This window comes from Rhagoletis zephyria, unplaced genomic scaffold (assembly GCF_001687245.7).
Source record: "Rhagoletis zephyria isolate East Lansing unplaced genomic scaffold, Rhagoletis_zephyria_1.1 Rzeph_scaffold_01476, whole genome shotgun sequence".
NCBI classification, from domain to species: domain Eukaryota; kingdom Metazoa; phylum Arthropoda; class Insecta; order Diptera; family Tephritidae; genus Rhagoletis; species Rhagoletis zephyria.
This window is the reverse complement of record NW_016158560.1, coordinates 13,600-85,688: the sequence shown is the minus strand read 5'-3', so window position 1 is coordinate 85,688 and position 72,089 is coordinate 13,600. Positions and strand designations below refer to the sequence as shown.

Sequence of the window (72,089 nt, the reverse complement as noted above, 5' to 3'; positions counted from 1 at the left end):
CGATACATATTATAAAATTGTAAAAGACCGATGTCTGAACATTATAGATATTAAAGAAATATTAAAATGCGAAGTCTTTGCTAGAGCAACAGAAGCCAAATCAACAGTTTTTAGAAATTTTGTGTGTCTGTCTGTTGGTATGTTTGCACGCGCATCAGTCAAAACCTAATGCGAGAAATTGAATGCACAGAACTATTCGGAAATGCAGCAAAACAAATCATCAGTCTCTTTTATTTCTAAACTATAATTGATGGAAATGTGCAATATGCGCAAACGCGGGTAGATGTCGAATTGGAACTTAGTTGCGCAAATTGGGCTTTTCCAGCAGTTATAATTTGGAAGTAAAAGACACTGATGCTTTGGTTTACTGCATTTTCGAATAGGGGACACTTCTCACCGCTGCATTGCTATAGGTCCAATTTATAATATTGAAAACAATATTAGAGAGGCAATTTTTGTAAATTTCAGTTAAAGCAAATTGATTAGATGAAGTAAATGTTGAAGTATGACTGTCAAAAGTAAAAGGTTAAAGAAAGCCATACTTACACAAAAGCGTTGGGCTGAGCGTTTTCTGACGCCTAGCGTTAACGCCGAACTGCAATACCTAACCAAAAGCGGCAACGCTACGTCAAATGAAGAAATAACACCAACAATAAACATACATATGTTTGTTTGTGTGAACTACGAAAATGATAGTTTCGCCGTTTTCTACTACCTACTTCACTTCCTAACGCCCTGTCAAAATCGGATTTTCTAACCACTAAGCGTTGACGCCGCGTTATTTCGGTATGCTTCATACAAAATGTTAGGGCATGAGAATTTTTTGACAGCCAGATAACGTTGATGCTTTTGTTTAGGGATGGCTGTTACAGCCGAAAATATTTTTTGGAAGGTTGCCACCTGTTTGAAAATTTTAATTTAATTTAATTATTAAATTCTAGCAAATACCCGGCGTGTTTCGCTGCGCCTTAAAAGTATTTTTGGTTTGTTACTTCCTCTTACAACATTTGAAAATATTGGTTAATACTGCAGTACATATTTGTATAGAGGAAGATTTTTTTTCAAATTAGATAAATATACGGTATTTGAATATTGAATTAATACACGTTTGAGGAAAGGGTGCGATAGTATACTCCAGTTATAAGATTATAAATTAAATTTCCGAGAGAAAGTCGGTACTTTACATATTTTCTGACTGCCTTCCACCTCCCCGGGACTGCTTTCGCATTTCATCAGAGAGGGGCCATAGCATACAGATTGGCTCACTCCATAACGCCATTTCCGTATTCTCCCATCCACATTTGCGATAAGGGGTTCAGGAGAAACACAATTAATGTCAATTACTTCATTTATTTCACTGATTAAAGCCTCTCTCTGTCCGGCGGCGTTGTTCCCTTGCTCTAAGATCAATCATTATTTCTTTACTGGCAGATTTCACTCCATCCCAGACCTTAATGTCATTTATCATGTATGATAGCAAGTTTTCAGGACTCAAACTAGTCAGAACCAAATCTTTTAATTTGTTTCTTTTAGCGGAAAAAGAACGGCATGCAAAGAATACATGCTCTGCAGTTTCCGGTACATTTCCACATGAACCACACGCCTTTGTGTCATCATGACCAAACTTGCACAGTTGGGTCATATAAAAATTTACTTCGCCATGTGATCTGCTCAGCCAAGCTTCGATGCTCGGGATGAGTCTGAAGGTCCAGCGACCCGACGAAGACGCTTCCCACCGTTGTTGCCATTGGGCGAGGCTTTTTTGGCGGTCGGCCGCGATCTCGTGCTTAGAGAGGGCTCTGCCTTTGGATCGGAAGGTCAAGTAGGTGCGCTGGATCTCGCTAGCCATTAGATCAACAGGCATTATACCAGCAATCACAATGGCCGCATCATGCGAAACTGTCCGGAAAGCACTACATATACGTAGGGCACTAAGCCGGAAAACCGAGTTTAACTTATTAGCGTACGATTTATGTTTGAGTGCATGCCCCCAAACAGGGGCCGCATACATAACAACCGATTGTGTTACTTTACTCAAGAGTTTCCTTCGATTCTGACTAGGATCTCCTACATTTGCCTTTAACCTAGCTAAGTAACTATGGACTGTAGCCGCTTTCTTACTAACCATTTCAGTATGTATTTTGTATGATAACCTAGCGTCTATCATCACACCTAAGTATCTTACNAATGTTAGGGCATGAGAATTTTTTGACAGCCAGATAACGTTGATGCTTTTGTTTAGGGATGGCTGTTACAGCCGAAAATATTTTTTGGAAGGTTGCCACCTGTTTGAAAATTTTAATTTAATTTAATTATTAAATTCTAGCAAATACCCGGCGTGTTTCGCTGCGCCTTAAAAGTATTTTTGGTTTGTTACTTCCTCTTACAACATTTGAAAATATTGGTTAATACTGCAGTACATATTTGTATAGAGGAAGATTTTTTTTCAAATTAGATAAATATACGGTATTTGAATATTGAATTAATACACGTTTGAGGAAAGGGTGCGATAGTATACTCCAGTTATAAGATTATAAATTAAATTTCCGAGAGAAAGTCGGTACTTTACATATTTTCTGACTGCCTTCCACCTCCCCGGGACTGCTTTCGCATTTCATCAGAGAGGGGCCATAGCATACAGATTGGCTCACTCCATAACGCCATTTCCGTATTCTCCCATCCACATTTGCGATAAGGGGTTCAGGAGAAACACAATTAATGTCAATTACTTCATTTATTTCACTGATTAAAGCCTCTCTCTGTCCGGCGGCGTTGTTCCCTTGCTCTAAGATCAATCATTATTTCTTTACTGGCAGATTTCACTCCATCCCAGACCTTAATGTCATTTATCATGTATGATAGCAAGTTTTCAGGACTCAAACTAGTCAGAACCAAATCTTTTAATTTGTTTCTTTTAGCGGAAAAAGAACGGCATGCAAAGAATACATGCTCTGCAGTTTCCGGTACATTTCCACATGAACCACACGCCTTTGTGTCATCATGACCAAACTTGCACAGTTGGGTCATATAAAAATTTACTTCGCCATGTGATCTGCTCAGCCAAGCTTCGATGCTCGGGATGAGTCTGAAGGTCCAGCGACCCGACGAAGACGCTTCCCACCGTTGTTGCCATTGGGCGAGGCTTTTTTGGCGGTCGGCCGCGATCTCGTGCTTAGAGAGGGCTCTGCCTTTGGATCGGAAGGTCAAGTAGGTGCGCTGGATCTCGCTAGCCATTAGATCAACAGGCATTATACCAGCAATCACAATGGCCGCATCATGCGAAACTGTCCGGAAAGCACTACATATACGTAGGGCACTAAGCCGGAAAACCGAGTTTAACTTATTAGCGTACGATTTATGTTTGAGTGCATGCCCCCAAACAGGGGCCGCATACATAACAACCGATTGTGTTACTTTACTCAAGAGTTTCCTTCGATTCTGACTAGGATCTCCTACATTTGCCTTTAACCTAGCTAAGTAACTATGGACTGTAGCCGCTTTCTTACTAACCATTTCAGTATGTATTTTGTATGATAACCTAGCGTCTATCATCACACCTAAGTATCTTACTGCTGGGATCGTCTCAAATACATACCCATTTACATTCAAAGTCGTACTTTCTTTCTTCTTCCTGCTTGTTATAAGTGCACCTCCAGTTTTCTGGATAGCTAGCTGCAAGCCATTATCCTTAAGCCATTCGTCGACCATGTTAGCAGTACTTGAGGTGGCCGTCTGTACGCCCTTAATATCTTTCGCTACGACAACTAGCGCAATATCAGCAGCATAGCCAATTATTTTAACACCCTTTGGAACAGGGAGGCGTAAGACTCCATCGTAAGCAATGATCCATAGCAACGGACCGAGGACGGAACCTAGAGGAACACCTCTGGTAACGACATAATCCTTCGTACCTGCATCAGTAGTATAATAAAGAACTCTATTGCATTACGTTAATCAAATATCCCGGGGTGCTGATCGATTTCAGCGCACTAAGGATATGCGGCCAGCCTAGTGAGTTGAACGCATTCTTAACATCTAGGGTTACTACCGCGCAGTATTCTTTTGCGCCGTTTTTCCAGCGTTTACCTTTTATTGCTTCTTCGGCTATGTCAGCGACTCTACGTATTGCGTCGACTGTTGACCTACCTTTTCGAAAACGATACTGTGCATCTGACAAACAATGCGTAGAATCAGTATGCTCCCATACGCGGTTACAGATGATACGCTCCAACAACTTACCTAAAGCATCAATCATGCACAGGGGTCTATAAGAGCTTGGTTCCTCAAGAGGTTTGCCAATCTTTGGGAGTAGGGCCAGCCTCTGCCTTTTCCATCTATTCGGAAATATGCCGTCTTGAAGGCATCTATTAAAAACTTCTGAAAATGCTGATGGGAGCCTTGTTGTTTTTTAAACGTTTGGCCGCACTTTAAATTTGCTCCTTCTTTACAGGAGGAACACAGGCATTTGCCATAGCATCTATTGACGCTGGGAATAGTTGGGGATCCGCCCGCGGATCTTTAAGCAACGTCGGGCATGTTGGCATCTGCATTTGGCTAGCTTTGAACTTTTTCATTACCACTTTATAGGCGCCACACCAAGGATACTCATCAATTTCATTACCAAGTTCCTTGAAACAATCTCTTTTGCTAGTTTTTATAGCATCTTTTAATTTCTTTCGCAATGATTTAAAACTATGCCTTAGTTCATCCGACCTTATTCTTTGGAATTTTCTTATACCTTTATTGCATTGTGACCGTAACGACGCTATTTCAACCGTCCACCAGTATACGGGTCCCCGGTCGTTTCTGCGAACCTTTCTACTCATAGAAGAATCGCATGCCTTGATAAGACCTTGAGTGAGGGCTTCGGAGAGGATTTCTGCATTACCCTGCATATTCATAACGCTGCTTATTTCGCTAATTACTAATTTAAACATATTTATATCAAATGATTTTGTGCACCAACTACTTACATCACTTTGGACGTTTTGACGAGACACTGTAATTGTACTTTTTATTTCAGTTATTATAGATAAGTGGTCGCTGTGCGTATACCTTTCGTTTATCTTCCACGTGGTTTTTGTTGCCAGTGATTGACTACAGGAAACTAAGTCAATAATGGAGCCTCTGCCGGTTTTCTCAAACGTGTTTCTGTTGCCTGTATTCAACAGAAGCAGGTCCAGCGAAGCAAATGCTCTTAGCAAGGCATGCCCTTGATTGTTTGTTCTACTGCTGCCCCATTCTAAAGCCCAAGCGTTGAAATCTCCAGCTATTACTTTTGGCGAATACATCGTGGCATCTTGCACAAGTCTGTCTAGTAACAATTCAAATTCCTGCTGACTGAGGCTCGGTGGTGCATAGCAGCTGTAAATATAGATCCCTTCGATCTTTGTTTTAACAAAAAACTCATGACTGCTAGGTTTGCCACTAATGCCTTTTTTCCCACAAACCCGTATCGCGGCCTTCTTTTTATGATCAGAGATCCAAGTACATTGGTTAGGTTTCTTGTACTGTTCACTTAGAATTGCTACATAAATGCTTTACTCAATAATTGTCTGACAGAGCAGCTGCTGGGCAGCTTCGCAGTGGCTTAAGTTTAGCTGCAGCAACTTCATATCTTTGCTCTTTTTTTAACGCACGCTGAAAGAATGGACACTGCTTGCTACCAGCAATATGGCTTTTATTTATCTGCCCACTTTATTTACACAGCACGCATAAGGGTACACTGTTGCATTGCTTGGCATTATGGACTTTCTCGCCGCACTTAAAACAGCAGCCACTGGGGTTTTCATTTGTGCAGTCTCTCGCTTGATGACCAAAATCCAGGCATCTACAACACCTGGTCAGAGTAGTCTTTTCATGAATGCGACATACTGACCACCCAATCTAAATTTTCTGAGCTACTATAATCTTTTTCGCAACGAGCTGTGGTAGCGAAAGCGAAGCTATTTGAGTACCTGAGTATCCGTTACGGAGAGATTCGATCCAGGTTAAGTCGAAGGTTTGAATCGACGTTATGGTGTCAGAGATAGCCTTAGCTATATCTTCTTTTGTGGTGATCTCATCTAGATCATGTATCTCTATCGAGGTTTCCTTAGATAGAGCTTTTATTTCCGCTTCATTTTCCAGCAGATTTTGCACGCCCTTCTTAAAAAGTTCTGTATTTTCCTCGTGTACATGATTGAGTTCGAGCAGCATTTCTCCTTTGGCAGTTTTGCGTACTCTTTTGACTTGCTCGCCAAGCTTATTTAAGTCAGCACTGCTTTTGACTGTTTTCAGCATATCGCTGTAAGACATGTCGCCTACGTTCTTGATAACGATGGCATTCGGTTTAATTGGTTTAGGGTATGGCTTAGCCTTATTCGGCTTTTTGTCTTTTTTTCACGATCCGTTCACCGGGGGCTGTTTGGTTAGTGTTAGCCAAAGCATCTCCATAGGACACCATTGTTTTCTCTTCGCCATATTTTGGCTTGTAGCCACTTCGATAACTCCGGGCCGCTTAGCCGGGTTAACCTCACTGGTCGGGGGGTCTTCGAGGCCTCTTTTAGGACCATTTTTTTTACCATTTTAAAGGGTGGAGAAGTTTGAGTGGCTTTACATCTGTGGGGCTCCTTTGCCACTCCTTCATTGCCTTTTAACGACTTCACTCCCTCGTATATTATCACGATTTCATTCACCAAGTCTCTCATCGGTTGATGTATGGAGCGTCTGGGAAGTGCCTTCATCTCAACGAGGCTACTCAGCGGCTGAGATCTAGCGGAGAGGATCGTGCTACTTCCGGTGCTGGAAAGTCAGGCGACGATCTCATTCGCACATACCTATCTGCATCCGCGACTGGTGACCTCAAGATCTTGCTACCCCTTTTAAAAGGATCTGGAAAATTTTCTCCCTTTTCCATATTTTATTTGGGGCCCTTTTGGTGAGTTGGCATCACCTTATAAAGGGTAGCTTTAGACTCAGAGCTTTAAGCTTAGCGCTGGAAGCTCAAGCCTAGAGTTTTGTACTGAAGCTTTCAGTCGCTTTAAGATATAGCTTTTTTAAAGCTTTTAATCTTAGGTTAAAGCTTTAAGTTCTGCACACAGCAAACAGTTCACTGCTGTCAAAATCAGCTGTTTGGCCGGCGCCAAAAGGGATCCCCTTTGCTTATTTTGTATTTATATACTTATAAGCAAAGATATACAATAAAATGCAAATTACATACCTTGATAGTGATTCACACCATTAAAAACATAGGCACTATATAAAATAAGTTAACACCAAACTTTTTAGCAAATTTTTTGCTTTATAAGCACTTTACACACTACAAAACTCGAAATTTAAATCAGCGAGAAAAAATTCGCGTTCGCACTGTCGTAAAGCTACGCTATATGCACCACTGATGTAGGTACATGCATATGTATCCCTATGCAAAGGCAAATGAAAACGTAAGAGAAAACTTAGGTAATTCAGTTAAACTGGCTACACACGACTAACATATGCGCGCACATGTGCGCCAACATGCTCGCTGTCGTTTGCCACAGACAGAGTTGCCAGACGTGAGGATTTCGCCGCATTTTTGGGACTTCTGAAACCATTTGGGGATAAACTTATTCGGTTGGGGATGTGGGGATTTGATGGGGATTTTTGTGTGGTTTAAAATATTCATATTGGAATTAAAATACATATATTTTACTGCCTGCCCTTAAAAATTTCTCAAACAAAGATTTTCTTTGTCAAAGCATTATTCGTGGAAAATGCCTGTTTTAATGGCTTTCGCTGAACACACAATTTGCTCTCACTTCATTACACCAAATTTTAAAAGGATCGTTGTGATTGGCATTTACCGAATGAACTGCATATATTTCTGATTTCCTTAGTGTAAAAAGAATTTTACAAAGTGGCAAGCGCACAAAAAAAAATTTACGAACTTACAGACAGCAATGGGAATAGGAACCTTGGGCCGAAGGTATGTCGTTAAATAGTCTCCAAAAACCATACAAAATAAGAAACCGCTATACGTAAATAAGCAAATGATCTCATATATATGTACACATATACAACTGTGAAAATTTGTTATATAAAAGTATTCAAAACTGTAATAAAACGAAGTAACAGAAATGAGAATACATGTTTTTTTCTTACTTAAGAGGATTTAAATGGGGATTTAGAAGAAAAATGGGGATTTTTGGGGCAAACTGCGGCACGATATGGGGATGCGCTATACAAAAATTCTGGCAACACTGGCCACAGACGGCGAGCGGCTCATATGTGATTTTGTCGTGGTAGCGTAAAGATGATTAGCAAAGACGCGGATGATACAATTGCAATGCCTTTAAGTTAGCTTTTTTATGTATTTGTTACTTAAATTTATTTATATTTTACTTGTATGTATGTACATACATATACTTATAGTAATTTAGCCTCATTTATCAAAAATTCAATTAACGCACATGGCTTGCATGCATTTATCCGCCGATGTGCACACTTCAAGCATCAACACAAAATGAGGTTGTTGTTTTTGTTTCCAAACCACGCTACAAACGACGAGCATGCTCGCTGAAAATCAGATTTTTTTGATTTTTTGCGAGCATGCTCGTGAACTGCCCTACACAGGACAAACATGCACCGCAAGCCGAGCATGTGCACGCATATGTTCGTCGTGTGTAGCTACTGTAACACTATTATATGTTCATATGTAATTAAGTAAAGTAATGAGCAAAGCGGTCGCAGTTTGGTTTGCTTATGAACTTGTATATATTGACACGTTGGGGCAAAGTGACCAAACGGTATTGTTACAAAATTATGTATTTTAATAATTTATTTTGTAGTTCAATCGCTGAATTGCGTCTTTCCAAACGAAAATTTAATACAGCTCTATTTTTTTCCTGCTTATAATTTCAAAGCTATTGAGACTCAAACAATGGGCCGTGTGCATAAAAACTAAGCAAATGCTTTTTCTTAAAATTTCAGACATTTCGATTTGTTCAAATAAAGTTAAGTGAAAGGTAGGAAATTTTAAGAAAAAGTAAATTCTTATTTTTATGCACACAGCCCAATGTTTTTTGTAAATTAATTTCCAGTAGTACATATAATTTCACAAGCACTTGTTATAGCTACAGTGTGATATTGTAACGTTTAAGGATCTTCTTTGGTAATTTCGTAACACTGTCCACCGCTTAAACTTGTTCGTCCCGAACAAATACTGATACCATCTTTGCGTTCCTTCCACAAAGTCGTTGAATACAGTAGACCACATCATTTAGTCTGGTAATAACCTTATATAGACCTTCCCATGCTGTTTGTAACTTTGGTGACAAACTCTTTCTCCTTTTCGGATTGTAAGGCATTACTAAATCTCCCTCCGCAAATCTAGTTGAGTTTGCCCTTACGTCATATCTGGTTTTTATTTTATCGCTGGCCACTTGTTTATCGGCAACGTAATCGGTATCAGCTGGCCATGAATGTGCTACTCCAAATATTAGATCGGCAGGAAATCTTAAATCTGTGCCAAACACCACTCTCGTAGTACATGCTGTAGTATCATGAGAAGCGGATCGATATCCCATAAGGAAGAGCAGAATTCGGGAGTCTCAGTCCCGTTGATTTCTTCCAAAAACTTTTCCCAAATACTCATCCAACGTTGGATTGAATGTTGTTCTTGTCTTTTTGATATCCAGTAACTCATATACCTACTGAAGTAGTCAATTACCACTAGAACATATTTGTTTCCATGGCTGCTAATGGGAAACGGACCGGCTACGTCCATGGCCATCTGTTCAAATGGGATCCCTACATCGTAATGCTGCATACGTTCACGACCCCATCTGGCTGGCTCCTTTGCTACTGCACATTGTTCACATTTCTTTATCCAATCCGCCACGTATTCTTGACAGTCTACCCAATAGAAGCGCCGCTTGATCTTCTCTACAGTTTTGGTGATTCCAAAATGTCCGCCACTGGAACGATTGTGGAATTCTCTAATAACCTCACCTATTCGAGCTTTTGGCACCACAAGCAGATCATGTTTAGTTTTGCCATCTTCACTCTCCCACGTGCGATACAGACATGCTCCATCCTTTGAGCACAGACTCTGTCACTGTGCCCAATACGTCTTGGCCAAAGTACTCTCACCAGCCATATTCTGCCAGCCCGGATACACTCAAACCCCTTTGCCTTCTACGACCTTCGCAAGCTCCGCGTCATTGCGCTGGTCCTCGTATTCGCTCCGTGTTCCAGTTCTCCTCTGGTAGCACATCTAACAATCGCACATCCACTACATACTCCCTACTTTCCACCCGAGAGCAGTGCTCGCATTCCGCTCTGCATGGACGTCGTGACAACGCATCGGCGTTTCCGTGGCTGCTTCCTTTACGATGTTCGATTTCGAAATCTTAACTTTGCAGTCGCTCTATCCATCGCAATATTCGTCCCTCTGGGTCTACAGCAACCATCTTAGGGCCGCGTGATCTGCCCTCAACAAAAATTGTTACCCATACAAATATTTATAGAAGCGCTTCACGCTTTCCAAGACTGCCAGTAACTCTCTTCGAGTTACACAATAGTTTTGTTCTTGCTTTGAGAAGATTTTTCTGTAATAAGCGATCCTTTCCGTCAACTATTTGCGATAGCACCCCGCCAATGCCATATCCACTAGCATCCATATCTAGCACAAACTTATTTCCAGAACGGATTCTTTAGCTGCATGAAGGCCTCTTCATGCTCGAAACCTCATCGAAATACTAGGCTTTTCTCCGTTAGTTTGTGCAAACTACTCGCGATGTCAGCAAATGCATGTACGAAGCGTCTTCAATAAGTGTATAAACCCCAAAAACTGCGTAGTTCATTAAAATTTTTCGGTTGCGGCCACGCCTTCACTGCTACAATCTTGTCTTCATCAGTGTGCACTCCTTCCGTTGTCACTTTATGGCCCAAGTATTTAACCTCCTTCCAGAAATACGAGCATTTCTCAGAATTTAGCCTTTCACTTTGATCACTTTGGTGTCGTCAAGATCGACCATACAAGTCTTCCAATGCAGCCCTTTCAGCACACGTTCCATAAGCCGCTCAAAAGTTACAGAGACCAATCGGCATTACTGTAAACTGTCATAAACCATCGCCAACGCTAAACGCAGTCTTCTCTTTATCTTCGCTCTTCTAGCCAATGGAACTCTCCGCGGTGGTTGGCGGATAGGTTTCGCATTGCCAGTGTCAATGTGATGCTTGACAAGAGTAGTTCTTCCATAGGTGTTTCTCTCAAAAATCAACCAAAATTTCTGTAGGTGTGTTCGAACTTCAGCCCTCTGCCCTTCAGTCAAACCTGTCGTCCGCTTTTCCAGTTGTGTATTTCGCACTGCTTCACCGGTCTCACTACTACGCACCTATGCATCACTCTCGAAATTTACTACTGCTTCACTGGTCTCATTTTTATGCACCTCTGCATCACTCTCTCAATTTACTACTGCCTCGACTTCTTGGCCAACCGAAACGATGGCTCCCTTCTTTATCTGGGATTACATATTGAGGCTCGACCAAAGAATGCCCGATTAAAAATGTCGTATTTTATTTTCGCTGATCTGCTTCTACAATCCAAAGCCGGTTTATGCCATCGTCGCCATCTATCTTCGCCCATATTTTCGCTTCAGAATTAGCAGGAATCGTCTGGCGACGACACGCAGTCAATCTTCTGGTACAAGTACTTTTGTTGTAACCAGTATTAACTGGAAACTCTCCATTTGTATAAATCAGCAGATGTTGTTGTAATTGGTATTGATGTTGTTGTCGTTTGGCTCAGTAACTTAAATTTGTTGAGTACCTTTGATCTAAAGGGTATCTAAATATATAAAGACTTATTAATTAAAAGATCTGCGGAAATAAATGGGACACCTAATAATTCTTGCTGCAATTATATTGGTAATAATTTTCTTTACTAAAAATCTTGTTTACGTAGATCAAGGTACTAGGGTGGCCAACCGTACTATAATATATAGTATTGTACAATTTTTTGGGTCTGCGTACTATATACTGTTGGAAAAAAATATAGTATGCAAAATTACTATATTTCTTCAGTTATAAATATAAATATATTTCAGAAATTTTCAAGAAATAAATGCTTTAAAATGGATGATATTTATACTGAGTCAACAATATTAAAAGAAATATACCTTAAAACAAAGGGTCCACAGATCAAAAATGGAAAATTTTTTAAAAATACTTAGGGCCAAATTCATAGTGCGTAGTTAAATCAGAATCGGCAGCTTTCAGTACAAAAATCTGAAGTAAACTGTCGATTCTGAGTTAACTACGCACTGCGAATTTGGCCCTTAGGAAGATTTACCAAATTTACTTAAGATTATTTCGCTTATGCCTCTATTCCTGCAACTTCGGCATTCACAGGAAGAGATTTTTCTATGAATTTGGCCCTAAGTATTTTTAAAAAATTTTCCAGTTTTGATCTGTGGACCCTTTGTTTTAAGGTATATTTCTTTTAATATTGTTGACTCAGTATAAATATCATCCATTTTAAAGCATTTATTTCTTGAAAATTTCTGAAATATATTTATATTTATAACTGAAGAAATATAGTAATTTTGCATACTATATTTTTTTCCAACAGTATATAGTACGCAGACCCAAAAAATTGTACAATACTATATATTATAGTACGGTTGGCCACCCTAGTACCTTGATCTACGTAAACAAGATTTTTAGTAAAGAAAATTATTACCAATATAATTGCAGCAAGAATTATTAGGTGTCCCATTTATTTCCGCAGATCTTTTAATTAATAAGTCTTTATATATTTAGATACCCTTTAGATCAAAGGTACTCAACAAATTTAAGTTACTGAGCCAAACGACAACAACATCAATACCAATTACAACAACATCTGCTGATTTATACAAATGGAGAGTTTCCAGTTAATACTGGTTACAACAAAAGTACTTGTACCAGAAGATTGACTGCGTGTCGTCGCCAGACGATTCCTGCTAATTCTGAAGCGAAAATATGGGCGAAGATAGATGGCGACGATGGCATAAACCGGCTTTGGATTGTAGAAGCAGATCAGCGAAAATAAAATACGACATTTTTAATCGGGCATTCTTTGGTCGAGCCTCAATATGTAATCCCAGATAAAGAAGGGAGCCATCGTTTCGGTTGGCCAAGAAGTCGAGGCAGTAGTAAATTGAGAGGGTGATGCAGAGGTGCATAAAAATGAGACCAGTGAAGCAGTAGTAAATTTCGAGAGTGATGCATAGGTGCGTAGTAGTGAGACCGGTGAAGCAGTGCGAAATACACAACTGGAAAAGCGGACGACAGGTTTGACTGAAGGGCAGAGGGCTGAAGCTCGAACACACCTACAGAAATTTTGGTTGATTTTTGAGAGAAACACCTATGGAAGAACTACTCTTGTCAAGCATCACATTGACACTGGCAATGCGAAACCTATCCGCCAACCACCGCGGAGAGTTCCATTGGCTAGAAGAGCGAAGATAAAGAGAAGACTGCGTTTAGCGTTGGCGATGGTTTATGACAGTTTACAGTAATGCCGATTGGTCTCTGTAACTTTTGAGCGGCTTATGGAACGTGTGCTGAAAGGGCTGCATTGGAAGACTTGTATGGTCGATCTTGACGACACCAAAGTGATCAAAGTGAAAGGCTAAATTCTGAGAAATGCTCGTATTTCTGGAAGGAGGTTAAATACTTGGGCCATAAAGTGACAACGGAAGGAGTGCACACTGATGAAGACAAGATTGTAGCAGTGAAGGCGTGGCCGCAACCGAAAAATTTTAATGAACTACGCAGTTTTTGGGGTTTATACACTTATTGAAGACGCTTCGTACATGCATTTGCTGACATCGCGAGTAGTTTGCACAAACTAACGGAGAAAAGCCTAGTATTTCGATGAGGTTTCGAGCATGAAGAGGCCTTCATGCAGCTAAAGAATCCGTTCTGGAAATAAGTTTGTGCTAGATATGGATGCTAGTGGATATGGCATTGGCGGGGTGCTATCGCAAATAGTTGACGGAAAGGATCGCTTATTACAGAAAAATCTTCTCAAAGCAAGAACAAAACTATTGTGTAACTCGAAGAGAGTTACTGGCAGTCTTGGAAAGCGTGAAGCGCTTCTATAAATATTTGTATGGGTAACAATTTTTGTTGAGGGCAGATCACGCGGCCCTAAGATGGTTGCTGTAGACCCAGAGGGACGAATATTGCGATGGATAGAGCGACTGCAAAGTTAAGATTTCGAAATCGAACATCGTAAAGGAAGCAGCCACGGAAACGCCGATGCGTTGTCACGACGTCCATGCAGAACGGAATGCGAGCACTGCTCTCGGGTGGAAAGTAGGGAGTATGTAGTGGATGTGCGATTGTTAGATGTGCTACCAGAGGAGAACTGGAACACGGAGCGAATACGAGGACCAGCGCAATGACGCGGAGCTTGCGAAGGTCGTAGAAGGCAAAGGGGTTTGAGTGTATCCGGGCTGGCAGAATATGGCTGGTGAGAGTACTTTGGCCAAGACGTATTGGGCACAGTGACAGAGTCTGTGCTCAAAGGATGGAGCATGTCTGTATCGCACGTGGGAGAGTGAAGATGGCAAAACTAAACATGATCTGCTTGTGGTGCCAAAAGCTCGAATAGGTGAGGTTATTAGAGAATTCCACAATCGTTCCAGTGGCGGACATTTTGGAATCACCAAAACTGTAGAGAAGATCAAGCGGCGCTTCTATTGGGTAGACTGTCAAGAATACGTGGCGGATTGGATAAAGAAATGTGAACAATGTGCAGTAGCAAAGGAGCCAGCCAGATGGGGTCGTGAACGTATGCAGCATTACGATGTAGGGATCCCATTTGAACAGATGGCCATGGACGTAGCCGGTCCGTTTCCCATTAGCAGCCATGGAAACAAATATGTTCTAGTGGTAATTGACTACTTCAGTAGGTATATGAGTTACTGGATATCAAAAAGACGAGAACAACATTCAATCGAACGTTGGATGAGTATTTGGGAAAAGTTTTTGGAAGAAATCAACGGGACTGAGACTCCCGTATTCTGCTCTTCCTTATGGGATATCGATCCGCTTCTCATGATACTACAGCATGTACTACGAGAGTGGTGTTTGACACAGATTTAAGATTTCCTGCCGATCTAATATTTGGAGTAGCACATTCATGGCCAGCTGATACCGAGTACGTTGCCGATAAACAAGTGGCCAGCGATAAAATGAAAACCAGATATGACGTAAGGGCAAACTCAACTAGATTTGCGGAGGGAGATTTAGTAATGCTTTACAATCCGAAAAGGAGAAAGGGTTTGTCACCAAAGTTACAAACAGCATGGGAACCACTCGTACCATGAGAAGTGTCAGGAAGATGCAGAGAAAAAAAATGCCACCCACAGGGAACGCTGCGATCGGGCGCAACACGCGCTATGTGGGACCGCTATAGGGATCTGAAGATGGAAGCGAGACGTATTTGCCGCAACAAGAAGAGGGACGCCGAAATACGTGAGTGCAAAGAGCTTGAAATGCTGGCCGACAGAGAATTAGGCGACTTATGGAAGGTTTCAAGACCAGGGCGTTCTCTTGTAAGAACAACAAGGCACAGTGGTTCGGATAGCAGATCTAGCTGGACGAAAGTCAAAATTTTTTTGTTTTTAAAATACTTAATGGTACTTGGAATACATTGCTGACAATACATTCAAATAGAAATTGCATTTATTAAAGCATTAACATATGAAATCAAACAAAAAAAGGTGAGTAAACGCCGCCTATTTGAGAACTATATTTTAAAAGCTGAAATTTAACTTAAAAGATTGCTAATTGCACTGACTTTATAAACAAAAAATTACACTTATTCCGCTATAGATTCAGAGGCATAACGCAATTTATGTCCACATTGGTATAAGCAAATTTATTCTGAAAAATCGTCGTTTTGATTAATTAAATAAATAAATTAAAGAGTACGAAAAGTAAAGGCCGCCGAAGGGCGTTATAAAACCACTTGCATATTATTCTTTACACCTTCGCAAATGCAGAGGGTAAGTCCGATAACCAAGTCTAACCAATTGGCTTAGATATTTACATTTTAGCGACGTTATATCAAATCTCAAAATTCAAAAGTAATTATTAACAGGAATGTATCTGAATATAAATAGAAGATCAGTGGCTGATCCACGGTGGAGAGGGGGGAGGGGGGGGTTGTGTGTTAAAAGAGAAAAATACTTGGAGTTATAAAAACTTTGGTTATGTAAGAGTTAAAAAAAATAGTTCCTCGCGAGTTTTCTGCTTTCTGAAATTAAAAAATTATACAACAGGCATGCAAATCTCGAAGCGCTGTTATAAAATTTTTTCTGAAATTTATTTGTGATCTTAAATTTTGGTCATGGTAAATAAAATCTTAAGAAGTGAGTTGCATGACATTTGGTGTTGCAGAAACTTCTAAAAGACAACAAGGTGTCCGTGATTATGTGATTAGTAAATTGAAAGAAATATCTGATGAAAATGCTCGTTCCGAAGTTCTGCCTTTTCCAAGTTGGAAAAGGAAGAAAAGCGAATTGGTCTGGTGGAAAACGGGGACAAGACGAAGTACCTCCTGTCATAAAACAAACAGTCAGCACATTCGCGCCGTGGCACCCACGTCACTGTTGACAGTTATAATTTCGAGTAAGTAGAGAATTTCGTTTACTTGGGGACCAGCATTAAAACCGATAATAATGTCAGCATGGAAATCCAACGCAGTATCGCTCTTGCTGACAAGTACTACTTTGAACTAAGTAGGCAATTCAGGAGTAAACTCCTCTCTCGACGTACGAAAACCACATTCCATAAGTCACTCAACATGCACGTGCTGGTATATGGCGCAGAGCATGGATAATGAACAAATCCGGTGAAGGGGCTCTTGGAGTATTCGAGAGAAAGACTTTTCGGAATATTTACGGGCCTTTACGCGTTGGCAACGGCGAGTACCGCAGACGATGGTACGATGAGCTGTATGAGCTTTACGACGACATAGACATAGTGCAGCGAATTAAGATACAGCGGTTCCGCTATCTTGGCTATGTCGTTCGAATGGACACCGATGCTCCAGCTCTTAAAGTATTCAACTCGGAACCCTCTGGTGGTAGCAGAGGAAGAGGGAAGCCCCACTGAGATAGAAAGACCAGGTGAAGAAGGACTTGGCTTCTCTTGGCATTTCCAATTGGCGTCAGTTGGCACAGAAAAGAGACGACTGGCGTGCTTTGTTGAACTCGGCTAAAATCGCTTAGGCGGTTACAACGCCAAATAAGAAGAGGAAGAAGAGATTTGATGGCTATGGAATGTGCTGCGGCCCCTTATGAAAACTCACGTTTACCTCCACACGAAATTTCGAAATCATGTGACTTATCGTTCCCAAGTTTTAGCTGATAAAGTTCGACGCCTGTAAGATGTTCGACGCCCCCTTTTACAAACTTATTTATTTATATGGATATGGATATTTTACACCAAGTTTCAAAGTCATGTGACTTAGGGTTCCGAAGTTATTGCTGATTTCAAATTTCACGCCTATAGGACGCGACACGCCTTACCTCACTATAAGCGCCTACCATGGGTATCTCTTCATACCAAATTTCAAATTCACGTAAGGTATGATTTCGAAGTTATGAAGTTTAAAAATTTCACAACTATAGGATGTGCCACGCCCCTTGTACAAAAGTATATCTTCTTTAGAATATGCATCTACGATAGATATGTATGTCAACACACCTAACTTCAAAGTCATGTGACTTACGGTTTCGAAGTTACAGCTGATTAAAAATGTCACGCCTATGGGGGGTGCCACGCCCCCTTGTCAATCTAATTTTTTTATACCCTAGGTTACGTCCGATGTCACTCTCTATATACCACTTAATGCCCCATGAAAATGCATTCTGTAGTTCCGAAGATTAGTGAGTTTAAATAGACAAACAATTTTGCAGTCGACGCTCTAGGTTGACTCATCACGCTCTGCATAGTCGACAATAACTGGCTCATGTCCGCGCCTATTGCTGTTGGAGCGATTGGCATGATCGCTTCCGCCAGATGTCTCAAATGCCTGCTGTACAAACTCGTGGGCGCAAACGCTGTTGTAGCTCCGCCTTTGAGCCCGTAGTAGAAAGTTCCAACAAGCTCCTTCAACTGATTTACCTTCTATTGCTCCAATTTAACCATTCTGATTTCTTTTCAACTAAATCTCCTTGGAAGTGACGCAATCCCACCACTGCCACCAATTGTTAAAAAAATATGTATTTTAATAATTTATTATGTTATTCGATCGCTGAATTGCGTCTTTCCAAACCAAAATCCAATACAGCTCTATCTTTTTCCTTCTTACAATTTCAAAGCTATTGAGACTCAAACAATGTTTCTTTATAAATTCATTTCTAGTAGTACACATAATTTCACAAGCACTTGTTATAGCTACAGTGTGATATTGTAGCGTTTAAGAATCTTCTTTAGTAATTTCGTAACAGTATTTTCATGAGTGTGCACCCCTTATATATATTTTTGTTAGTATTAAACCCAGCTCTGTTAAGCTGTTTTTTTTTAATTCATGTTTGCTTTTGATTTTTGAATTTTCCGCAATGTAACAAATCAAAGGTATAAAATCTAAAATACATCCACTAGCAGCGTTAGTAGGTTTACAATTTTTCTCATAGAATTCTGTGTAGCATAGAGGGCCAACTTTTTTTGTACGAACACTTTTTCTGATTTTAAGGCGGTCGAATCTGAAACTTTATAAAAAATTATGATTTTTTTTTTTTTTAATTTTCTGCATGATTTTTTCTATAGTGACCAAACCATTTGTATGATTTATGAGTATGAAGGCAAACAACTTTTTTTGGAGTGTCCTTTACAAGTCTCTCCCAGATGTAAAACCGATAGTATGACAAATAGGAATTTTCGATATGTTTTTTATTTTTTTTATTTTTAGTGATAACTCAAAAACTAGGCCTGACCCGGAGAATCATTATAACATTCGAATTCAGGATAAAGTTCTTCGATGGAAAAGTTTTATTTCATTCTTGGTGATTTTTTTTGTCGAGTAGAGTAATTAAAGGTTTTCTCAATAGTGACTAATGACTACCCAGTAAGAACGCTATCTTTTAACTAGTGCGTTATATACGCCTAGTATTTCAAACAGTTTGTATGAGAAATTCAAAAATTTTCCATCTTTTACATAGGACTTCGGGACAAAATCTAACGCATACTCGATGCAGGTGTGAGCAGTTTTCTCTTTCTTTTGCATGGAATTCGCTATTATGTTATCATATATGACGTTGTCTCTTTTCAATTAAATATTACTATGCGATAAATAACGTGTTAAATAATGCAAAGAATGCCATATGAATATGCAAATGTGATGGTTTTTATTTACAATTTTGTAAGTGTATTTGAGAATACGTTGGGGAAGTTCTGGTGCGTAGGTTTTGACACTCCCTTACAAAAGGTTGCTTACGCACACCCACACACAGTGCCTTCCCTGCAGAAAAAAATTATCAATTGATAAAAAATAACCCACTTGTAGTTAGCTTTTTTGCGGGATTTCTATAAAATATATAACTTGTGGTTAGCTACAAAAAGCTAACTTGAAACTAGTTGACAAGTAATGCCGGAGTAATGAAGGAGATTGTTTTCTTTAAACGCGTTTCTATTTTAATATCCTGCACTTCGCAAATACTTTTTCGAATTGAGGACAAATAAAAGGAAGATCGAAATTTCATATTATCATTTTGAAGTTATGTCTGACGGAGTTCGATTATGAGTCCACCTACAGCAGAATATGTAAACAAATATGAAATGTAATAAAATAAATAAAGTAAATAAAAATAAAAAAATAAAAATAAAATTAAATTATATTTTGTTTTTCCTATCGATATTTTATGTCCAAAAGTAGTTAGTTACAAGTTAGTTACATCAACTGCAGAGGTAACAACCCTTGACTACTTCTAATGCAGAGCTAAACCACCCTTGATTATTTCGCGGCCATCGCCATAGAAAGCTAGCTTTCGTCAAAGAAAATATACAGATAATAAGTGACTTTTAGCTCCTTCCTAATCAACTTAAAGTTAGATTATAGTTAGACACATTTCCTGCAGGGTTGCTAAGGTAGCAGATTTTGTCAAGAGGGAGCGAGAAAACTGTTTTCTGAGCAAACCTATTATTATTCAATTATGGGATTATACCAGAAAGTAAAGGGAAGAGGCTGTTTCATTACGCCATCATAATTGTAGAATGAAAAATATCAGCCCAACCACGAATAAAAAAAATTTAATGAAACTTTACTGATAAAAATTTAATCAATTAAAAAAACAAGTGATTTCACAATTTTACAGCTCTCCTGACAACGCAAAGCAGGTCTTAATTGTTTGAGTTATAATTAGGGACTAACATATAGTATATGTGCGTGTCACAAATTACTTTACACTTTGTTTTGCGAATTTATTTTTAGGACCTTACATATGTATATCAAACAAAATACACTACGTTAAACCGATAGTACGGTTAAAAAAAAATGTACTTACAAATGTATATCCACCCTGCTTTACTTGAATAGGCATCAGAGAAGCTCATTTCGATGAATGATCAATTCCAAAGGGAAGTGGTGAAAATATAAGGTCGCTTGCACAGTTTTTTGCGGGTTTGTTTTAAAATCTGCAAATATTTTTTGATTAAATTGAATTGGCACAGTGGCTTTAACATAAGGAGAGTATTAGATAGAACCAACAAGAGCGTACCATTTATTTTAATTTCGCTATTTGACACTTCCCCTTATTCTAGAACCCGAATTTTCGTAATTCGTAAATGGTAGCTCCGTTAAGAAAACTGAAACATCGACATGCTACAACCGTTGCGGAAACATGTTCAACATTGCCAGCTATCAGTTGTTTTTCGAAGTCAGCTGTATGCAGGAATACAAAGTGGAATGAATTAGAAAATACTCATAAAGTGCACGATTGAGAGAATACAAAGGTTGCGCCGATCTCGGACCGCTATTCCTCTCTTAACGAATTTCACAGAATCATTGTTTGCATGACGTCACACTGGTGCAACTTGTTTACGTTTTCCTTGCAACATTTTTTCTTCTTCTTCCATTCTTGCTCACGTTTTGGCATTTCTCTCTCGCAATTGCACCAGTGTGACGTCACACAAAAGTTATTCTCAAAAATCCTCTCTGATCGGCGCAATCTTGTATTCTATCATTCTTGCATAAAGTGCTTATTTATAGTACAATTTTTTTATTTAACTTTTTTTTCAGAAAATGATGGATTGCATTTGCAACTATAGCAGCGGAATATGAGCGCATTTTGAAATTAATTCACAAAGCTATGCGGAGCTGTCGGGCAGTTGCCATGGGCGCATCTATGTATGTATGGCAGCTTCTGGTTGAATTGTTGAACCACAAGCCATAACTCCTGTTATACCTAAAGAACTGGTTCTCAATCCAGATAATGCAAAAACAGCTCCTTCCAAGCCATTGAAAATATGCATTTTGTTAGGTTCACCACCCGTTGCGCTTGCTTCCGCCTTCGGCCACGCTAAGGGTTTATAACGCTTACTAAGTAGAATTCACCTTTCTGTGTGTGCGGAGAAGAGGGCCGGAAGGTATACAATGTTTCTTGTGCGTATCCGTAACTCCAGCTACGCCATCCAAAGTATTTTTGCGCAGAACCCACATCGAAATTTACAAAAAAAGTGTATAGCTCAAACCGAATTAATAATAAACTAGTGCTCGGAAATTTAAAACCGTTATTTTAAATTAAAGTTCATTCCTTTGAAAACACGTGTATGTATATTAAAGTTTTTAGACTCGGGTCATGCACAACAACCCAAAATCATAGTACAAATAACTAAACCGTACCCAAGTTTCTCGCTATGGGGCAACAAACATCGTTTTTGTTCGTTCATATGTATAAAGCAGTGGATAAAAATATACGTATATGGGCAAATCTAATAAACAGGTACACTTTCAAAATAAAAAGTTAAATTTGTTTACTTGTGTCACATCTATGTTTTATATATGATTATATTCGTAATCTCTTAATAAATCGACAAATATAAGTGTAATTTATTTTCATCAAGTGCTTCAAAAGTTAGACGAGGAACAACATTTGGCAGCCTCTGGTTGAATTGTTGAACCAGAAGCCATAACTCCTCTTATGCCTAAAGAACTGGTTCTCAATGCAGTTAATGCAAAATCGTTATCGGACAGACAGACACACAGACAGACATGGCTTAATCGACTTCTCTATTCATTCTGAGCATTTATGTATACATTTGTCTATATCTATCTCGATTCGTTTTGGCTGTTAGAAACAACCGTTATGTGAACAAAGTTAAAATACCCTTGTGCACAGGTGCGCTCGGGTATAAAAATATACGTATATCGGCAAATCTAAAAAACAGGTACACTTTCAATATAAAAAGTAAAATTTTTTTACTTGTGTTACACCTACATTTTATATATGATTATATTCGTAATCTCTTAATAAATCGACAAATATAAGTGTAATTCATTTTCATCAAGTGCATCATTTTGCAAAATTCGTAGTTTTACAAAAGTTATTGTTATTAACTTTTTTTTTGATGAATTCAGTAATTATTTATTATCCACTGATTTATGGCATGTATCTTGCTGTTTTTGTTTCCTGATAACTTTTGTAAAAGTGCGAATTTACCAAATTGCTCAAATTATATTTTTTTATGGTCGTAAACCGAATAAAGTGATTTGTGCGAAAAAATCTTGATCGTCCAATTTTGGATGGCCCACTTGAGATATTTTCACTCAGTAGTAAATCAGGGTTTTTACACACTTCTAGAGAAAAATTTTTGAAGAATTTTACAGGTATATGTAACGTTATCAGGAATATTCAATTCAATGAAGATGTTTTTGGATCGTTTGTTTTGGATCGCTCAAGATCGCATAATTTTTTATCTTTAAAAGTTGGTTTATTCTGAAAGCACACCTCTTGCTAAGGTATGATATTATTAGTTATTGTTTGTAGAATACAATACATACTTAACAACTTTTTAAAATGGAATGCTACGCGATAAACCCATTTAGTTAGATTTTAAAGCACACTTTAGTTACCAACAACATATGAAGTGTACACAGAAGTACTAATTGCACATAAAATTTCAAACCAGTATATGGTGCGTTTCAAAAGTTTTGACATAATTAATTGTGCCCCTCTTAAAAATTACAAAAAAAATCACTTGTTTTCCTTATTTTTTTTAATTTAAGCACCCATAATTCAAAAGTTATGCAGCAAATTCATCCAAATTTTTTTGAGGCTTCAAGTATACGCCTATGAATTGTGTCCAAGAGCAACCATCTTGATATAGTTTACAACAATAAAAAAAATGCTAAATAACACAAAGTTTACCTGTTTTTTAGATTTGCCCATATGCGAAAAGCAAATTTATCTGTTTAAAAGAGCTCCACTAATATTTCCTCCAAACACACAACGACTAACATCTTTTTGCTTTATTTTTATCTCGCTTCCGGCACAGAAATGTTTTCGTACAAAATACGCAAAAAAGTTGCCAATATCTTACTCGCTCGTTTCTAGGCATGCCATTCTTACGAATTTCGAAAATACGATTCGGATTGCTACATACCATTTCTACGATTCGCAGCAAAATCCGAATATGAAAGTATTGCAGAATAGGGGACTATTAGTCCAATACTATCTCCTTAATTCAAATATCTATGGAAAAAGGGTGAGGTACAACAACACCATACGCTTTAGCTTTTGAAATAAAAGCATACGACGTTATTTCCAATGCAGAAGTGAAATAAAATCACACTCAAAGTTCTACAAATGCGTAATTAATCATAATTTAAAGGGTGGCGGGTCCGGGTTTGATCGCCGGGCATTGCAAAAAGTAATTTTATTTTTCCTAAACAAAAGTTTTCAAAGCGCAATAAAAACAATAACTTCGTTTTTTCCATTGCCAGTTGGAAACTATAGTTTTATTTGTAACTTCAAAAGGGAAATAAAGCCATTATTACCTCATTGCGACCTTACTGCAACGCCATAGAGGACTATTAAATAATTCAAGCTTGCAGAAATAAAAAAAATAGGAAAGTGGATATAAAAAGTGCGCGCAATTAATAGCATTTTTTTTTGTTGATTCAGTTGGTCAATCCCAAATTTCATTTTACACACGTGAAGCTCATTGATTTTAATATCATCTATGTATGTAGGCGGCCGCTGTGGCTGATTGGTTAGGGGCACGCACTACCACTCCATAGGACGTGGGTTCGATCCCTGGTCCCAGCAACATCTAAATTAGAACAACTTTTTTCGAACAGCGGTCGCCCATAGGAAAGCTATGGCAAACATAGCATATTTCTTCGAGCATATTTCTGCCTCGAAAAAGCTCCTCATAAAATCAATTTGTCCTTCGGAGGCGAAATAAAATTGTAGGTCCTCCATTGCATAAATAAAATAAGACCTATGTTATCTAAATTGAGTAATAAATTTTAAAATTATGAACGCTAAAGTTGTTCTTACACGATATGTATTTGCATGTGTACATGCCACTTTTTACATATGGAAATGCCAACATATCGTGTAAAGGCAAATTAGATTTGTTTCTGTACAAAGCAGATGCACGTACATACGAAATAGAAATTTTTCTATTTTCATCTGACACACAGATAGAATCATCAGCACCATCAGTGGAGCAGCTAATTTGATTTTGTTCGTATTAGTTGGTCTCATAACTGCCAAATATTGTTAACTTTTTTTAGAAAAATTCTTAATTAGAAAAATGAATTTGTACGTGCCTTTGGAACGTTTTCTTAACTGAGGGGCGTAAACGCTAATTATTGGGCCCTGAAACGCATACATTAATGCTTCGGGAACGAAACAAATTCACAAAGAAAGAAATTTGCACCAATTTTTAATTTTTGTTTATATGTCACATGGCCACTATAGTATTTAACGAAAAAGTAGACTATTTTTGACACTTTACATACCAGAAGAAACAACAAAATACTCGTAAATATTGGTTTTGGTCTAATGCTACTACCTGTTTGTTAGGCCTTGGTGTGTACATATATTTACTTAAATAAAAAAATTTAAATTTGGTTAGTTGTTAACTATAGCTTCAATATCTTTTTTCAACTTAAAAGGAGGACGTCACTTAGGGCCGTTTTCTGAAGTAACCTTTAGCTTTAAAGCTCACGTTATATTTAAAGGCTACATTAAAATTTATGATTGTGTCTAAAGTAAATAATTTTATTGTCGGTTTTAAATTGATTTACAACCAAGAAACAGACATACGTCAAAAACCGATAATAGAAATGCTTAACATTAGACATAGCTTTATTTTTAATCCAACCTTTAGATATAAAGTGAGCTTTAAATTTAAAGGTTACTTCAGAAAATGGCCCTTACTGTGCCTTTTCAATTGAATCAAAAATACAAGCCGATTTTTCGTGTTGTTTAACAAACAACCTCATAAGAAATAAACTATGCATGGTGTTTTCTTCTTCACCAACTTTTTTCAGAATTGATCATTTTTTAAAACTTAATTGAAACGAAGCTTCTTCGATGCCTCTATTGGCCCGGATTTTGAAAAAAATTGACTAATTCAAGTGAAGTTGGGTGAATGCAGATAGCAGAGTTCGTAATTATCTTTTACTTTTATTAAACAAATATGTATATTTATTTTCTGTGCACGGTTTTAAAAATCCAGAGGAACCTGAAATTACTTCACGGGCCGATGTATGGGCACTTGGTATAACAACAATTGAACTAGCAGATGGCCAACCGCCTTTTGCCGATATGCATCCCACCCGCGTTATGTTCCAAATAGTACGTAATCCTCCGCCTACTTTATTACGACCAACAAATTGGTCTCAGCAAATTAATGATTTCATATCGGAGTGTTTGGAAAAAACTGTTGAAAATCGCCCAATGATGGTTGAAATGATTGAACATCCGTTTTTGAACGAACTATTCGACAACGATGAAGAAGTATGTTATATACTATACTATGTATTCATAGTAAATATGCTTACATATCCATAGTATGTAGTTTATAAAAACGCTTGAAATATTGTTTCGGTTACCGTATCTAGATACAAGCAGATATTCGTGAGCTGCTGGTTTTCTGTAGAGACGCTCCAGCTATATATAAGGAACCAGAAATATTCGTTGATCGTGGTTATATAAAACGCTTCGATGGAAAGCCAGAACGTATGTATCCAGAAGACTTAGCAGCTATCGAGAATCCAACGGAAGAACTCATTTCGGACTCACTTAGAAACCGCATGGAACTTGGCGGGTCTTATAGTTTTATCGGAGACATTTTATTGTCGCTAAACTCTAATGATTTACAACTAGATTTCGATGAAGAGGTAAAATAATGAATATAAATGTAGGCTGCAGTGTATTGTACGTTTTATCATTTGTTTTCAGTTTCACATTAAATATAAATTTAAGTCACGTTCACAAAATTCTCCACACATATTTGCTGTGGCTGATATTGCTTACCAGGATATGCTTCATCATAAGGAACCGCAGCATATCGTGTTTTCAGGAGAAAGCTTTTCCGGAAAATCAACCAATGTCCGTTTACTCATAAATCATTTATGTTATCTTGGATCTGGCAATCGTGGAGCTACCACACGAGTGGAAAACTCAATCGATGCAATTCAAATGCTCGTTAATGCTGGCACACCTATCAACAATGAGTCTACAAGATGCGTGTTGCAGTACTTCCTAACGTTCGGGCAGACAGGAAAACTCAGTGGAGCCGTTTTCAATATGTATATGCTGGAAAAGCTTCGAGTTTCCACAACCGATATGTAAGAAACTTTTATGCAAGATTAATATATTTTATTGACATATTCATGACCGTCATCTCCTCAGGAATCAACACAATTTCCATATCTTCTACTATTTTTACGACTTTATGAATAGTAAAAATTTACTAAGAGAATACCATTTAAACAGTGATCGTGGCTATCGTTGTCTTCGAATACCTGCAGAATCCCAACCTACTAAACTAAAATACCATCGCGATGATCCCATTGGAAATGTAGAGAATTATAAACGATTTGAATCTATTTTGCAGGACCTTGATTTTAATCATAAACAGCTGGAAACTTTGCGGAAGGTATGTATGCATACATATGCAAACACATACACTCATTCCATTATATCTGCGTACACCCTTGTTTTTTTAATATTCACAATGTTTTGCAAGCTATAATTTTTTCGTTATTTTTGTACAAATATATTGTTTATGCTATAAACAAAACCATATAAATCAAAGTTTCAAACTATACAAAATACTAAGGAAAACTTTACGAATTACACAGGTTTACAAAAAAAAAGTTTCTGCATATTGAACTAAACCTCTATATCTACGGTTGCCAGACGTACTGATTTGGGAAGGACAATATTGAATTTTCACTCGCTGTACTGAAAATTTTCAATTCCCAATTCAGTACGCAAATGTTCTTATTTTTCGGAAATGTGTGCTGCTTTGTACTGATTTTTCTATCTCTATTCCACTTCGTTCACATCATTGGCGGATGCAGAATTTTGGTTGAGGAGGGGCGATTGGGGTCAACTTGTCAAATAAGGTTAAATTAAAAATACACGTTTAACCTTAGAGTGAACCCTCTAAGTTCAAGCTATGTACATATATGAGCTACAAGCATCCAACTGCTAATATAAAAATTATTTCATCTTTTAAAAAATTACAAGATACATTATTGTATTTTAATACATATTTCGTACTTACAACGCTTTTCGACTGAAGGATGGAATCTATATATATAACAAGTAAGAGCAGCGCTGTCTTCGGCTATGCCGAAGGCTTCATACCTTTCATGAGCATCTGAAAATTTTACTTTAACAGATTACTGCATTTGAAAAAATGTATATATTCGCAGCAGGCATAGATAGAGGAGATGCATATATAAAAAATCATATCTAAACAATCAGAGGTATGGAAGATATACCTTATATAGCGCCAATCTAAATGATTTTCACTGCTGTGTGATCGGTACGTGGACCGGTAACACAATCTACATCAAGGAGATATATCGCAACGACTGGTATCTGAACAATCAGTGGTATAAGAGATAAAGCTCATACAGCATAAATTTTTACGATTTTCTCAGTAGACTTTGTATTATTATTTATAAAATAGCTTACGAAATTTATCGGTTTTAGCTGTCCAAATAAAGGAGTTTTACAGTAAAACCCCATATCTGAACAACCAGTTGTATGGGGGCAATAAACAGGTTATAGTGACCCGATCTTTGTTAATTTTACTGTAAACTTTCTGTGATAATGGGCGAAAATATTCTGTTGTTAATGCCTGTAAGTATTGCAAAATTTCATGTTCCTAGGTGAATATATAAAGGAGTCGGCCGCTGTGGTGTAGTGGTAAGCAGTGCGCGCTTTCACACATCAGCACCTGGGTTCAAGCGCTGGCCAAATCAACATCGCAAAAATATAAAAAAAGGTTTTTTCTTAACAGCGTCCGTCCCTCGGCAGGCAATTTCAAACCTCCGAGTATATTCCTGCCATGAAAAAAAGCTTCTCATAAAAATACAATCGCCGTTCGGAGTCGACGTAAAACTGTAGGTCCCTCCGCTTTGTGTGACAACATCAAGGCGCACGCCACAAGTCGGAGGAGAAGCTCGGCCAAACACTAACATATGTGTAAGCGCCAATTTATTATTATTATTATTATTATTATTATAACGAAAATTCTCATAACTGAAGAGTTGTATGGGTGATATATGTTATAGTGACCCGATCTTTGTTATTTTCACTGTAAGTATTCTGCTAATAATGAGTGAAAACGGTGCTAATTTTGATGTTCCTAGCTGCATAAATGAAGAAGTTATGGAACAAAATTTCATATCTGAACAATCATAGGTCTATGGTGGATATAGGTTATAGCGACCCGATCTTCGCCATTTTCACTGGAAGTATTTTTTTGATAATGAGTGACAACAGTGCAAATTTCATGTGCCTAGCTACTTAAATGGAGGAGTTATAACGAAAAATCTTATATCTGAACAATCAGTTGTATGAGAGCTATAGGTTATAGTGACCCGATCTTTGTAATTTTCGCTGTAAGTATTCTGTTGATAATGGGTGAAAGTATTGCAAAATTTCATGTTCCTAGCTGCGTAAATGGAGAAGTTATAACGAAAAATCTCATATCTGAACAATCAGTTGTATGGGAGCTATATGTTATAGTGTTTCGATTCTTCCTGTTCCGACAAATGATTAATACACTATAAAAATACACCCACCTACCAAATTTCATCCGGATATCTCGAAAACTGAGAGACTAGATTGCATACAAACAGACGGACAGACAGACAGACAGACAGACAGACGGACAGACGGACAGACGGACATGGATAAATCAACTCAGCTCGGCGTTCCGATCATTTAAGTATACATTTTAATTGGTCTATCTCTTCTATTCTGGTACTTACAAACATCGGACCAAAGTTATAATACCATTTCATGCTCATGAAAGGTATCAAAATGAAATGTTTTTCGTATGACCGCGATGCCTGACCAAACGGCTGAACCGATTTCAATTCTGTAAAAAGTGTTTTTTTGGACCTTCTGTGTGGAAGGTTTTACGACCTAAAAAAATTTGAACTTTTTTGTTGTTGTTGGCGAAAAATGAAGAATGCTGAGACGTTACGATTTCACAATTTCAAAAAGTTTTCTGTACATTAAATGTCACTAAGCTACTAAACGGCTGGACCAATTTGGTTCATATTTGGAACATATATCAGTACCATGAAAATAAATATTTCTACCAAAACTTTGGTCGCTAGGTGGCGCTGGGGTCAGGATATTCCTAAAAATTGCATTTACTTGCCGATTTGGCTCATATTTTGAACATAAGTTAGCCAATTGAAAAGGAATATTTGGACAAGAAAATTACACGATAGGAGGCGCTGGGGTCGGGGTATTCTCAAAAATTATTTTACGCTAAGAGAAGGATAGATATCTACTATATATTTGTGGAAGTATGTATGTATGTGCCAGGTTGCAGCCTAACCGGACGGACAGAATCGAACGAAATTTGGACAGAGTATTGCCATGATACCTGGGCCTATAATAGGGTAAAAAAATTGGGATTCGACAAGGGGGCGTGGCACCTCCCATAGGCGTGAAATTTTTTATCAGCCATAACGTCGAAACTATAAGTCACATGAACTTGAAATTTGGTATACAGTCACATATATGGTAGGTGCTTATAGTATGGTATAAATAAATGAGTTTGTAGAAGTGGGCGTGGCACATCCAATAGACGTGAAATATTTTATCAGCTAAAAATCCGAAACAATAAGTCATATGAACATGAAATTGGTTATTCAGTCATACATATGGTAGGTGCTTATAGTACGGTATATATGAATGAGGTTGTAAAAGTGGTCGTGGACCATCCCATAGGAATATTTTATCAGCTATAACTCCGGAACTATAAGCCACATGAACTTGAAATTTGGTATGCAGACATAACTATGGTAGGTGCTTATAGTACGGTATATATGAATGAGGTTGTAAAAGTGGTCGTGGACCATCCCATAGGAATATTTTATCAGCTATAACTCCGGAACTATAAGCCACATGAACTTGAAATTTGGTATGCAGACATAACTATGGTAGGTGCTTACAGTAAAGTATATATAAAGGGGTTTGTAAAAGGGGGCATGGCACATCCCATAGGNCTTTGGTCGCTAGGTGGCGCTGGGGTCAGGATATTCCTAAAAATTGCATTTACTTGCCGATTTGGCTCATATTTTGAACATAAGTTAGCCAATTGAAAAGGAATATTTGGACAAGAAAATTACACGATAGGAGGCGCTGGGGTCGGGGTATTCTCAAAAATTATTTTACGCTAAGAGAAGGATAGATATCTACTATATATTTGTGGAAGTATGTATGTATGTGCCAGGTTGCAGCCTAACCGGACGGACAGAATCGAACGAAATTTGGACAGAGTATTGCCATGATACCTGGGCCTATAATAGGGTAAAAAAATTGGGATTCGACAAGGGGGCGTGGCACCTCCCATAGGCGTGAAATTTTTTATCAGCCATAACGTCGAAACTATAAGTCACATGAACTTGAAATTTGGTATACAGTCACATATATGGTAGGTGCTTATAGTATGGTATAAATAAATGAGTTTGTAGNCCATAAGTCCCAAGAACTTGAAATTTAGTGTGCAGGCATATCTACGGTAGGCGCTTTAAGTAAGGCATATATAACTGGGTAGAACATCCCATAGGCGTGGAAAATTCGTAATCATATGTCACGTGAAATTGCAATTTGGTACGCAGACGTATCTATAGTAGGTGCTTATAGTAGGCTATATATAAGTGAGTTTGTAAAAGTGGGAGTTGTACGTCCCATGGACCTGGAATGTTTTATTAGCTATAACTCCGGAGCTATAAGTCGCTTGAACTTGAAATTTCGTATGCAGCCATTTTAATGGTAGGTACTTATATTAGGGTATATATAAATGAGTTTGGAAAAGAGTGCATGGCACATCCAATAGGCATGGAATTTTTTATCAGTTATAACTTCGAAACTATAAGTCACATGAACTTGAAATTTGGTATGCAGTCATATATATGGTAGGTGCTTACAGTAGAGTATATATAAGTGACTTTGTTAAAGTGGGCGTGGCACATCCCATAGGCGTGAAATTTGTTATCAATCAGAACTTCGGGACCATAAGTCACATGAACTTGAAATTTGGTATACAGTCATATATATGGTAGGTGCTTATAGTATCGTATAAATAAATGGGTTTGTAGAAGTGGGCGTGGCACATCCAATAGGCGCGGAGTATTTTATCAGCTATAAATCCGAAACTATAAGTCATATGAACTTGAAATTTGTTATGCAGACATAACTATGGTAGGTGCTTACAGTAAAGTATATATAAAGGGGTTTGTAAAAGGGGGCGTGGCACATCCCATAGGCGTAGAAATTTTTACACATACAATTTGGCACATACAATAGGCATGGCATTTTTTATCAGCTTTAACTTCGGAACTATAAGTCCCACGAACTTGAAATTTAGTATGCAGATATATCAATGGTAGGTGCTTATATATAAAATTATGGAAAATTTTATCAGCTATAATTTCAAAACCATAAGTCAAATGAAATTGAAATTTGGTACGCAAACGTATCTATGGTAGGTGCTTATAGTAGGGNGAACTTGAAATTTAGTATGCAGATATATCAATGGTAGGTGCTTATATATAAAATTATGGAAAATTTTATCAGCTATAATTTCAAAACCATAAGTCAAATGAAGTTGAAATTTGGTACGCAAACGTAGCTATGGTTGGTGCTTATATTAGGGTATCTTAATATATATGTAAACTAGCAATTACCCGGCTTGCTTCGCTGCGCCTTAAATGTATTTTTGAGTTGTAACTCTCCCCCTAAGCTCTTATGGCCTCATTTACAAAATATTTTTAAAGAACTTTATGAAGTTAGATTTAAAAAAAATCGATCTATGAAGCATTTTTAATTTTTTTTTTGAGTTAATATATTTTCGAAGGTAATTAGAAAATATGTAAAGAACCGACTTTCTCTTGGAAATTTAATTTATAATCTTATAACTGGAGTCTACTATCGCACCCTTTCCTCAAACGTGTATTNTCGACAATGGTATAGAGATATATGAAATCATCCCATTTGAAAAGGGGACGTGGCGCCTTTCAAACGCACTGAAACTAATACGTATCTTTGTATGCATGTACAGTTTTGCTAAGTTATTTAAGACGGAANTTAAAGAATTCATGAACAGCTTGAATTTGATACCCATATTAAACAAATACATCCTAAGGTTACCCGGGTCCACGTTTTGGTCTGTATCTCGAGACCCTAGTCACCCAGCTATATGAAAAGTGCTCAATCTTAAAGCATTCATGAACAGCTTTCATTTGATACCCATATTGAACAAATACACCCAAGGTTACCCAGGTCCACGTTTTGGTCTATATCTCGAGAAAAATTTTCTTTGCTACAAACCTCACGGAGCCCGAGCCCTTTCCAACGAATGCAAAACCGTGGGAATCGGTTCGGCGGTTCTTGAGTTATAAGATTACCAAGGAAATGTAACTTATTTTTATATATATAGATATCCCGTGTCACTGTGTTCGTTTCCTCTAATCTCCGACACCGCTTAACCAATTTCAATGAAATTTTGTGCGTGTGTATTGTTGGTTCCAACTTAAAAGATAGGATAGTTGTGAACCCGAGAAAAAATATTTTGTTTTCATCGACATTTTTGCTATGCTTGTGAGAAGCTTATCTAATATACATATAAAAATCGAACTCTTCCTAAACGGCTCTACCGATCTATATGAAATTTTTTGTGTTATATATATATTTCATACCGCTAGGTGCAGGCGGCGTGGCACCTCCCATTCAAAACGAATTTTTCATATTGCACATCTCTGGAAGTGTTCATGGTAGACTACTCGAATATGGTATGGAGATATATGAAAATATTTGCATATTTATGGATAAAAATTGCGGTTATTGGAAAAAGTTACGTGGCACCTCCCATACAAACCGAATTTTTCATACTGCATATCCCGGAAAATGTTCATGGAAGAGGTCTCGAACTTGGTATGGAGATATATGAAAGCATACTCATGGAGATAAATTGTGGTTATCGGAAAAGGAGGCGTGGCAATTCCCATACACATCGAATTTTTCATACTGCATATCTCTGAATGTGTTCATGGAAGAGTACTGGAACTTGGTATGTACAAGATATATACAACGCGACTGGTCATGAAGAAAAGTTGGGGCTATTGGAAAAAGGGACGTGGCACCTCCCATGGTAAATTACTCGACAATGGTATAGAGATATATGAAATCATCCCATTTGAAAAGGGGACGTGGCGCCTTTCAAACGCACTGAAACTAATACGTATCTTTGTATGCATGTACAGTTTTGCTAAGTTATTTAAGACGGAAAATATGCCTTCTGACAACCACCAAACCGTAATATTAGGACAAATGCGTCAATGAAAATGTTGGACCAAAATGTTTCAATACACGGTTAAAAATTTCGGTTTTAATTTTAAACTTTTTGGACTACATATATGACCAAACTACATAAGTTCAGTTTCAAATACATACCTTTTAAATTTAAAAAAAGAGGGCACATATGTTGGGTTTAGAATTTAAACAGTTCGGTTTAAATTTTAAACCCAAACATTTTCATAATTAATAATAAAAAATAAAAATAAAATTTCATGCTCCGTCTGATGAGGATTGAACCCGGACAGCCTTAGTAGCAACCAATTGTATCAAGCAGCTTTGCACACTCAGCTACAGCCACGCATGTTAATGTACTTTCATATGTTGAGTTTGAACCAACACCACATTTCGCTGTGCGCAAAATTTTCTATTTCGGTTTAGCTTTTAAACCAGATTTTCTATATATGTAACCTAGAAACTAGTTCGCTGGGTCTGCTAGTTATTTTATAAAAGTCATCACCGGCCAGGGTTGAAGAACTTCTTTCTGAAGTAGCGTTATTACGAGTAGCTTCAATTGTGGCCGGATTGCAGAAAAGTGGTATCCAAATAAAGGTACATTTTAAAATGAATTGCGGGCTATATAATAGAATTTATTGATCTTTACAGTACCCCCCAAGCTATTAGAAACAGTACTCACATGTTTATACATGGGCGTAGCCAGGTAGTGGCAGGAGGGTGCTCGAGCCGCCCCCNATTTTTCATATTGCACATCTCTGGAAGTGTTCATGGTAGACTACTCGAATATGGTATGGAGATATATGAAAATATTTGCATATTTATGGATAAAAATTGCGGTTATTGGAAAAAGTTACGTGGCACCTCCCATACAAACCGAATTTTTCATACTGCATATCCCGGAAAATGTTCATGGAAGAGGTCTCGAACTTGGTATGGAGATATATGAAAGCATACTCATGGAGATAAATTGTGGTTATCGGAAAAGGAGGCGTGGCAATTCCCATACACATCGAATTTTTCATACTGCATATCTCTGAATGTGTTCATGGAAGAGTACTGGAACTTGGTATGTACAAGATATATACAACGCGACTGGTCATGAAGAAAAGTTGGGGCTATTGGAAAAAGGGACGTGGCACCTCCCATGGTAAATTACTCGACAATGGTATAGAGATATATGAAATCATCCCATTTGAAAAGGGGACGTGGCGCCTTTCAAACGCACTGAAACTAATACGTATCTTTGTATGCATGTACAGTTTTGCTAAGTTATTTAAGACGGAAAATATGCCTTCTGACAACCACCAAACCGTAATATTAGGACAAATGCGTCAATGAAAATGTTGGACCAAAATGTTTCAATACACGGTTAAAAATTTCGGTTTTAATTTTAAACTTTTTGGACTACATATATGACCAAACTACATAAGTTCAGTTTCAAATACATACCTTTTAAATTTAAAAAAAGAGGGCACATATGTTGGGTTTAGAATTTAAACAGTTCGGTTTAAATTTTAAACCCAAACATTTTCATAATTAATAATAAAAAATAAAAATAAAATTTCATGCTCCGTCTGATGAGGATTGAACCCGGACAGCCTTAGTAGCAACCAATTGTATCAAGCAGCTTTGCACACTCAGCTACAGCCACGCATGTTAATGTACTTTCATATGTTGAGTTTGAACCAACACCACATTTCGCTGTGCGCAAAATTTTCTATTTCGGTTTAGCTTTTAAACCAGATTTTCTATATATGTAACCTAGAAACTAGTTCGCTGGGTCTGCTAGTTATTTTATAAAAGTCATCACCGGCCAGGGTTGAAGAACTTCTTTCTGAAGTAGCGTTATTACGAGTAGCTTCAATTGTGGCCGGATTGCAGAAAAGTGGTATCCAAATAAAGGTACATTTTAAAATGAATTGCGGGCTATATAATAGAATTTATTGATCTTTACAGTACCCCCCAAGCTATTAGAAACAGTACTCACATGTTTATACATGGGCGTAGCCAGGTAGTGGCAGGAGGGTGCTCGAGCCGCCCCCACCCCTCCCCTAACTTTAAAATTTGCCATATATATATATAAAATAGTACCCTGTAATGCAAACTTAATAGGGTTATTGACTCAAAATGATTATAATAACGCAATAATGGAATTCCATCATATTACAGACAAAAATATTTTAGTAAAATAAATTTATTTTTACAAAAGTACCTGTTGTGATCATAAAAGTCTCCTTTTACATAATATGCGTAGACACAAGTATATCAAACTATCATTTCATGGCCTTGAATTTATATTCTTTATGTACCGACTTTCAGATTTTTTGAGCAGTGTAGCCCAGGAATACATCTTTATCAAAAAACTTAATTTTAGGAAAATGGGGGAAAAATTTTATGAAAAATCTGAGAGTCCGGTGCATAAAGAATATAAATTCAAGGTCGTATTTAAGAAAAGTTGCCTAACTTCGCCAGTTTTTAAGCGAATACGATAAATGAGATATCAGTTTATTTGAAAATAGATTTAATTTTAGATAGTACTATATATTTTGAATTTGTGGTAATAAGTGATGTCAAAATAAAAAAAATATGAAATTTTTTTTTTGTTTTCCCAATGAAAAATGCCAACAATCCAAGTCTGACAATAGACTGTTATATACCATTTTAAAGCCCTATATATCCTCTTCTCAGATCATATTCCATCTTTGAAATCGAATTAGAAATAGTCATTCAAAATCACATAAATCTACAAAATCATATTTTCTGACCTAAATCGACAGGTCGCGACCTCTAAATGGCCTCCAAAAAAACTATAAAAATAGGCAATAATATTCTCCTTCTTCTTTTTTGGCGCTGTAACCGCCAAGCGGAGTTCAGCAAAGCACGCCAGTCGTTTCTCCTCTGTGCCAATTGGAAACGCCAAGTGAAGCCAAGTCCTTCTCCACTTGATCTTTCCATCGCAGTGGGGGCCTCCCTCTTCCTCTGCTACCGCCAGCGGGTTCCGAGTTNTCTTTCTCGAAATTGTAACGGTCAACAGTGACGTGGGTGACAAGGCGCGAATGTGCTGACTGTTTGTTTGATGACAGGAGATACTTCGTCTTGTCCTCGTTTACCACCAGACCCATTCGCTTTGCTTCCCTATCCAACTTGGAAAAGGCAGAACAGACTTCGCGGTTTTTGTTACCGATGATGTCGATGTCATCGGCATAAGCCAGCAATTGCACGCTCTTGTAGTAAATTGTTCCTGAGCGGTTCAGTTCTGCAGCTCTTATTATCTTCTCCAACATCAGATTAAAGAAGTCACATGAAAGGGAGTCGCCCTGTCTGAAACCCCGTTTTGTGGCGAACGGCTCGGAGAGGTCTTTTCCAATTCTGACGGAGCTGGTGGTATTGCTCAACGTCATTTTACACAGCCGTATGAGTTTTGAGGGGATGCCAAATTCAGACATAGCGGCGTATAGGCAACTCCTTTTAGTGCTGCCAAAAGCGGCTTTAAAGTCGACAAATAGGTGGTGAGTGTCGATCCTTTTCTCGCGGGTCTTTTCCAAGATTTGGCGTATTGTGAATACCGGGTCTATGGTTGATTTTCCAGGTCTAAAGCCACACTGATAAGACCCAGTCAGTTCATTGGCGGTGGGCTTCAGTCTTTCACACAATACGCTCGATAAGACCTTGTAACCTATGCTTAGAAGGCTGATCCCGCGGTAGTTGGCGCGAATGGCGGGGTCACCTTTCTTGTGGATTGGGCAGAGCACACTTAAATTCCAGTCGTCGGGAATGCGTTCATCTGGCCATAATCTGCCCAACAGTTGATGCATGCATCTTATCAACTCCTCGCCGCCGTACTTGAATAGCTCAGCTGGCAGGCTGTCAGCTCCAGCGGCTTTGTTGTTTTTCAGCCGCGTTATTGCTATACGTACCTCGTCATAGTCAGGCGGTGGAACGTCGACTCCGTCATCATCGACTGCGGGCTCGGGTTCTTCTTCTCCGCAACTTTCCGTGCTGCTACCATTTAGTAGGGCGGAAAAGTGTTCCCTTCATAATTTAAGTACGCCTTGAACATCAGTTACTAGGTCGCCATTATTGTTCATACAGGAGTACTCCCCGCTCTTGAAACCTTCCGTAAGTCGCGTAACTCTCTGGTTAAATTTTCGGGCATTATTCCTGCCGGCCAGCATTTCAAGTTCTTCGCGCTCACGTATTTCGGCCTCTCCCTTCTTATTGCGGCAAATACGTCTCGCTTCCCTCTTCAGATCCCTATAGCGGTCCCACATAGCGCGCGTTGCGCCCGATCGCAGCGTGGCCCTGTAGGCGGCATCTTTTTTCTCTGCAGCTTCCTGACACTCCTCATCGTACCAGTTGTTCTTTCGGGCTCGCTGAAATCCGACTACTTCTTCGCCGGCGGTACTTAATGAGCGGGAAATGTGGTTCCACTGCTCGCATATGTCGGTTTGTTGAAGAGTGCTCTCTGAGAGCAGGTGTGAGAGTCGAGTAGCGAAAGCGCTGGCTGTCTGTTGTGATTGCAGCTTTTCGACGTTAAGCTTTCCTTGCATATTTGGGCGCACGAGTTTTGCTGCACAGAGGCGGATGTGGGTCTTGGCTTACACAAGATAGTGGTCCGAGTCGATGTTTGGGCCTCGGAGTGTGCGTACGTCTAAAACACTGGAAGCGTGCCTTCCGTCTATCACAACATGATCGATTTGGTTTCTCGTTTTTCGATCCGGAGACAGCCAGGTAGCTTGATGGATCTTTTTATGCTTGAACCTAGTACTGCATACTACCATGTTTCGGGCCCCGGCGAAGTCGATCAGCCTCAATCCGTTGTCGGACGTTTCGTCGTGGAGGCTGAATTTTCCGACGGTGGTTCCAAAGATCCCTTCCTTGCCCACCCTGGCATTGAAGTCGCCAAGCACGATTTTGATATCATGACGGGGGCAGCGCTCGTACGTGCGCTCCAAGCGCTCATAGAAGAGATCCTTGGATGCCTCATCATTCTCTTGCGTCGGGGCATGGGCGCAGATGAACGAGATGTTGAAGAATCGCGCTTTGATGCGGACTATGGCAAGACGCTCGTCCACCGGGGTGAACGACAATGCTCGGCGACGGAGTCTCTCTCCCACCACAAATCCAACTCCGAATTTGCGCTCCTTTACATGGCAGCTGTAGTAGACATCGCAAGGCCCCAGATATTGTTTGCCTTGCCCCGTCCAACGCATTTCTTGGATGGCGGTGATGTCAGCTTTTGTCCTTACGAGGACATCAACCAGCCGGGCAGAGGCACCTTCCCCATTAAGGGTCCGGACATTCCAGGTGCATGCCCTCAAATCGTTGTCCTTTAAACGTTGCCGTGGTCGTCATCATAAGGTCGGGTCTCATCCGAGGCTTTGCCTTGCTTGTTCACTGGAAGTGGTTTTTACGTGGCGGGTCCCAAGCCCAGCGCACAACCCATTGCTGGGACGGGGGTGGTTTCGCAACCAAATACACGTTTACATAGCGAGCCGCTTGCTTCAAAGAGACACCCGCTTTCAGCCGCACCTACTGGTGTACAGACGCTGCAGACTTCAGTGAGCCCTTAAACCGAATAAGTCGGAGTGGCCCCACCGAAGCTCCCTCTCTTTCTGCCGTGACCCAAGGCGCCACTCGGATTGGTTACTGCATCTCGCATATGGGTTGCTCACGTTGCCCAGAGTGCGCGAACGAGGAGGCAAGGGTCGGGATTGAGTATACCCATGCAACTGTAACTGCATACCCAGCGCAAGGATTATACCCCATAATAGGCAATAATATTTCTCAGAAGAACGAATAAAATTAGGGGTAGGGTCTTGAAATTTCAAAAAAAAAAAGACAATTTCGATGGGCACCCTATTGTACATGCATATATACATACATATATATGTATATATATCTTGAAAACAGGATCAGGTACGATTTCGGGGTTTGAAGATATAGAATCTGGAGACCATACGGGATAATTCCTCATTGAAATTTCTTCCATACATTTTAATAACGCCTGCCGCTTTTTCAAGAGCACTGTGATTGGTGACATGTATATTTTAGAATTTCTAGCAATTTGCATGAAAACCCCATAAATAAACAAATGAAATCAGAAAAACGACTGTTAATTCGAAGCTAACGCTAAGAAAATTGATGGCAGCCGGTTTCACCCGCAATTTAAATGGAAAATGATATTTAATTTTTTGTAAATTTCCATATAAAATTCAAAAAATTAAAAACATTTTTCACTTAAATTGCTTTCGTAAAATTGGTTGTAAGAGTTATTTTCTTAGCGTTAACGCGCATAACCAGCGTTAACTTGAAAGGTTTAGAAAAAACCCTTGTCGAATATTGTCCCAACATTGACTCTGAGGATGTCTACAGCTGGATAACAAACCCGTTTTCATGTGACCCCAACAGTAAACCTACTGAGATGACAAATTAAGCTTTTGAAAATCTTCCGGACATCAGTGAAGACAGCACTTTGAATATTAAATACTACGAAGGGGGCCAAGAAAGTTCTGGATGGAAGAGTATGCAGAAAACACTGCTGTTGGCAAGATTGCGTTATAAATACTAGTGACTTTTACTTTTACATTTCTATGTGAGACTGCATTTTCAACAAATGCTTACATAAACAAGTAATTTTTAAACAAAAAACAAAACCGACTTCAATTCCCATATAAAAACTTAAGATTATCGTTAATCTACTCATGATTCATTTACCTTTGAAGTAACACCTTTCCTTAAAAAAATGCGTGTGTAACACCGTACACATGATAGAAGTGAAACTTCTTAAAAAAGGTGTGAGTACCAGGTCCCTACTCACGAAATTGGGTGTGTAAACATATGTTTACGGTTCGGCAAACCATTAGGCGATTGAGTTACATACATAGGTTTGGTTAGAAATCAAACAATAATTTCATTTCATAATATTAATTTTCTGATATACATATAATTTATTTATTCATTTTCCGGTACCGGGTTGTAATGGAAGTAATTGTATGTTTAACAAATAAATGAAAATGCTTATAATGCAATCAATAGATCCTTACAAATTCGCCATTACCAAGCCACTAAGTAACGTACGCACTTTCGTTTGCAAAATGCATTTATTTAAGTTGAAAGAAGACAAATTCTTTTGTTCGGCATTTATTCTTACTCGCTTTCTATCTTCCTAGGCAAATTCATATATTCTTATCACGAATTCATATTTTCATGTGGTAGCAAGAGTATAAAAACATAAAATTACCTTATAAATTAAAAGCATAAGTATCACATGTATGCGTAGTCCAATTCACGAAATCATTTCATCGATCTGAGTAAAAACTAAGTGCATAAACTCTATTTCGCGTTAATTGAAATCATGAAATGGTGTTCATTCATTCAGTTTCTACTCAAACGCATGAAATGATTTCATGAATTGGCCTACGCATAATGGTAGTAAATGACAGAATGAATTACAACAAACACATCCTTTTGACATAATGCAAGCCGAAAACGTTGGTTCAAATCAATCCGCAATCAAGTTGGACGTTTTGCCCACAAACATTGCAATTTTGCGAGCAGTCTCATTGTAAAATCTCATTTTTACAATTTCATAGTTTCGGCTTACATTTATAAAATTGAACGAAAGCACGTACCTATTTTGGCTGAGTTATCCATTTTCGGTTATTTAGCGTACAAAATAAACGCAAATTAAATGAGTTTGTACAACGTGGCCATTAATGTAGCGATAAGTTGTACAACTTGCCAGAAAATCAAAATGTTTTGATCTTTCATACAACCAAGACATAAATTCATTCAACAGGCCCACAAACGGTGCAATCTAGAGCAAAACAACACCAAGTTGAACCAACAGTCGCTACGTTTATGGCTTTCTTTAAGAAACATCGGGCGAAAATGTCCCTTATATAAGCTGGCCTTGCTATCATCCTCACATATGTTTATCAGAGTATACCAACCAAGGACGAGTTAATACAAGGAGATAGCCGAGAGCACAAAACTACTCTAGAAAATTAAACGCACAATGACAACCATGAACAAATGTACAACAAACACATAATTTTTGACAATCAGTACAGTTCACATTTATATCAACGAGCAGCTTATTAGATTTGTTTTCGTTTGTACTACATATGTGCATATATACATCTACACAAACATTTGTACATACACAAGCATGTGTACATACATAAAAATATATATACATACAACCATTCAAACATATGTATGTACACACATGAAAACATCCCTACTAGAACAGTGATAGTCATTTGATTGATCATGTGATACTCACTGGTGATGGAGATCTCAATCAAGCAATCAATGCAAATGATTTCAGGGTAAAATTTTCAAAGCTCCAAATAAACTGAAAGGAAATAATGAAATCATCAAAACAATTTCAGTGCTCACATTAAAGCTAAAGGGCATAAAAGGCATAAAGTTTGGATTGTGTTTTCTTGTTTTCGTAGACATTTGAAGAGTAGGGGTACCGCGAATTTTTTTTAGCACAACAAATGTGCCGCGGCGAAAAAAGTTTGGTAACCCCTGCTCTAGAAATAAGAATAATGTTCTTGCCTGCTTTCGTCTGTAGACCAGCGAAATAATCAATAGAATAATATACATATGTGTTTGTTGAAGAAAGGTAAATTTAAGAGCAACCCTAAACTACAGGACTGTCACAATAGTTGCTCGTTTATATGATCTGGGTTTCTGGTTTAATTTTCTGTTATAAAACCAAACTCTTTTCCTAAACCTTGAATTCGTAGCAAGGATTCGTATTATCTGACCAGTGTGCTTTGTTACACTTGGTGGTCGATGCGCGGACTCTTGCGTTTCAAATAAAAGGATAATATTTTACAGGCTTGTAATCTTACATAATACAGTTAATTCATATAATAGGAGATGAATTTAGGAGTTCGATATCAAAACGCAATAACTGTACCTGAATAGTTCTATAGACAATTAAGAAAATATGATCCTTGCCAAAGGGAAATTAATAATAATATTTAATTAGACTATAAACAAAATAAATAAATTTGTATTCATTATACCCGAGCGCACTTGCGCACAAGGGTATTATAACTTTGTTCACATAACGGTTGTTTGTAACAGGCAAAACGAATCGAGATAGATATAGACAAATGTATACATAAATGATCAGGGTGAAAAGAGAAATCGATTAAGCGGTGACTGTCTGTCCGTCCGTCCGTCCGTCTGTGCATACGATAACTCGAGTAAAAATTGAGATATCTTAACGAAAATTGGTACGTGCACTTCTTTTGGGCGTAGGACGGATGGTATTGAAAATGGGTGAAATCGGACAATAACCACGCCTACCTCCCATATAACGGTAATTTTCTGAAACTGCGAAATTTTAGTAACTACTGAAGATAATTCACTCAAAATTGATATTTACAATGAGTTTTAGACAAAAAATAAGAATATTAATAATTTTTGGAAATCGGCGTAGCCACGCCCACTTATGGTTACATGTGTATATCTTGGTAACCGCTGCACCAATTTCTTCCAAACTTGGCACAAACTTGGCCTTGACGAAATGGCCGAAAATTTTTAAAATCGGACAATAACCACGCCCACATCCCATATAACGGTAATTTAGAGAAGAAAAAAATCTTCGATAAATCAGGAAATTATAAAGCTAATTTATTCAAAATTTATACTTGCAACAATTCTTTACCAAAAAATACGTTTATGGTAAAATTTGGGAAAATGGTCGTGGCACCGCCCACTTATGATCACATATATCTATCTCGCTAACCGTTCTAGCAATTTGCCACACAAAGGCAAACCGTTGAAAATTGTTGAAATCGGACTAAAATTACGGCCGCTTTTCATATAACGGTGAATTTCAGAAATGCTTGAAATTTCAATATTTCGAAATTTAAGGACGCTAATTGGCTTAAAATTTATACACCCCGGCTTAGCATGTAGCGGTAGCTTTCGAAAGGGTGGAAAACATATATTTAATACTTGCGCCGGGTATTTAACATTCGGCTCCGCCCGAACTTAGACTTTCTTACTTGTTTTTTTTTATAGTTATGTACCCCACATATATTTAGGCCTCTTTTTTGCACAAATATGCGCAGTCTGATAATAACACAGGCCTCCAATAACACAGGGAAACACTGATTTTGATGCGGCAAATTTTTAAGCTGTTAAAGACTTCTTTGTGCTTATTACGAATCCGTAAGTATAAAGTTTCCATCAGCTCCAGATTTTGTGAAAAACGTGTTCAAAGTGTAAATAACAGCATTTTTTGCAATATTTGAGAAGCTCTTGCAAAAAAACAAAAGGTAATAGACCTTTCGACTACTATCACTAAAAATACCACCCCTGAACCTTGACTCGATGGTCACTTATAGTCAATTATTTAACCATAAAAAAAATACTGGAAAATTTTGCTATTGAAAAAACTGAGCCAAAACTCAGTTTTTGGTGTGCAATAAATGATTAAAAGTGACCTTAGGGAAAGGTGCCGGAATGGTATTTTCAGAGGTTCAAGACTTAATTTAAGCCTAAATGAAAAGTTCTATCGCCTTTTGTTTAATTGGGGAAGGTATTCAAACTTCGCCAAAATCAGATTTCGCTGTTCAATAAATGACTATAAGTGACCATCAGGTAAACTTGCAGGGATGGTATTTTCAGGGATAGTAGTCGAGAGCTTTAGCTTTAATTTAAGCCTAAGTGTAAGGTTCTATTACCGGATTCATAATCAGCACAAAAAAGTCTATCACACACAGATTTAACATTTTCCGCAACAAATTTTTCCCCCATTTTTGTTGCCCTGTGTTATTATGCTCTTTTTTTGAGTATCGAGGTATGTTAAAATACATCTTTGGTTATTTTCTAACATGCCGAGATTTTTTTATTGGTGACATGTATATTTTAGGATTTTTAGCAATTTGAATATAAAGCCAAAAATTAATTAATTTAGTATTGAATTTTCCTTAAAAACCAACAGCACTAGTTAAAAATATGTACACATAAATAGCCTGAGTAAATCCGAAAAAATTAAGTAATTGTAATTAAGTAATGAGCAGGGAACGGATTTTATGGAAATTGCTTTTTTTCTGCTAAATTATAGTCGATTAAGAATGTCCACGAATTATGTAGCTTTCCCTGATTCCATATATACACATTTGATGTTGCCTTTTCTACTTAAAAACAGGTGATTATAGCATTTAAATTTTTTATTTACTATTAAAATATAAATAATATTAATAAATGCCCAGATTCGAAAATAGCGCTACGAAAATTAGTATGTATAGAAACACGCAGTGTGCAAGTAGTAGTGAAATACTTAAGCAAACATAATGGTGATTTCGGTTCTCCCAAAAAATGCTGATATTTCACGGGGCAAAATATATATGATGTTACACCCAACCTTGCAAAAGGGCATGTTTTTGCCTTCTTGCCCTTGTCTAGCAATAATATGTTCCAGGGGTGGGCAAGGCCGAGGCCGAAATGAGCCACATGAAAATTCTAAATTCTACAAAGAGCCACAAAGAAAACAACAAAAACAAAAATTTCATTTAAAAAAAAAAAATATTACTAGAAAAAAACCTTAATTTTATTATTATTCTAATGTACGTAGGATAGATATTAAAGAAAATTCAAAAGATCCTTTTGGCCAAATTTTCAAAATCTGGTTTTACGTCAGTTATAGCCATTCTCATTGGTAGATGTTAATCGCTCTCACCTATCTCATGCTACCTCTGCTGCCTCTCCAGTTTCTGATTCCCCTGCTCCTACTGATTCTGCAATCAACGCAATACAGCCTATTGTACCTACTAGTATAAACAACAATATTGTGCCCGCTGATATTTGTGTTGAATTGCCAGTTATCACTGCAACGACCGCTGCTACTACCCTGTGGGGAAAATCTCTAGTTCTGAACTGGTGCGCTTCTAGTACATTTAGACCCAGTACTGGTTCGCGATAAATCTCTTTTGCATGCAAACAACTGGCGAATTTAACATGGCGATGTCCTAGGAAGTGTCAATTGCCCCCCACTGCATCCCTTTTTCGATAGTTCCGAACTAGGCCTAAATTCTATACATAGTTCCGAACCAGTTTTAAAATCGACAGACGACAGAAAAAAGTATCATAATTTTTCAATCCTTTTGGTTTTTCCGTGTGTGCGATTTTAAGTTATTTTGAAAGAAATGTGTTTTCAATTTGAAATTAAATTTGTTTGAATGATTGTAAGAAATGTACGTTTACATACCTTTAGCTGTAGCTGAGTTTGCAGAGATGCTCGCTGTTAGATTCCAAACGGTCCCAAGATGTTGAAATGTTAACACAAATTTTGGTTTTGTATTACCAAGCTATGAAAAAGCATCTGCGATGTGCAGAATAGAAACGTATTTGAACGAAAAAGCCGCCGAACACATATGTATGTAAAGTAAACAAGACCCCCGCTGCATCCCTTTTTCGATAGTTCCGAACTAGTTCTAAATTCGGCAAATAAGATCTAGTTCGTTCTGCATCCCTTTTTCTATAGTTCCGAACCATTTCTAAATTCGTCACTTTAGATATAGATTTCTGGTGAAAAAAACTTAAAAAAAATTGTTTTTTAAAAGTACCACTCTTCGCCGACTGTGGACAGGTGGGGATCTAGTTCCTATCGGACTAGTTCCTTTTTGGCGATAAAGACCTAGTACGGAACTAGAAACTTGATTCACTAGTACGCGGTTTTCCTGCAAGGTAATCAGACTATTTCTACGCTACCGGGCTCCTCTTCATTGGCTCAGTCTAATGCTACTCTTACAATTAATCAACTTCCCACTGCCATTGAACAAACTTCTCCGGAAGTAACTGCTTGGAAAACATCTCGGGAATGCGTACAAAAACCAAAGATGTGTTCCTAAACACTATTCTTGATCAGGTCTGCGTATATATCTATGGAAACCTTGGTAATTTATTTGTTTGTGTTTCTTATATCCCACCAGATAGCTCGGAGTCTTTATGCGCAGCCCATGTGAGTAATATTTTACACCTATATGAAAATAATGTGAACCATCACTTTTGTTTATTAGGTGACTTTAATATTAATAAAATTAAATGGTCAAGTTTTCAAAATAATGGCATTTTAACCCCAACAAATACAAATAGTGGCCACGGGATTAACTTTATAGACAGTCTTCTTAGCATTAATCTCATTCAAATTAATTAATTTTTTAATAAGCTTAATAACATCCTAGATCTAATTTTTGTTGATGAGAATTTAATCTTCCAATTGGATGAATGTACCTTCCCGATCTGCAAGTCTGATAAGCATCATCTCCCATTGTCCCTTACCCTAGAGTTTCTTAGTTTTATCTCTGCTTCAAACTACAATGAGATTAAACGTTTTAATTTTCGTGATGCTGATTTTGATTCTTTAAATTCAAGTCTTCTCCCAATAGACTGGAAATCAGCTTTCCTTTCTAAAAATGTTTCGGACTGTTATGAAATTTTCCTACTCAAAATCAACCAACTATTTTCTAATGGCCTATCTAGCCTTCCATCGCGAATCCACAAGCTTCCGTGGTATACGAAGGATTTAAAAAAATTTAAAAATCTTAGAAATAAATATTTTAATTTATATAAGGCCAGCAAAAATGATTCTCATAAGGAGAAATATATTCATTACATGAAAGATTTTAATGTCCTCGATAAGTTCTTATACTAGCAATTTCTCGATTTGAAGATGAGCTAAAAGTAAATCCCAAAGCGTTTTGGAAATACATTCGATCTAAGAAAGGGTGCTCCAATATCCCTTCTTGCATGTCATATTGTGGTAGGAAATCAGAAAACGTCTTAGACTCCGTAAATCTTTTTGCGGACTTCTTCAAATCTAACTATGTCAGTTATGCTGACCTATCCGGATGTAATGTGGACGACATCTATAGATTTTGGCTCTTTGTCTGTCACAAAGCAGGATGTTATTAACGTCATTTTGCGTACCACTAAAATAAACTTTCGACTTGCTCGAAACTTTTCGAGAAAGTGGTCAAATAAAAACTATTCTTTGCCATCAAAGGTTCCATTAATCCGTGCCAGCATGGTTTTGTGAGCGGTCGCTCGACTGCCACAAACCCTGCCTGTTTTTCTAATTTTTGCATAACTTCGTTCAAGATGGGACGTCAAGTAGACGTTGTCTACACCGATTTATCAAAGGCGTTCGATGAGTGTTTAGGTATACACTCTACATTTCTGTGCTGGGTTAGAGCATACTTTTCCAATAGACTTTCTTTTGTTGAGATCGAGAATATGAGATCATATGCCTTTGAGGCCACTTCTGGGGTACCCCAAGGTAGCATCCTAGGCCCAATACTTTTTCTTTTATTCATTAATGACGTTGGAGCCTGCTTTAAGCATTCCAAGTTTTTGCTATACGCTAATGACCTAAAAATCTTCAGAAGTGTCACTTCTATGTAAGATGTTTTGCTACTACAAAATGATCTTAACAACTTAACTACTTGGAGCATCAGAAATAACTTACTGCTTAATATTAAAAAAATGTCTCCATATGACTCTTTCAAAGAGCATAAATACGCATAAGTCGGCTTATTATCTGTTTGATAAAAGACTCTCTTCAGTTAAAGAATTTTCAAACCTAGGAGTGATGTTTTATTCGGGTTTTACATTCACTAACCACATTAGCTATAATATTCCTAAAGCCTACTCTAATCTTGCTTTTTTGCGGCGCTATGGTAGAGATTTCAAAGATCCCTACACCCGAAAAATTCTGTATAACTCGCTGGTTCGTTCGAAGCTTGAATACGCCTCTTTAATCTGGAGTCCAATTTACTCAACTCATTCCTCTAGACTTGAAAGAGTGAAACGAAGCTTTATTCGCTTCGCTCTTGAACCACCCCATTTTAGTGATCCCCTACCATCTTATACGGCCCACTGTACGCTTATAAATCTGAAATCACTTGAGTCTAGGCGATCTATTCAATCTCTGCTTTTCATATACGATGTTATTAATGGCTTAGTGGACTGTCCAGAGCTTCTTGAGCAAATAAATTTCAATGCTCCATGTAGAAATTTACGCACTCATTACCCGTTTAATATTAAAGTTAATAAAGCTAATTATTACNTTATCAAAGGCGTTCGATGAGTGTTTAGGTATACACTCTACATTTCTGTGCTGGGTTAGAGCATACTTTTCCAATAGACTTTCTTTTGTTGAGATCGAGAATATGAGATCATATGCCTTTGAGGCCACTTCTGGGGTACCCCAAGGTAGCATCCTAGGCCCAATACTTTTTCTTTTATTCATTAATGACGTTGGAGCCTGCTTTAAGCATTCCAAGTTTTTGCTATACGCTAATGACCTAAAAATCTTCAGAAGTGTCACTTCTATGTAAGATGTTTTGCTACTACAAAATGATCTTAACAACTTAACTACTTGGAGCATCAGAAATAACTTACTGCTTAATATTAAAAAAATGTCTCCATATGACTCTTTCAAAGAGCATAAATACGCATAAGTCGGCTTATTATCTGTTTGATAAAAGACTCTCTTCAGTTAAAGAATTTTCAAACCTAGGAGTGATGTTTTATTCGGGTTTTACATTCACTAACCACATTAGCTATAATATTCCTAAAGCCTACTCTAATCTTGCTTTTTTGCGGCGCTATGGTAGAGATTTCAAAGATCCCTACACCCGAAAAATTCTGTATAACTCGCTGGTTCGTTCGAAGCTTGAATACGCCTCTTTAATCTGGAGTCCAATTTACGCAACTCATTCCTCTAGACTTGAAAGAGTGAAACGAAGCTTTATTCGCTTCGCTCTTGAACCACCCCATTTTAGTGATCCCCTACCATCTTATACGGCCCACTGTACGCTTATAAATCTGAAATCACTTGAGTCTAGGCGATCTATTCAATCTCTGCTTTTCATATACGATGTTATTAATGGCTTAGTGGACTGTCCAGAGCTTCTTGAGCAAATAAATTTCAATGCTCCATGTAGAAATTTACGCACTCATTACCCGTTTAATATTAAAGTTAATAAAGCTAATTATTACTATTATGACCCCATTTCCAAAGCTCTCATTGAACTTAATAGAATTTCCAAGAACCTTGATCTGGACTTCGCCTTCCCGAGATCTCGTTTTGGTTCATTACTAGAATCAATGTATTCCTAATTATATACTTTAAATATCGAATTTACACTTAAGACGAAAGCTTGTACATCTAGTCTGTAAGATTTGTAAATCATAGACTTAATAAATGAAATGAAATGAAATATATGTGATGTAAGTAATGTAAGTAAAACAAAACTATAATCGNTGCTTAATATTAAAAAAATGTCTCCATATGACTCTTTCAAAGAGCATAAATACGCATAAGTCGGCTTATTATCTGTTTGATAAAAGACTCTCTTCAGTTAAAGAATTTTCAAACCTAGGAGTGATGTTTTATTCGGGTTTTACATTCACTAACCACATTAGCTATAATATTCCTAAAGCCTACTCTAATCTTGCTTTTTTGCGGCGCTATGGTAGAGATTTCAAAGATCCCTACACCCGAAAAATTCTGTATAACTCGCTGGTTCGTTCGAAGCTTGAATACGCCTCTTTAATCTGGAGTCCAATTTACTCAACTCATTCCTCTAGACTTGAAAGAGTGAAACGAAGCTTTATTCGCTTCGCTCTTGAACCACCCCATTTTAGTGATCCCCTACCATCTTATACGGCCCACTGTACGCTTATAAATCTGAAATCACTTGAGTCTAGGCGATCTATTCAATCTCTGCTTTTCATATACGATGTTATTAATGGCTTAGTGGACTGTCCAGAGCTTCTTGAGCAAATAAATTTCAATGCTCCATGTAGAAATTTACGCACTCATTACCCGTTTAATATTAAAGTTAATAAAGCTAATTATTACTATTATGACCCCATTTCCAAAGCTCTCATTGAACTTAATAGAATTTCCAAGAACCTTGATCTGGACTTCGCCTTCCCGAGATCTCGTTTTGGTTCATTACTAGAATCAATGTATTCCTAATTATATACTTTAAATATCGAATTTACACTTAAGACGAAAGCTTGTATATCTAGTCTGTAAGATTTGTAAATCATAGACTTAATAAATGAAATGAAACCGTTCGGGTAAATGTTCGTTTAATATTTCCAGTAAAAAATGTCCAACAGCAAAATTTCGGCGTAGTGTCATCTGTTCTCTCACAAGAGAAAAATATCAAAAATATTACGCGCACAGAAAATTTGCAGAAACTTGCAAGTTAGACGAACAGCTGATAGAAATTTTGTTTTCATTCGAAAGTATAGAATTAAAAACGTAAGAAAACAAATCCCGAAGTCTTATCTTGACACAGTTCACCGACTAAACGAATAATTACTTACTTCTTACAAGTTTAATTAGTCGCACTTTACTATTTTAACTTCCAAAACGTAAAATTCAATTCCAACCAGCTGTTTGTGATCAGCTGTTTTCTTTTTGGCAAATTGCTGTTGGTAAAAATTTTTCCAGCAGAAACTAGCAACTTTCGCTATAAATGAAATGTCATTTTGCTCTCTCAATTTCCCCTACTTTGCAAGTTTTTTGCGTACGCGAACACAAAAAGCTTATAGTTTTTATAACTTCCAATCATTATCAGGTACGCGAATGCAACTAATTGTGAACGGGTTTGTGAAGTATGGAAACGTACATATAAATAATTTCAAATCGACAAATCTTGTTTCAAAATCTGCTTTTAAATCATGTGCAATATTTTTTTCTAGCCATGGAAAATGACTAAATATTCTTTTGTTGAGATCATGAACAAAAAGACGTAGTTTAGCTTCAAAACTTACAATAATTTGCGACATAAAAATTTATATTTACTCCTTGTAGAGACGAGTTCAGGTTTTGCAAATGTTCCATCATATCGGTAAAGAACATTTAGTTAGAAAGCCAAAGCCAGTATCCAATTGCAGGTAATGTTCCGATCTCAATTCGCGTGTGTGTATATAAAAAGAATAAAATAAAAAAACAACACAATGGAAAAGAATTTCCAGCAAAGAAATATGTATTTTAAAAAGAAAAAGGAGCCAAAATGTTCTAAGCAAAGAGAAAGTAAAACGAGCCGCACTTTGCTAAGCAAAGAGCCGCGTTTGCCCACCGTTGATATATTCGTTTTAAGCAACGACATGATTTTCGGGGCAACGATCGCCCCTGACAAAGCTTAAAAAGGCGGAAAATATGGCTTTTTTGCCTTACATGAGTGTGACATTTTAAGAAACGAACACAAAATTTATTTTTGATTACATTGAGAAGCGGGTTATAGAAGCGCAGGGACCTATTGCCAAATTGGTGCTGGAAAATTTCAAAGCCGTTTTCTCAGCTAATGTAGGCTTGGAGACAAAACGCGGTTTGTATAAAATTGTTAAGGGCGAGGAAAAAGCCCTTATTCCTGATAATATGAAAGTTGTAAACGTTCCATATTTAAATTGGGCGCCACTTGTATCAACTCACGTCGAGCGCACGTTTAGTATCTTAAAGGCTTTTCTTCGCGAAAATCAAATGAAAATGCTGCCAGAAAACTTCAAAATACATCTAGCGTAGGGCTGCCATAATTGCTGGGCCTCAAACGGGGACCCTTAGCAAAAAAAAATCGTCATACTTTCCAAAAGTTTAGTCAAACTCTCGTTTTTTCAAATCATCTTTACTCTTATAATCTTGTTCAATTGCAGAGGAAAACTTTATTATTTTAACTATTTTAACTATTTTATGCTCAGTCGTAATACATACAAAAACGGAAACCATAAAAATTCAGATCAAGAAAACATTTTCATTGAAAGAACGTATTTACACAACGTATTTTATTATATAGATCTTATAAGAATGATGTTGTTGGCAACTTATCTTTATTTATTTATTGTTAATAATTTTCACTTAAAATATGGGTCGGTCTATATCAGATACCACATAAATAAAAGTTTCAAAGCTTGCAAAAAGTTCACAAAAATTAATTAAACTTAAAGAAATTTGCATAAAAAATGACGATATTTTTAATTAAATTTCCTAGAAAGATTTCGAGTATGCGGTTTTATAGCCCATTGAATTTCAGTACAATAAAGTCCAAGTTTGAAGTCGCTAAAAATTACAATTGAGTTTTTAGATTTTCTTTTGTGGAAGGTGTTGCGCTTTTTCTTCCATATAAAAATTAGTTTTGTTCATGCATTGTATGGACGAAAATTCGCAACACCCTCCACAAAAAAAAAATTCTAAAAAATCAACGGTAATTTGAGCTATATTTCTCTTACAGAGATGTATGCAATAAAGCTTGCTAATGACTTACACAATAGCCGCGTTAAACCATGACCATGTTGAGAAGAAGTTTACAGGTTGAAAAGAATAATGAAATTGTCGAAAATACGGGAAAAATCTTGTTCCGGCGAAACATTTCAAATTTAATGCAAAATATGGGACCTCCCGGCAAATACGGGACATTTGGCAACGCTAATCCGGAGTACTTGTTTCTGATATGTAATTAGGAAAGGCAATCACCCTACACTGAGTTTTATTTACGCCCGAAATTGTTCGAATCCGCGTATTCCTTACGGGAGGATGAAAAATATTCGGGCGAAACTCACGATAAGACCAAATGATTTTCCGCCAACCATTTAAAATTTACAAAAGCAAATTAAATTTTGTTGCCCCAAGCATTATACGGGGACATTTTGGTTGTAAACGGGGACACGAGGACAAAGGATCCGAAACGAGGACATGTCCCTGGAAACGGGGACGTATGACAACCCTAATCTAGTGGTTCAATGTTACTACAACTAAAGAGATTTAGGTTTTGTTAGTTAAGAATTCTAAGGTTAGGTTAGGTTAGAGTGGCTGCCCCGCGCAGAACGCGGAGCACACGTGGGCTGGAAAAGCCCGTTGTTATAATTGAACCACCGAGTGCGTTTTATATAGAACAAAAAGTCGAGAACGTTCGCCGAGTTCAAATCGGCTAAACAATCTACAAAGTACTTGTTGAAGAATTGGTTGCGCATATTGGACAGGGCGGGACAGTGGCAGAGATAGTGTTCGATGGTCTCCACCTCCTCCTCGTCTCTGCAACTGCGACAGAAATCGTTGGTGAGGTATCCCAACCTTTTTCCGTGTGAGCCCATCAGGCAGTGTCCGGTGATTACCCCGACTACTAATCTGAGAGAGGAGCGGTCCAGCCGGGTGAGAGCTATGGATCGCTTTACATCAATCTTTGGCCATATTTGCCTGGTAATATGGCAGGTGGTTTCCACAGCCCATCTTATATTTACCTCCTCAACGAGTTTCGCTTTTAGTCTGTGTTTGCAGGAGGTTAGAGGTATGCCCGCATTCGGAGCAGAATTGACTACAGAAAGTTGCGTCCCCCTCCTTGCCAGCTCGTCGGCTAGGCAGTTGCCAGGGATGTCCCTGTGTCCAGGGACCCATACAACAGTCAAGGAGCATTTTGATGCCAGCAGGTTGAGAGTATTTCTGCATTCGATGGCTACTTTGGACGTTGCTTCGTTAGAATTGAGAGATTTGATAGCAGCCTGGCTGTCAGAATAGATAGAGATAGGCCGTCCTGGAGGGGCGGAGGTTATAAGCCACCGAGCCGCCTCCATTATGGCGTTTAATTCCGCTTGAAAAACGCTGCAATGGTCCGGTAAGCGAAAACTGAGATTTAGCGCGAGTTCGTCAGAGTAGATCCCGCTACCCACTCTTTTGTTTAGCTTGGAACCATCTGTATATATGGCCGTAGACCCTGGGTTCAGGTCTGTGGCCTTTTCTCACTCGTTCCTCTCTGGGATTCTTGTGGAGAATTTGTTATCTAAACAGAGTAGAGGAGTGGTATAATCTATCTGTCGTAGATTATCCGGTAGAGTTTCAAGTACTTTTGCGTGCCCGAATCTGAGGTCCCTCCACGGCTGGATTNCCTCTCTGGGATTCTTGTGGAGAATTTGTTATCTAAACAGAGTAGAGGAGTGGTATAATCTATCTGTCGTAGATTATCCGGTAGAGTTTCAAGTACTTTTGCGTGCCCGAATCTGAGGTCCCTCCACTGCTGGATTGTATTTAGCCTAGCAGCACTACAGCCGGCCTGAAATTTGCCGTAGAGATCCACAGGTGGAAGATTTAAGATTATTTCCAGGGATTTGGTGGGTGTAGTGGGCAGGGCTCCCGTGACGAGCATGGCAGCCGTCCTCTGCACACGTTCCACCTTGGCTCTGGATACGGTGTTGTTTAGAGCAGGCCACCATACGGTGACCCCGTAGAAAAGGATGGGTCTTATCACAGCTGTGTACATCCAGTGTACTATATGTGGTTTTATTCCCCATTTTTTGCCTATAGCCGTTTTGCAGGCATACAGGGCAGTATTGGCCTTCCTGGAGCGGTCTTCAGTGTTTCGCTTCCAGTTCAGCTTCCTGTCCAGAATAACACCAAGGTATTTCACCTCGGTTGAGAGAGTGAGTGCCACCCCGTTTAGGGCGGGAGGTTTAAATAAGGGAGTTTTATACTTCCTTGTGAAAAGTACCATTTCTGTCTTGGCAGGATTGACACTAAGTCCACATTCCTTGGACCAGATGTTTACCAGACCGAGTGCGTTTTGCAACAACTCACTCAGGACCTGAAGATGTTTGCCCGTTGCAACGATTGCTATGTCATCGGCGTACGCTATGACTTGACAACCGGTGCTCTTTAGGCTTAGAAGTATGGTGTTCACTGTTAGATTCCAGAATTCTAAAGTATTTTTTTATTTATTTTTCGGTATTCGTCTTCTTTTAGTGCCTTCTTCGGCCTTTTTCGCGATTTCTAGTGCACAAAAAAAGAATACGTTACTTGCAAATTATCACTGAGAAAAAGGATTAGTTTCGACAACTAAAGATATTTAGTTCCCGAATTTTGACAATATTTGGGAACTGTGACCGAGGATTGGGAACTATTACCATGGGTTGGTAATTATAAGTAAATATATTAAAGCTTCTAATATTCATCTAGGTTGTACCAAATCGTTAATTTAGTTGAGAGGTTTGGTAAATACTAATAAATATTTTTTTGAAGCATATTTCTACAAATTCCATTCAACTTAACGTATGGTTGATAAAAGGATGTCATTAAGCTCTGCTAATACAGATAAGCTTTCTTTCAACACATGGTTTGTCGTAGTTACAAAATCTTAGTTGAGGTAACTACGATTTGGTTTGAGAGCGGAACATATTCATGCTTGTGAGCCACCCCCAAAATAATGCTCAGCGCTCTCTGAGCACATGTGTGTTTCACATACGAAGAGCGCCAGCTAAGCAATGCACACAGTCCCACTTATTGAATCGTTTAAATGCGCTAGTATGACGACCATTGCATAAAAACGATTCAATGAATGAGACTGTGTGCGTGGAAATCATTGCTCCGCTACCGCTGTTCGTATATGGGTGAAACACGCGCGTGGTCACAGAGCGCTCAGTAAGCTATGGCATGTCGATCACTGCGCTAGGTAGAGAAAGAAAAGTGTGTGCTATGACATGCCCAGACTTGTTTGTCTCAGTTTCAGTTTTGCCATCGCTGCGAGTTGTTTCGGTGTGCGCATAGTTATTTAAAAATATAAAGTTTGATGCCAACCGGGGTTTCTCAGTGGATATATAATTCATGTGAATCATAATTTGAAAGTATCTATTTAGCCAAGGAAAAAGCAAAGCAGTATACTTAAACCAGCACTTCCAGCAGATATTGGCCTGGATTTTCGCACGACTATGTAAATATGTATGTATTTTTTATGTTTAATATATGCAAATAAAAGAAGAAAGTAAACACAACAACCATCGAGTAAATCTTTATTTGTGTCAAACTGAAACTTTTTTCCAATAATAAACGGTTAGCTGATTCAAGTCTACAGCAAGTTCACAAAATTAATTGAAAAAAAACTTGTATCAACCAAAGCATTGTTTATATTTGCTCAACAATGACTTTATTCAACTAACAATATTGTCCACTCAAGGTAGTCGTTTTGTAATTATTAACAAATATACATTTGCCCCAACTAGAAGTCTCAAGTAAATTGCAGACTTTCGTGAACTAGATATTTATTTCGCAATATCCAACTATGCCACTGGGTCAGTATAACCAAATCTTGGTAATAATAACTAAACCTTTTTCTGAGTGTATAAAAGAAATATAAAGTTTAACTATTTCAGCAAGACACCGAAAATACAGCATTCCCCAGGCGTTTGTTTGGTCTTTCAACTGTCAAAATGTTACTTCATATTTGGCACAGCAAATTTCAATATATTCGTACACCATAGAAAATTGTTCCCCCCCGTCTTACCACGGAGAAAAAAGTTAACGATTGGCACACAGCAATAGCCGTGGATTTTCACGGAATTATAACAAGCGGCTTTAATAATAATAATAGATTGGCGCTTACACATATGTTAGTATTTGGCCGAGCTTCTCCTCCGATTTGTGGCGTGCGCTTTGATGTTGTCACACAAAGCGGAGGGACCTACACTTTTACGCCGACTCCAAATAGCGATTGTATTTTTCATGTATTTCCCATTTCATGGTATTTACCATTGCCTGCCAAGGGACGAGCTGTTAAGAAAAACCCTTTTTTCTATATTTTTTTGCGATGTTGCTGTGACCAGGGCTTGAACCAAGGCGTTGCGGTGTGGAAGCGCGCACTGCTTACCACTACACTACAGCGGCCGACAAGCGGCTTTAGGCCTTTTAAATTTTCGCAAACGAATTCCAGTGTTGTAATGAAAATTAAGAGATAAATATTAAAAAGGCAAAACATGCAGAAAAGGCAAAATTCAAATTTAAATTTTTAATCAAGGAATACATGAAACGTGTGATTCTTTTATTTGTATAAACATGCGACCAAGCATACAAAATAGGCAAATGCCTTAAAGTCCTTACCCTGTAATTTAGTATATACCCTGTAGGGAAACGAACTAGTGCGGAACTGGTTCGGTTCTAGTGCGTTTGGAACCATTACTAGTACGCGTTAATCCTCTTTAGCATACTATAATTTAATATTGCGATGTCCTACGAAGTGTCAATTGTCCCTCGTTGCATCCCTTTGGCTCTAGTTCCGAAGCAGTTCGAAATTCGACAGATAAGATCTAGTTCGTTTTGCATCCCTTTTTCTATAGTTCCGAACCAGTTCCAAATTCGACAGATGAGATGCAGTTCGTTCTGCATCCCCTTTTCTTTAGTTCTAAACCAGTTCCTAGGTCGACAGATGAGATCTAGTTCGATCTGCATCAATTTTTTTTACATAGTTATAAATTATATGTTATAAATTCGTCACCTTAGATCTACATTTCTAATCAGGCTTGTCGAAACATTTCCCTTTTGTATTACATACGAACAGTTGAAGGAATCACAGTTATCACAAATGTTTAAACGCATTTATTTAAAATTTATAAACCACATTAGTAGTAGTAGTAGTATTAAACTTAAATAGTAAGTAAAAAACAAAAGTGCGTTCTGCTTAAAAGTAAAAATATTAGTTCACTTTGCCTTACTTGTCTAAATTTAAGCATATTGATTTTTAAGTAAATTCAGTTCTTTCTAAGCTTATATATATGAAGTACTTCGAAAGTTTTTGTCGTACTTAAGTAAGAGATACAGTCAGTCAATAAAGTTTAGGTACAGCGAAGTTTTTACAATACTGGCAACTATTTTTTTAATATTTTTTTTCACCCAAATTTCTTATAAAAATATGGTTAGTTCTACACCAAAAACCCCAAAAATCAGAGTTCCAAACCTTATGCAAAATTAAAGAAAACTCTGCAAATTCCGATCCAAATATTGCAATTTACACTCATTAGAAAAAAGTAAAGTACGCAGTTTTTTAGCCCATTCAATTTTAGTATAACAAAGTGCAAGTTTGAGGTAGCTGATATTTGGCAATTTTTTTTCGTTGTTTGGTAAGTCCTAGCTTTCATTACAATAAAATTGTACTTATATTAAAATTGAATAGGCTAAAAAACTGCAAACTCAACTTTTTCTAGAGAACGTAAATAGAAAGTGCATTATTTTAATGAAATTTCGCAGAATTTTCTTAAATTTAATTAATAAAAATTTATAAAAAATTACCGAAAACTAAAATATTTAAAAAATAGTTGCCCCTATCGTAAAAAATTCGTTGTACCTAAACTTTATTGACTGACTGTATTAAGGTAGCTGTGCTGGATTGCATACAAAAAAATTAATTTGTCTTTTCTTAAAAAAAAAGGTAGCTCTGGTGGCTTGCATTTTTAAATAAATTTAGTGAGAAAGTGGTAATTATTTTGACACTTTTTTTTGTAAATGCCTCTTTTTCTGCAACTACATTGCCTTTCTCAATTGTCCTTCAGGATCTTGACCTCAAAAACTATACCAGCGTGATTACCGACGTATCCTTTTGAGAGGTAGCCGCACTCCTATAAGAGGAATAAGACCCAAACTTTTCAGGTCAAAATTTCAGTAGGTTGCGTCTGTATGGCCTTTTCTATTTTATAAATTATCATTATTTTTAAGTGGAAAAATTAAACTCAAAATTAATGATAATCACTGCGCGAAAAAATAAAAACCATAAAATAATCATTATTTGTAATCCCAAAAATAAAAATCAAGTAATAAATAATTATTTCCGTTTGAGCGAAAAAATAAAACTCAATAATAATTCATAAAATAATGATTAAATGCTGATTTAAATTATTTTACTCATAATGATTACCTTCCCTGCTTTTAAAATTTGAAATAAAATAGTTTAGTGAAAGTACCACATTTCACTGCTTTTAGACTAGTGCGGGACTAGTTACTATCGGACTGGTTCGTTTTTGGCGAAAAAGAACTAGTACTGAACTAGAAATTTGGTTCACTAGTTAGTGTTTTCCCTACTGGGTATGTTGCCCTTTATCCAAGGTAGGTTCCTATTGAAAATGGGCGAAATCGGACTGTAACCACGCCCCCTTCTCATAAAACGGTATTCTCGAAAAATGCAAAAACTATGATATTTTAGTAAATATTTGATCCAAATTGTTGAAAATTAGTATGGGAAGTAGAATTTTGGTACAAAATAATATTATTGGGAAGTTTTTGGAAAAGGGGCGTGACTCCGCCCACTTATGATGAAATACTGTATCTTAGTAGCCACTTCGACAATCTAAGCAGAAAATTAGATCTATATAGAAATAGGCAAGCATGAATTAATTGGAAACAATTTTCTCCTATGTTTCTTAACCGATTCGAACGATTGTTGCTTTGTTGGAAAGGGTTTTCGGAGGAGGGGTGCACAAACTTTTAACTTTTCCGATAGGTGGCGCAGGGGTCGAGCTATACTAAAAAATTGCATTTATAGTCCGATTTGCTTCAATATGTTGTCATATCTCTATATATAAAAATGAAATGTTTTTTGTATGACGGTGATGCCTGACCAAACGGCTGAACCGATTTAAATTCTGTAAAAAGTACTTTTCTGGACCTTCTGCGTGGAGGGTTTTACGATTTAAAAAAATTTGAAACTTTTTGTTGTTGTTGCCGAAAAATGAAGAATGCTGAGACGTCACGATTTCACAATTTTATAGAGTTTTCTGTACATTAATAATAATACTATAATAGATTGGCGCCTACACATATGTTAGTGTTTGGCCGAGCTTCTCCTCCGACTTGTGGACTTGATGTTGTCACACAAAGCGGAGGGACCTACAGTTTTGCACCGACTCCGAACGGCGCTTGTATTTTTATGAGAAGCTGTTTTTCATGGCAAACATACACTCGGAGGTTTGCCATTGCCTGCCGAGGGACGACCGCTGTTAAGAAAAAACCTTTTTCTATATTTTTTACGATGTTTCTTTGACCAGGGCTTGAACCCAGGTGCTGATGAGTGAAAGCGCGCACTGCCTACCACTACACCACAGCGTACATTAAATGTCACTAAATTACTAAACGGCTAGCCCGATTTGGTTCATATTTGGAACATGTGTCAGCACCTAGAAAAGAAACATTCTGATCGAAAATGCACTTGCTAGGTGGCGCTAGGGTCAGAATATTCCTAAAAACTGCATTTTCTTGCCGATCTGGCTCATATTTAGAATGCAATTTAGCCAATTGAAAATAAATATTGGGCCTAAAAATGTACACGATAGGTGGCATTGTGGACCAGATATTCCTAAAATTCTTATACACTGGGATAATGATAGATATCTGCTATATATTTGTAAAAGTATGTATGTATATACATATGTATCTATGTACCAGGTTGCGGCCTAAACAGATGGACAGAATCGAATGAAATTTTGGCAGAGTATTGCTATGACACCTGGGCTTATAATAGGAAGAAAAAAATTGGGATTCGACAAGGAGCGTGGCACCTCCCATAGGCGCTAAATTTTTATCAGCTGTAACTTCGGAACCATAAGTCACATGAACTTCAAATTTGGTATGCAGACATATCTGTGGTAGGTGCTTATATTAGGCTATATATACATGAGTTTGTAAAAAGGGGCGTGGCACATCCCATAGGCGTGGAATTTTTTATGAGTTATAACTTCGGAACCATAGGTCCCAAGAACTTGAAATTTGGTATTCAGGCATATCTATGGTAGGCGATTATAATCCCTGCAGGGAAACCGCGGACTAGTAAAACAAATTTCTAGTTCCGTACTACGTCTTTGTCGTCAAAAAGGAACTAGCCCTGTGGGGAAAATCTCTAGTTCTGAACTGGTGCGCTTCAAGTACATTTAGACCCAGTACTGGTTCGCGATAAATCTCTTTTGCATGCAAGCAACTGGCGAATTTAACATGGCGATGTCCTAGGAAGTCTCAATTGCCCCCCGGTGCATCCCTTTTTCGATAGTTGCGAACTAGTCCTAAATTTTATAGATCCGAACCAGTTCCAAAATCGACAGACGAAAGAAAAAAGTATCATGATTTTTCAATATTTTTGTTTATTCCGTGTGTGAGATTTTAAGTTATTTTGGAAGAAATGTGTTTTCAATTTGAATTTAAATTTTTTTGAATGATTGCAAGAAATGTACGTTTACATACCTTTAGCTGTAACTGAGTTTGCAGAGGTGCTCGCTGTTATTTCTTAGATTCCAAACGGTCCCAAGATGTTGAAATGTTAACACAAATTTTAGTTTTGTATTACCCAGCTATGAAAAAGCATCTTCGAAGCACAGAATAGAAGCATATTTGAACGAAAAAGCCGCCGAACACATATATATGTAAAGTAAACAAGCACCCCGCTGCATCCCTTATTCGATAGTTCCGAAATAGTTCTCAATTCCACAAATAGGATCTAGTTCGTTCTGCACCCCTTTTTCTATAGTTCCGAACCATTTCTAAATTCGTCACTTTAGATATAGATTTCTAATGAAAAAAAAAACTGAAAAAATTAGTTTCTTAAAAGTACCACTTTCTCCGATTTTGATTTGATTCACTAGGCTGCGGTTTCCCTGCAGGGAGCCGATAGGAACTAGATTCCCACCAGTACAAAATCGGCGAAAAGTGGTACTTTGAAAAAACTAATTTTTTTCAGTTTTTTTCACTAGAAATCTATATCTAAAGTGACAAATTTATAACTGGTTCGGAACTATAGAAAAAGGGATGCAGAACGAACTAGATCTGATTTGTCGAATTTTGAACTAGTTCATAACTATCGAATAAGGGATGCAGCGGGGGGCTTGTTTACTTTACATAGATATGTGTTCGGCGGCTTTTTCGTTCATATACGCTTCTATTCTGTGCTTCGCAGATGCGTTTTCATAGCTTGGTAATACAAAACTAAAATTTGTGTTAACATTTCGACATCTTGGGACCGTCTGGAATCTAAAAAATAACAGCGAGCACCTCTGCAAACTCAGCTACAGCTAAAGGTATGTAAACGTACATTTCTTACAATCATTCAAACAAATTTAATTTCAAATTGAAAACACATTTCTTCCAAAATAACTTAAAATCGCACACACGGAAGAACCAAAAAGATTGAAAAATCATGATACTTTTTTCTTTCGTCTGTCGATTTTAGAACTGGTTCGGAACTATAGAATTTAGGAGTAGTTCAGAACTATCGAAAAAGGGATGCAGCGGGGGGCAATTGACACTTCCTAGAAAATCACCATGTTAAATTCGCCAGTTGCTTGCATGCAAAAGAGATTTATCGCGACCAGTACTGGGTCTAAATGTATTAGAAGCGCACCAGTTCAGAACTAGAGATTTTCCCCACAAGGAGTAAGGTATATATAAATGATTTTGTTAAAGGGGGTGTGGTACATCCGATAGGCGTGGAATTTTTTATGAGCTATAACTTCGAAACCATAAGTCACACGAACTCGAAATTTGGTATACAGATGCATCTACGGTATGTGCTGAGAGTAAGGTATATAGGAAGAAGTTTGTAAATGGAGGCTTGGCACATTCCGTAGGTGTGTTTATTTTATCAGCCATAACTTCCAAACCATAAGTCACACGAACTTTAAATTTGGTATGCAGGCATAGCTATGGTAGGTGTTTATAGTAGACTACACTGAGAAAGAGGATTAGTTTCGATAACTAAAGATATTTAGTTCCCGAATTTTGACAATGTTTGGGAACTGTTACCAAGGATTGGGAACTATAACCATGGGTTGGTAATTATAACTAAATATATCAAAGCTTCTAATATTCATCTAGGTTGTACCAAATCGTTAATTTAGTTGAAGGGTTTGGTAAATACTAATAAATATTTCTTTGAAGTATATTTCTTCAAATGCCAATCAACTTAACGTATGGTTCATAAAAGGATGTCATAAGCTCTGCTAATGCAAGTCAGGTTTCTTTCAACAAATCTAGGCAAGTCTAGGCAACCACGATTTGGTTTGAGAGGAGAACATATTCATGCTTGTGAGCCACCCCCATAGTTGCCAACTTGGTACTTTAAGCACTAGATTTAGTGCGTTTTGAAAATTAAAACGCCAAAAAAATTATTTAGTGCCTAGTGCCTTTTTAGTGCTTTTTTTCTGAACTAAAATTCCTCCGAGATAGGTCAAACCTGAAATATTTAAAGCTGTGGCAGCACTGAATTGACAAGAATCTACAAATTTAAATGCACTAAAATATAAACATGATTGATAAAAAGCTGAAGTTACAAACCCATCTTGTTGAATTCTATTCGCGTAAGTTAAATATATCTTTTTTTCTTTTCTAATTATTCGTACAAATTTTGATTTTTTTTACCACCTGAATAAAAAACATCGTTTCTTGGTGCTGAATCCAAATCTGGCCGCACATTTTCTTAGCTGAATATCAAATAGACTCCATTACTGTACATCAGCATTTTTGCAACATAATAAGAATGAAGGCTGATGATGCAGGCAATGTAGTAGACAACAAGTCTGAGCCTTCATGACAATACCTCCGACAACGAAGAGAGCCCAGAGTAACAAAAATCTTGAAACATACATCATAAAAATATCTGTGTAGTCTAATCCAGAAGACGCTTTTAATCTATTAGGGAATTTACATGATTCAACTTTCACAGGCGATTAGTTGAACCAAAAGTTGAACGAAAGTAGGCAGCCGACCAACTTCATTGAAAGCGATTAGCTGAAAGGCCGTTTACACCAGGCGATTGTTGCTTTCAACTAAAAATCGCCCCATGTAAATTCCCTATAAATTTATTATTATTCATTATTAAGGAGTCTTGGTCTTGTCCAACCCGTGACATAAAAAGGTAAAAGTTGTTATATTTAATTTCAGAAGTCGAGGTTGTGTTTCGTGTTTGTTACATAATGTTAGACATTCATTGCAAATATTTACTACAATTGCATTGTCGTTTCCACGTTGTTAGATAAGAATTATTCAACAGATATTGACCTGAGTTTTTGCACGACTGTTGCTGTTTCATCGTTTCTTTTTAGGAAATTTTTATCACCATATACATCTGCATTACTTACACTAGTAACTATTTATGTAAATATGTATGTATCTTTTATGCTTAATATATGCAAATAAAAGAAGAAAGTAAACACAACAACCATCGAGTAAATTTTTGTTTGTGTCAAACTGTAACTTTTTTTTCCGATAATAAACGGTTAGCTGATTCAAGTCCACAGCAAGTTCACAAAATTAATTGAAAACTACACACAGAAAAAAGACAGCCAAATATATTCCTCTCAACACATGATTTGGTACTTATAAACAAATAATGTAACTATAACCAAATCATGTGTTGAGAAAAACATATTTAGTTGACGTAACTAAACTCTTTTCTCAGTGTAGATCAACCAAAGCGATGTTTATATTTGCTCAACTAACAATATTGTCCAATCAAGGTAGTCGTTTTGTAATTATTAGCAAATATACATTTGTCCCAACTAGAAGTCTCAAGTAAATTGCAGACAGACCATAAGTCACATGAAATGGAAATTTGGTATGCAGACACATATATGGGAGCTGTTTAGAGTAAAGTATATATAAATGAGTTTGTAAAAGGGGAATAAATACATATATATTCATCTATTAGATCACTCAGATATTTCAAACTGTGTTTGTTGAAACCTTACATTTTTTAGATCATTTCGAAATGGAAAGTTTCAATCGTTTCTTTGGTCCCGCGATGCTGCTAAATGAAAAATGTTCATTCATAACACTGTACAGCACTCGGCTGGGTATTGGACCAAACCAATTGTTTTTAAAAGATTGAGTCTTAGGTAAAAAAAGGTATTTCTCCGTTTTTCGAAGTTAGCCTCCGAAATCGAGATATGGGCCTTCGAACTTCGAAATAGGACCTTTGGTAAAAAATTATTTTTAATTATTATATGTAAATAACTAAAAAACCAAAAATATAGATATAGTCCGCTTTTTGCTCGTATTTGAATGGTATATAACTTTTTTTGCGCAAACTTAAAAATGCCGTGAGGGATCAAAGGTCGGGTCTTCGAAAAATTAATAACCTTATAATTCGAAAAATTTTGATTTGATTTTTAAAAAATTTATATCATTGGAAAGGTGATTAAGCCCCCTTTCTTTTGGTATGCATACTTGTATACTTCGTATGTAAAAATTCTCAAAAAAACATTAAAAACTAATAAAAATACCTTTTTTTTATAAAAAGAATTTGTTAAACAAAAAGATTATTAACCGATTTTTAAAGAATTGATATCGTTGTAAACGCAATTAAACCTTCTTTCTTCTGATATGCGTATTTGTATACTTCGTAATACAATTGAATACTTAATTTAAATAAAACAAAAAATAACCTTAATCTTATATGTAACTTGTTATGTAAAAAATCAAAAACCATGGTATTTTAATATGCCATAGACTTCTGTTACATATACTTTTGCTTTACNCTAATAATAATAATAACAATTACTAATTAGTAATACAATTGAATACCTTATTTAAATATAACAGTAAACTTGCTTTAATTTTGTATACAACTTGTTGTGTAAAAGGTCAAAACACATGGTGTTTTTATAATTTTCAATTCTTATCAGTATTTATGTGCACTGTGCTTACCTAAAAATCATGATCATCATATATAAATATAAATAAATGTCAAATAAATATCAAATCAATAGCGTCTCATGTTTAAAAAAATATAGTAATAGTTCTCTTGGATTAAAAAATGTCCGCTCAAGACTGTGCAGCAAAACTGCAATCGAACTTTTGTTTTATTTGTGGAAAATTTAATATAAAAACAAGTTTGTTAAATATAACTCCAATTGTTGAATCTCTCTATAAACAATATTTTGACCAACCAATTATAAAAGCTGAGTCTTGGGTTCCGAGCAAGATATGTAGGACCTGTTACAACCATTTACAAAAATGGGGGAAAAAAGAAATTGATCAATTGATGTTTGGTGTTCCTGCAATTTGGTATAAGCCAGGTAATTACATAGTGACAGCAATGTTTATATGAGTAGACTTCATCAAGATTTTTACGTTTATATTAGATGTACATAACAGTGATACATGTCATGTATGTTTAAACTATCATGCTGGCGACAACCGAATAAAACGTCGCAAAAGAGAGTGCGTTGAAAGTTTGTATGTGCGGTTACCAAGACCACATAGCGAGAATATCCCAGCACCGGAACGAAGAAGCCCTCATCAGTCAACTGTGTATGGAAGATTCGTAAATATACCCGACGAATTCGATGAAACATATGTTCCTTCTGAAGCTACTGCATCTGTAAGGCTTATTACACAAGGACAGTTAGATGGATTCGTGAGAAAACTAGCGCTATCAAAAACGCAAGCAGAAGAGTTGGCCAAATTTTTGAAGAGTGGAAACCACTTGGCACAAGATGTTAGAACGTCGGGCTATCGTAAAAGGCAAACATCTATAAAACAATTTTTTACGGTAAATGACGCTAATACTTTCACCTATTGTCATGATATCATCGGTTTAATGAACGAGATCAATATAACTCACGATCCGCCCGATTGGCGCCTCTTCATAGACTCAAATAAAGCCAGTTTAAAAGCAGTCTTGTTATATAAAGACAAAAGCAAACCACCCGTTCCATTAGCGTACAATACAGATAAGGTTGAAACGTACAATAACTTAAAAGTCCTTCTAAATTATATCCAATATGAGCAATTCCAGTGGAGAATATGTGCAGACATGAAAGTAGTAGCCACTGTCATGGGATTGCCACCATCTGGATGGCCAAGGAATATGTGCTTTATTTGTTTATGGGACACGAGGTATGCCGAAGGCCAATACAACAAAAAAGATTGGCCACTGCGAGACGAATATACTGTTGGAAATGCAAACATTATCAATAGTCCGCTAGTGAGTCGCGATAAAATCCTAATTCCGCCACTACATGTCAAATTGGGACTAGTAACTAATTTCGTCAAGTCATTTATTAAGCGTAATGATGCCGCAAAAACATGTCTTAGGAATATGTTTCCTAAACTATCATATGCTAAAATTGAAGCTGGTTAGTATGTAAATTATATTTGGATTATATTCTTTATTTTATATGCATCTATGTACAGGTATTTTTAACGGTCCGGACATTCGCCAAATGTTAAAAAGCGAAGACTTTACAAAATCATTAGATGCGAATGCAGCGATTGCTTGGAGTGCATTAAAGGTAGTTATCACTAATGTTCTTGGCAATCAGCGTCATGAAAATTTCCGTGGATATGTCAATAACCTGATGGAAGCGTTTTCTAAAGCGAATGTTCATATGTCGCTAAAAGTACATTTAATGCATGCTCATCTTGACTGGTTAGAGAGACAACTCTCAACCGAATCTGATGAGCAGGGAGAACGCTTTCATCAAATTGCTGTTCCAATGGAGGCCCGGTACAAGGGAAAAAAGTTAGACGCCATGATAGCTGACTTATGTTGGTGGCTAAAGATAGCTAAGGAAAACTTGGACGATGACGACCTTGATTGTGAACTTGAATGTTGATTCAAACAATATGTCAAATTAGTTTTTAGTGTTTTAAGCGTTAATTCGTTCTTGTTTACCAACAGCCCTGTTAAAAGTAAAGCAAAAGTATATGTAACAGAAGTCTATGGCATATTAAAATACCATGGTTTTTGATTTTTTACATAACAAGTTACATATAAGATTAAGGTTATTTTTTGTTTTATTTAAATTAAGTATTCAATTGTATTACGAAGTATACAAATACGCATATCAGAAGAAAGAAGGTTTAATTGCGTTTACAACGATATCAATTCTTTAAAAATCGGTTAATAATCTTTTTGTTTAACAAATTCTTTTTATAAAAAAATGGTATTTTTATTAGTTTTTAATGTTTTTTTTGAGAATTTTTACATACGAAGTATACAACTATGCATACCAAAAGAAAGGGGGCTTAATCACCTTTGCAATGATATCAATTTTTTAAAAATCAAATCAAAATTTTTCGAATTATAAGGTTTTTAATTTTTCGAAGACCCGACCTTTGACCCCTCACAGCATTTTTAATATAAGTTTGCGCTAAAAAGTTATATACCATTCAAATACGAGCAAAAAGCGGACTACATCTATATTTTTAGTTTTTTAGTTGTTTACATATAATAATTAAAAATAATTTTTTACCAAAGGTCCTATTTCGAACTTCGAAGGCCCATATCTCGATTTCGGAGGCTAACTTCGAAAAACGGAGAAATGCCTTTTTTTACCTAAGACTCAATCTCTTAAAAAAAATTGGTTTGGTCCAATACCCAGAAAAAAAGTTGATTTTGCCGTACAGTGNCGTGGTTTGGTCCAATACCCAGAAAAAATGTTGATTTTGCCGTACAGTGTAATGAATAAAACTTCTTCCGAAATAAGCATTCTACCGAAAAAGTACAGCTTTGAATGAGCATCCGAACGTCGTTGCGTGCGGATGTGTTTCGATTTTCGCTCTAATTTATTATAGTTTTTCTGCTGTCATTAGTGCATAACATGCATATATTTATAAATGAGGCTAGACTTTTAAATTACTTGTGCAGTGATGAACTCAATTTATAACTTTAGAGATAGTGACTCTATTTGGAAGTTTTGATTTAATTTAATAATTGCATCAAAATGCCGTGCCTTTGTGGCCTAAAAGAGGAAAGATCGCAGCCAAAAGTACAATGCGCAATGTGCAATGAACTTTATTACCTAAAATGTGTAAACATTATGCCTGCTGATGTGGAGTTTTTGCTCTCGTCGAATAAATCGTATTTATGCAATGATTGCTCTACTGATCGGCGAAACTCTCTTCGTTCACCGCTGCCCTCTGTTGCTCTGGAGAATAGTGTTGTTTAACTACTCGGAATGACCAAATCGACGATCAAAGTAGCTGTTTGAGTAGCTTGTCACAGCAGTCAATAATGTCAACCTTTGGCTCTCCATCCCAGCTAACCACAAATGAAGGTGTGCATTTGCATAGTGCTAATATAAATGGGCAGCTAATGTTGCAATCAGTGTTGGGTGAAATTGCAGCTCCTAGAGCAGAAAATAGCCGTATTGTTGCTATGGTTAGTGAGTTACGTGAAGACAATAAACAACTCATAACTAAAACAATGGCAATGCAAACTGATCTTCACCTGTTGCAGTCTAATCTTCGCCAATATGATTTGGTTTCTGCTGTCACTACTCTCACTGCTGAAATTAAAGCCATGCGTGAAAATGCTTGTAACTGTGTGCATAACAAAAAGGCAGGTAGCAAACCTAAGTCTTCGGTTATCGCTAATTCTGCCATTTATGCTGCTTCGCCTTCCGCTGTGGAAGGTAGCGTAAATTGGTTGATACCAACACTCCGTCTCCCTCGCTTGCTGATGTCGCTGTTGGTACTGTAAATGAGAATGGTTCTGCTGAGTTTGCCGCTTCAACCTCCGCTCATGTCAACCCCTCTCGATCATCGGATGATTCTAATGCTGCTGTAAATGGGAATAGGCCATTGGTTGAATTGGTTGGGAATGGGTATGCTGACTTCGCTGATTCATCCTCTGCTATCGGAGTTAACGCCAATTCTTCTCGTTCATCGGCTGACTCGAACGCTGCCTACGTCTCGTTCGCTGCTGCTGCGAACAACACAGCGAGTGTTTTCCCACAATCTGATTCTCAGCCTCCTTCACAGTGGCCTATTTTTAAAAATAAAAAGCCAAAAAACATAATATGGCATCGGATGTGGTCTTAGCTGTTAACAGTAGCACGGAACTGGATGTAGTGACCATGAACCAATGGATTCAATTTTCCTCTTTTAAACTAACTGTATCGAATGAAACAATTCATTTATGTTTTAATTGTATTGAATTTATTTTACTGAGCAACTCAATGTCGCTTTGTAGGTTGTTTTACAATTGAATTCTTAGCCTAACATATTGGGGTATTTATGGGAAATAATTGCTGCATAAGCATAAATAAGCATAAGCATATGGGAAATAATTGCTGCATAAGCATAAATAATATTATAAATAAATTGAAGCTTAAAGTTAGTTTGTTTGACGGTTTGGCACAACTGAAATATGAAACCCTTGTTGTTATGAATAAATTAAATAATTATAAACGTTAAGCATGGTCGACTTTCAGTTACACTACACCTCCTTTTTTAAAAGAATGCTCATACAGAGTTTATTGTATGAACATTCCTATTTAGCAAGTAATTAAATATAATAAAAGTTTATAAATTTATTTAAACTTAAAAAAAATAGTTTTAATGATTATATATCTTAATTCTATTTTTATGTACAATTTGGGTTTTTCCCGTTTTCTTATCAGTTATAGTTACATTATTTTTAAAATCTATATTATTAATTTTAAATGGTCCTTTGTATTGTGGGTCCAATTTGTGCCCTGATTCGTTTTTTAGCAAAACTAAATCACCTATTTTAAAGTTATAATCTAAAACTTTTTTATCAAAATAAGATTTTTGTACTATCTTAGATTGTTCTATCATATCCCTTGCTCTTTTATGAGATATTTCTAACCTAAATTTAAATTCCTTAGCGTAATTATCTAAATTATAAAGTGGGCTTATTTTGTCAACCTGATCAAATTGTTGAAACCCATTTGGAAGTTTTCCAAAAACTAACTCGTATGGACAATAGTCATGTACAGTTGATGGTGTTGTATTAAAGCAGTATGTAAAATACTTAAGCCACTCATCCACTTTTGTCTATCGATACATATGACCTTACATATTGGTTAAACGCTTTATGTGATTTCTCGACCGTCCCTAACGTCTGGTGGTGGTGGGCGGTTGATGTTAGTTTTTCTATATTTAAAAGTTTGCATATTTCTTCTAAAAGTGAATTTTTATATTCCGTGCCCATGTCCGATATGAACGTCTTCATATGACCGTGGACGAGAATAAAATTATCAAAAATTGCCTTAGCTATAGTTTTTGCATTTTTATCTTTAGTTGGTATTGTCACTGAATATTTAGTTATGTCGCATATTATCGTGACTGCGTATGCATTTCCATTTTCTGACAATGGTAGCGGGCCGATTGTGTCAACGAATATTGTATCAAATGACTTGTTTGGTGTTGGCGTCAAAGTCATTGGACTTTTTATATGTTTTGTGACTTTGGTTATTTGACACTTATGACAATTCTTAACATATTTCGTGATT

At 37.2% G+C, this 72,089-nt stretch overlaps 1 protein-coding gene across 1 annotated transcript; it reads left to right on the top strand.

Moving 5' to 3' along the window:
• The first annotated feature begins 25,714 nt into the window (after positions 1-25,714).
• On the top strand, positions 25,715-68,444 carry LOC108364146 (probable myosin heavy chain ECU04_1000). The gene is made up of 6 exons (XM_017617722.1): positions 25,715-25,991; positions 26,096-26,374; positions 26,436-26,824; positions 26,889-27,135; positions 67,232-67,964; positions 68,023-68,444. The coding sequence occupies exons 1-6, from the start codon at positions 25,800-25,802 to the stop codon at positions 68,442-68,444; spliced, it is 2,262 nt and encodes a 753-aa protein (XP_017473211.1). The 5' UTR covers positions 25,715-25,799.
• The last annotated feature ends 3,645 nt before the right edge of the window (positions 68,445-72,089 follow it).

Excerpts from the sequence above, each read along its gene's own strand:
- LOC108364146 (XM_017617722.1), top strand. The coding sequence starts at position 25,800 with ATGCATCCCACCCGCGTTATGTTCCAAATAGTACGTAATCCTCCGCCT. Across the intron at positions 26,375-26,435 it reads AACTAGATTTCGATGAAGAG|TTTCACATTAAATATAAATT; the intron begins GTAAAATAATGA and ends ATTTGTTTTCAG. Across the intron at positions 27,136-67,231 it reads AGCTGGAAACTTTGCGGAAG|TTAGATGGATTCGTGAGAAA; the intron begins GTATGTATGCAT and ends ACACAAGGACAG.